Source organism: Delphinapterus leucas, chromosome 18 (assembly GCF_059928025.1).
Source record: "Delphinapterus leucas isolate spDelLeu-1000000601 "Yukka" chromosome 18, BTC_Dleu_Yukka2, whole genome shotgun sequence".
Classification (NCBI taxonomy): domain Eukaryota; kingdom Metazoa; phylum Chordata; class Mammalia; order Artiodactyla; family Monodontidae; genus Delphinapterus; species Delphinapterus leucas.
The window spans coordinates 77,876,501-77,946,727 of NC_143146.1; the positions used below are offsets into that span (position 1 = coordinate 77,876,501).

The 70,227-nt window shown below is 50.3% G+C and overlaps 1 protein-coding gene across 3 annotated transcripts; it reads left to right on the plus strand.

Annotated features, from left to right (window-relative positions):
• The first annotated feature begins 6,889 nt into the window (after positions 1–6,889).
• Positions 6,890–49,306, plus strand: LATS2 (large tumor suppressor kinase 2). 3 transcript variants are annotated; one of them, XM_022574476.3, is made up of 8 exons: positions 6,891–7,327; positions 17,131–17,680; positions 36,974–37,106; positions 38,098–39,383; positions 40,287–40,869; positions 41,994–42,176; positions 43,818–43,924; positions 47,131–49,306. In XM_022574476.3, exons 2-8 carry the CDS (start codon positions 17,339–17,341, stop codon positions 47,626–47,628), a joined length of 3,132 nt encoding a protein of 1,043 aa, XP_022430184.1. In that variant the 5' UTR covers positions 6,891–7,327; positions 17,131–17,338; the 3' UTR covers positions 47,629–49,306. The 3 variants fall into 3 exon arrangements, with proteins under 3 accessions (XP_089755887.1, XP_022430184.1, XP_089755886.1); XM_089899761.1 differs by lacking the exons at positions 43,818–43,924; positions 47,131–49,306 and adding an exon at positions 43,489–43,811 and having other exon boundaries at positions 6,890–7,327; XM_089899760.1 differs by lacking the exon at positions 6,891–7,327 and having other exon boundaries at positions 7,355–17,680.
• The last annotated feature ends 20,921 nt before the right edge of the window (positions 49,307–70,227 follow it).

Here is a 70,227-nt window from a genome sequence, read left to right on the forward strand (position 1 = left end):
TGTTTCTGAGAAGCCCTGTTTTCCTCCAGCCCCCGGCAGCTGATCTGTTTCCTGTGCGGACTCCCCCTCCGCTTCACCATGAATGTTGCGTTTCCTCAGCATCAGGGCCCCTCCCATTCCATCTACACTGTCTGTGAGGCTCTTCCTCCACACCTTATCCACGGTACCTGTAGGGCAACTCACATGTTCGCATCTCCCCTGCTACAAATCAGTTGTCCACGATGGCCTTCGTAACATCTCCATCCACTCCACAGCGGCTCAGAAGATACCTCCAAAAACAAATTTAAGGTGTCGGTCCACAGGACGGCACCAGCACCCCAGTTACATAAGTGAGAACCCAGGAGCCACGCCCTTCTCGCGTGGTCCAGACGGTCAACCCATCACTGGGGTCTCAAAGTTTGACCACTGTTATTTCTCCATTTCAGCTACTTTTTCCCTCGTCCATTGTTACCATCCTGGCTCAAGCTGCATCACCTCCCTCCGCAACTAGTAACACTCTGGCCCCCTGTCTCCACCCCCCTCCCCCACTCATTCCCACACAGCTGATCCTGTCATTCCTCTACTTGGGACCCTTTTATGACTCCCACTGTTCTGAGTATTAAGACTGAAATCCTTAAAGTGACCTTAAAGGCCCTGGGTGCCTACCTCTCCTTCCTCACCTCCAATCTCTCCCTGCATCTCTGCACTCCAATCACAAGGGTCTTTTTCAGTGTTTGAGACGCTGGGTCTTGGTTCCTTCCACCACAGGGCCTTTGCACATGCAGTGCTTCCCCCCACCCCACCCCCTCTCAGAATGCTTTCCCTGTTCGTCTTGTTAATGTCTTCTCTGATTTTGCATCTCAGCTAAAGTGCTTCCTCATTTCCTAGACCAACCAGGTCACATCCCCTTTATGATAAGAGCTCAAGGAGCTGTGTGTCTTTCCTTTACAGTATTAATCACAATCCAAAATTTCCGTGAGTTTGTGGTGTTACCTGGTGATTATTTGCCTCTCCGCTAGACTTGGAAGCTCCACGATAATGTCTGTTGTCACTGTTTTGTCCCCAGGGCCTAGCACATCTGGGTGCCCAATAATGTTGAACAAATTAGATGCTGCTGGAGAGGGGGACAAGCCTGGCATATCGTAAGTTCTCAATAAATATTTGTCCTTTTGACTTTCAAAGGTTGTCGAGACACAAACGGGAAAATGTCTAGCAAGCAGTTGGAAGTGTGAAAATGAAAACATTGGATTTTTGTGATGCAGATCATAACTTTCGTGACCCATGAACACACCAAAAATTCCCATTTATGCAAAATAACAGAGAGAAAGGGTAGGCAAACTCAAGACCTTGCTTTTCCTTGAGGTCGTCTTTCAGTGTAGACAACCCTGGGCACTGTGACGCCTTCCACCAGAGTGTAGTCCTTTCACCTCCAACCTCTACTTGAGCTCAGTTAAATTTTCTCTCACCTCCTGTGATAGCTCCCAAATATTTTTTCAGCTCCTCTTTTCCCCAGGGATTGACTCGACAGCACATGATCACGGAGCTGCCATCCACCTTCCCTCTGCTCTCTCGGAAGCCCACTCTCTGCATGTCTTAAATGCCTGCCTTCCTGTGACTTGCTTCTGCCCTGTCCCCCTTCCCAGATCTTTGCCTTGAACTCTAGTTCCTCCTCTCACCTCTGACTTTCTGAAGGGTATTAGCTCTGGGACATTTTTCGAGTTCCAACCCCCAAGCCCAGAAACTCTTCTTCTCCTGGGGTTACAAGCAACCAGATGCAATCTGCATGCCTGCTTCCCGACGTTTGTAGGTTTCCCTTTGCTCTTTCAAGTTGGGCAGCCTGTCTGTCGTGGGCCTCCTTCCACTTCTGCACATGAAATCACCTTACAATAATCTCATCATGGGTTTCACGATCAAAACCCATTTATCCAGCATCTGAAGAAAACACACTCAGTTTTTCTTTTCAGGTTTGGTTGATAAAGCAAGATACATGGTCTTAAAAGCAACTGTTCAATGACAGCCATAACGACAGTTAGCAGTTAATTATAAATTAAAAGTTAAAAATAGACCATGAAAATGTTCTTTTTACAATTACACAATTAAATATTTCCTGTCAATTTAGGTTGGCTCAGATGTTTCCCTTCGAAAATGTTAATTTTGTTATAGAGATTGATTTTGTTGAGACAAGAGTTGGGGCCTTACACTTTTTGTTCTTCCTAGAGCAAGTTTTACCAATGTTCATTGCAAAAGATTAGATTAAAAATCTGAATGGAAAGTTTTAGAACATCTAGGAGCATACAGACCTTCACAGTAGGATTTTTCTTTCAGTTACAGACACAAGAACATTCTGCTCATGTCTGCAAAGGAAGCAGAAGTTGCAGCCAACTATAAATGTAATGAGAAGTAAGTAAATAGCTGGTGTCGCTGTCACAGCTCACTCAGCATAAAAAGTAAAGTAACGGAGGATGTGGTAAGAAAAGAAAATGCGTTTTAGCAATTGTCTCTCAATAATGTAAAGTGTCAACATAAGAATTCTTTAAATGCAGAATGTGATTTTTATCTTGACAGTGTTTCTTTGAAGTCTTCTGGGAACACGTCTTAACTTATTGAGCAATTCTGACTTATGCAATCACATACTTCATTATTCATCTGAGAAGCAGAGTGGCTATTCGGAGAATGAAGCTGGGTTCTGTGTTGGAAAGGGCTGGAAAAGCAGGTCTGCAGAGACTGGCAAGGTGGCCACCCTGTAGGGCCTGCTGTGACCCTGGGCCTTTCCCTAAATATGCCCTAGAGGTTTTTACCAAATTTTCCAGGAAGCTCTGTTTTCCAAAATGGCTCAAAGCAATTAGAAATAAATTAAAGTCAGAGAAAGTTTACTCTCTCATGATTTTAAGATTGGAAAACACATGTAAGAATTGAAATTTAGGGAATTCCCTGGCAGTCAAGTGGTTAGGACTCCACAATTCCACTGCAGGGGACATGGGTTCCATCCCTGGTGGGGGAACTAAGATGTTGGAAGCCACGTGGTGTGGCCAAAAAAGAAAAAGAAAAAAAGGAAAAATGGTTAAGATGGTAAATTTTACATCAGGTATTGTTTAGCATAATTGAAAAAATAAAATAATTTTAAAAAGAAACCTAGTGGTAGAACTATTACGTAAAGGCTTTTGAAAAAAATATAAGGTATGAAATATTTCTGGTTATTCATCTACTATCTATTAATTGACTACTCTCTTAAAAACAATAATAATCCACTTTTCCATAAGTGTGACTTCCAGTAATATAAACCCTTTGGGAAATGTCCAGAAACTGAGGACAAGAGATGTTTTAATACTTGAAATAGCATCACAAGGCCCTAGCTCTCCTCTGCATAGGAAAGGCTTTTAGGAATAAGAGGTTCTGGTAGCTCTTAGTTTGCATACAGTTTTGAGAAGCGAAGTAATCTTTCATAGCCAACAGCAGACTAAAAGCAGAAAATTAGTGGGAATTCCCTGGCAGTCTAGTGGTTAGGACTCCACGCTTACACTACAGGGGGCACAGGTTCGATCCTTGGTCGAAGAACTGAGACCCCGTAAGCTGTGTGGCAGAAAATTACCTAACAGAGGAAAACAACAAAAAATCCCACAAAAGAACAAACAAGGTGGGGAGGAAAGTAGGGTGTTAAGTGTTTAGTGTGGACAGAATGTCAGTTTGGGAAGATGAAAAAGTTTTGGAGATGGATGGTGGTGATGGCTGCACACAATGTGGAAGGTACTTAATGCCCCTGAACTGTACAGTTAAAATGTGATAAAATGGTAAATTTTATATTATGTATATTTTATTACAATAAAAAGACAGTAAAAAAAAAAAGAAAAAAGAGTTCGTCATCAAAGCATATCCCCCAACTAATAAACTTGGTACTGCCAAGTCTTTCTAGAAGTTCCTACGAGTTTGCAGAACCAAAACCTCCCAAGAACAGTGTACCAGGAGATCTCCCTGGCTGACCCAGAGTGCTTGGTCCTGAGAAAAATGTGATCTTTAAAATTTTGATATTTCAGGGCTTCCCTGGTGGCGCAGTGGTTGGGAGTCCGCCTGCCGATGCAGGGGACACGGGTTCGTGCCCCGGTCCGGGAGGATCCCACATGCCGCGGAGCGGCTGGGCCCGTGAGCCATGGCCGCTGAGCCTGCGCATCCGGATCCTGTGCTCCACAACGGGAGAGGCCGCAGCAGTGAGAGGCCCGCGTACCGCATAAAACAAAAAAACAAACAAAAAAATTTTGATATTTCAGACATTAAAACAGCCTTTAAAAGTTCATTCAATACATTCAGATCAGCAGTTAAGTTCTCTATATGTAGTTTTGGGGGGAGAAAATGGTCCTTGTTCTTGAGGAATTTATAATCTAATTAAGGAGACAGACCACATGGGTATAAAAAAAATTAAATCAGTGTAGCACACCTTCTTTCTAGTTTTCCGGGCCTTTCACAATCTAACCCTACTCTACTTTTTCACTACTCCCCATAGAGAACATTCTTTATAGTTAGCAGATTTGCTGTGTGTCCTCCACGGATTATTAACAAGGAGGCCTTTTCTTTCCAAAAAGACAAAAATTGTGTCTAGAGACCAGAGCCTGCTTTCCAGGCACTAAGGTATACAGAGGCTGAGTCATAATCAGGTTTCTTGCATTCACAGGTGGGGGAGGGGTGGGGGAGGGGAAGCAGGTAGGTAGTCTCAGGGCGCATTGCACAGCAGCCTCAGGGAGAATCCTTAAAACATCCTGGCCCCGCATCTGCAGGTGAGGTGATGCTGGTTCCTGCCAGCCCTCAGCCTCTGCTCTGTCTGCTGCGGGAGGCCCTGGGCCCCCCTTCCTCACTCCACAAAGACCATTCCTCTCCCCTCAAAGTAAAAGGGAGCTGATTTGGTTTCGGTTTCCTTATTATTAAGTACATTGTGATCATGACTTTTGAGATTACCTGAAGACAGCCTTATAATTCAGTGCTTCCAAGCTCTGGCGTCAGATCTACCAAGGTTGGAATCCCAGCTCTTTGGTCTCTGGCGAGTTAGTTGGGCTCTGTGTATTTTAGGGTCTTCTTCTGTAAAATGGGGTTAATAACATGGTTGACTAGAGGATTAAATGAGATAATACACAAGTTTAGGGCAACACCTGGTATACACACGTAGTATATGTATGTTAATCAATTAATTTATACATGGAGAGGTTGCCACTGCCACAGGCTTTGTGCTCAGTGGGACTTGTGCTGTCTCTCTTTTCTCCTCTTGGCGACTGGATGCATTATGTGGATGAACTTATGTAGCTGATTATTTAAACAGTTTTTAAGTATCCTATTTAGAAGTATCAGGAATTATAAGACAGAAATCACCCAGAATCACTATATCCAGAGAATACCACTTTTAATATTTGGCTGTATACTTTATGGACATATATACATATTTTTGTTTGTTTAATATATGTTATATTTTATATAATATATATCATTTATATTTTATGTATATAGCTTAAATATAAATACATGTACTTATATTGTTTCTCCAAGTTAGATCCTGTACCCTATTTTGTCACTATATATATATATATTTTTTTTAAATTTTTATTTATTTATTTAAGTTTTGGCTGCATTGGGTCTTCGTTGCGGTGCGCGGGCTTATTGCGGTGGCTTCTCGTTGAGGAGAACGGGCTCTAGGCGCGCAGGCTTCAGTAGCTGTGGCTCGCGGGCTCAGTAGTTGTGGCTCACGGGGCTTAGTTGCTCCACAGCACGTGGGATCGTCCCGGACCAGGGCTCGAACCCATGTCCCCTGCACTGGCAGGCAGGTTCTTAACCACTGTGCCACCGGGGAAGTCCTATTGCTGTGTTTCTTGAACGCATCAACAAGAGTGTAAGCTCCACCAATGGGTAAATCGTGTAGTTTTGCTCACTGTAGTACCAATGGTGTTTGGTTTAATCCATGGTTCATGGCAGGTCCTCAAAAAAATTTAAAAAACAAAAAACCCAAAGGAATGATTGACTGCATGTCAATAAACACAATGTTCTCCTATATGGTGTATCAGTTTCCTCAAGTAAACCTCTATTTGGAAAATTACCCGTTTCCAATTTGTTTCATATATATATATATATATATGTAAAAATGTTTAAGATATTTTTTTAAAAGGCACAAAGAATAACACACTACACATTATTGAATCTAATCACTCAGAATCAACAAATTTTAAGATTTGGACAATTTGTTTAAAATAAAGAAATAAAGCACTGGAGAGAAAGTCGTTGTCCTTACTTTTCTCTCGAGTCTAATTTCTGCACTCCTTTCTACACCGGCCACAGCTGTAATGAGTCTGGTGTGTACATTTTCAGTCCGTGACTCTACTTGTATAAAGAACGTGATTAGCATAGGTTCTGTGGGATTATATTTCTCAACATGGTATCATAGTGTAAATATAATTTTGCCACTCCCTTTTCTCCACTCTACAATGATTTTTGAAGTCTATCTACATATCCTTTGAAAAGTACAGCTAGTTCATTCACTTAGCTATTTTACATATTTTATTTTCCCACAGTTCCCTACTGCTGGACTTTTAGGTTCTTCCTGATTTTTCACGATTGCAAACAATTCTATAATGGTCATTGTAATCCCAAAATTTGATTAGGTGTCTCGCACATAAATTGTAAAGTCCATTAAATTCCTTTTATTTACGATATATTTCTTTCAGTTAACTGTGTTTCTGTTGTTGAAGACATAGCAAGGGCAGGACCTTTACCTGCATACAAAGGGAGGAGGGGGCCAGCCCCGGGGTGGGGGCGGGGGGGAGGGAGGCCTGTCCGGGTGCGAGCGCCCGGGGCGCAGGTGAGGGCGGAGGCGGCGCCGCGCCGCGCGTCCAGGTGAGCCTCGCGGGGGGCGGGGCGCAGGTGAGCCGGATCCCGGCGCTCAGCGGTGGCCGGGTCATCGGCGCACGGGGACCCCGGGCTGTCCCCTGGCAGACAGTCCGGAGCCCGTCCGCGCGGGAGGACGCGGGACGGCAGCGCCGCGGTGGGGGGACGGCGGCTGAGGCCGCGGACCCCGCACGGACGGGCGGGCGGACGGACGACCTCCGGGCCCCGCGCCCCCTGGGCGGCCGGCGGGCGCGGGCGGGGGCGGCGCTGACGCGGCGGTCACGTGACGCCCCAGGAATGCCAACAATGTAGCGAATGTCCCGCTCGGGCTGCGCGCTGGGCCGCGGCGCGAGCGCCGGAAGATGGGGCCGCCCGCCCGCCCGTCCGCCCGGCGCCCCGCGTCCCCGCCCGCCGGCCGCCCCCGGGCTCGGCGTCCCCCGCGAGGCCCCGGAGCCGCGGGCCAGGCGGCCGCGGACGGCGTAGACGGCGCGAGGTGAGCGGGGCGGCGGGGTGCGGATCAGGACTCGGGACTCAGCGGCGGGCGGGGCCGCGCGCTCGGGCGGAGGGGGGTCCGCGCCGTCGAGCCACCTCGGCCCTCGGCCCCTCGCGGGCAGGTCGTCCCCGGACGGAGGCCGCGCCGCCCCTCCCCCTCGCGGGCCGCCCCTCCCCCCGGGCCGCGCCCCCGGGTCTTCCCCTCCCCCACCTTCCCCCACCCCCACCCCCACCCCGACCCCCGTCTGGAGTCCGGCCTCCCGCGGCGCCCCCCTGCGCTTGGCGCCCGCCGGGCTCCGGACGCGGGTTCCGACCCGGTTCGCGGCGCCTGGCGACCCGGCGGAGGCAGGTGGGGCCGGGGAGACACACGTGCCCCGCCCGCAGGCCTCGGTGGGACCCGGACCGTGCGCGCTGTGTGCGGGGTTCGTCGTGTGGACAGATTACACGTACGTGGGGGGCAGGGGAGGGGGTCTCCCTGGACAGGAGTCCAGACTTCAGGACTCACTAGCCCGGGACTGTGTGAGACCCAGCGCTTGGCAGGTAGAAATGCAATGGCCAAACAGCTCTCTTCCCAAAGTGTTCAGCAAATACGTGCAATTGTAGAGGAAGGTTTGCCCCCATTTTACTAAGAAACATGAATGGAAAGTCACAAAATGTGTGATGTTCGCACAGGTGTTCAGTTTGAATTTTAACCTAGGGGTTGACAGGCCTTCCCTTGGTAATGGAGAAAGTAACTCCTGGCCCATTATTAGGGAAATTGTGCTCAGGAGAGCTTGATTCATAGTTTCAACTCAAATCCCTGCTTGATGGATCACCATTTCTGAGCGCTCAATCAAGAGACTAAGCTACTTTGTATCTTTTAAAAGTTTTTTCTTTAGCAAATGTATTAATAAGAGAGTAACAGAAAAATCTTCAAAATAAGAATGCATAGACTGTTTAAGAAAGTCTGTTTTAAATTATAATTAACAAGACACTGTGTTATTCAGCCTGTCATAAAATTTGGTCTCATTATCCAGGTATACAGAGCGCTGTTTAAAGAATATGCCAGCATTCCTTTGAAATTAAAATTGCTGAACATTTAATGAATCTTAAAATGTCAAGCAATTTAAAATGATATCTGGGCAGAAGCTGTCATGAAAAATTACTAAGGTGAATTATGAGAATCCCGGAATTTTTGAACTGGAAAAGATTCTTCTAGCTTCTTCATCTAATTTGAAATCGTTTTGACTTAGGTGTAAATGGGAGCCGTACATATTTCTTTTTCTTTAGCAAATCGCAGGGTTGGGGGAGGGACTTTCCTTTGGTGGGAGGGGAATGTTTTTACAATAAGATGCCTTGTTATTTTAAATGATGTTTTGTAAGTAGCCAGCCCCGGGCTCCTAAATCCCACTGCTTGTGTGGGTTGGGCGTGAGGAGGGGTGTTGAAGCTGATAAATTCGCCGTAAACACCCAGGAAACATTTGGGGGAACTTTGTGGGGGTGTTCTGATTTGTATTGGAAAAACCAGACTAGCACAGGTTTTGAAAAGCTGCTTTTATGTTTTATTTCATGGTTATAATAATGTGGAACTTCTAAATAATGTTCCTTACTGACTTTTAAAAAATAAAAGGTTTGAAGAAATACAGAGGATAAATTCACTGCATTTACTTTGTTTTGACTGTAAATCTGCTCTAAAAAGGAGCAAAATATTCTGATCAACAGAACGAAGAGCTTGGGCTTGAACATTTCTAGAACATTTCCGACTTCCAGCATGAAAAATTCCCTGAATCTCCTTCCTTTTTAAAAAAAAGCCTATTGCTCACTAATTCCTATGGACAGAACTGGGCGTCCCGAGTCCAGGGGTCACCATCCCCATTGTGTGCTGGTGGCTGACGCTCTGTGTGGGGCGGGGAGTGGGCTTTATGACAGAGAGCACCTGTGACAGCTCCCAGAGCCTGGAGGGAGCCCTGTTTGGCCACTCAGGTCACTAAGTGTTAGTGTTAGTACTTTTGAGCCTAATGCTGTTTGATTTACAGTTTCATTTTGAAAGTATGATTAGAACAAGGTAATGCTGGAAATAAGGATAATAGTTACGGTGCTAAAATTAGGGTGGAAACTGGACGTTGTTTAATGTTTGCCGTTCACTCTACGAAAGCTTTATTTCGCTTGCCGCTCGACCGCGTCAACCTAATAGTGACAAGTGGTCGTTTAAGTTAATTAAATACTTTTTGTTCATGTGCCAGTATTTGACATTCACAGGAATTTTCTGGAGGACAAGGGAAACTCTCATATTGTGTCGCAGTGGTTTGTGTTTACCGTTAACTGTTCCGATACTGTGGCATAGAGCAGATCCTGTAGTCTCTAGATTCGTTAGCACGGTGAGAATCTTTTCGAGGATGTAAGCTGGCTTTTGAATGGAGTGGGCTTCTCTTTGGAGTACTGACCGCCCTTCTCCAGGCCGTGGTCTTCAGCAGGAGTGCTAGGGACCAGCTCGTTCCTTATGAATTAATTAACTCCATCCTGTCTCACGAGTGTCACTCCTGTGTTTTCATTAAATGTACCCAGATGCACCTGCCTCGCTCCCCGACATTGTCTGCCTGTTCATCTTTTCTATGTTTGAGCCTTTTCACAGGAAGTTCCGGACTCCAAGAATAGCTTCACACTTCCTCCATCAAATCATAGCCCTTGCGCCTTTCCAACTTTGGTGAAGTGATCCTTTCTCTGGGAGGTTTTCTCCAAATAGGCCTGTGCACTGGGATTCCTTGGATGGTCATGTATCACCTCTGTCCACAGCAGTGACTCTCCAGTGGCATGGGTGGTCCAATCCCTGGCCGCGGAGTTTCCGAAACTTGAAGGGGAGAGGGTTTCAGAGGAGGTGAGGCTTCTCAAAGAGTGGAAGCCCCTGCCAGGGTTTGGAATGGAATATAAGGAGACCCATCCTGTTGGGTTGCTTGCTGTTACGATTGCTACAGAGAACAGGTGACAGATTTATCTACAGCCTGGTCATTCCACGTGGTCATCTTGAGTACAAACTGCTATAGCTCCGGGCTTCCCTGGTGGCGCAGTGGTTGGGAGTCCGCCTGCCGACGCAGGGGACACGGATTCGTGCCCCGGTCTAGGAAGATCCCACATGCCGCGGAGCGGCGGGGCCCTTGAGCCATGGCCGCTGAGCCTGTGCGTCTGGAGCCTGTGCTCCGCAACGGGAGAGGCCACAACAGTGAGAGGCCGGCGTACCGCAAAACAAAACAAAACTTCTATGGCTCCATTTTTTAATGCTGTTATTCATAATGTGTGTCTCTAAGTGTATGTATGTGTATATCTATATACACACACATATATATCTATATATCATACAGATATCATGTACAAAGCAAACAGGGCATGTGGTAGTTTGTTTTCCCTGGATCATAAACTTATTTGGGGGTGAGGCCCAGTTCTACCTGAGTGAACCCATATAACGTCCGGTACAGCCTTTGGCCCGAGTGGGAGACCTCCGTACCCGCTGAAACCTTGTGACTGCGCTCTTGGTTGGAGAGACGTCCTCAGGGACCCTCCTGGCGCGGGGTATCCCCTGTGAGGGCTTCCTGGCTGGGGCAGCCCTGGGGAGGTCCTGCCACACGGTGGTGCACGGTTCTGACATTCGGCATCCGGCTGCAGGCCTGGCCTGGCTGCCTGGTTTATCTCAGCTTTGCCAGTTAGTTAGAGTAAGGATATGATTTAAGTAATAACTGGAATTTTAGGTCCAAGAAATACTGTTTTAAAAGTGCCAGCATGTGTCCGTAGTGCGGGCCCTGCGGTCCGTGGGTTTGGTCGGTTCCTTTGTCGGTCGGGGCTGCATGTCTGTTTGGCAGCCAGTGTGGGTTGTGAAGTACTGGGAGAAATTAGAATAAAAAGTCTTGAACATCTGATAGCATTTTCCAGGATTGGTTTAAGAACTAGAACTGGGTTTGGTAGGGCCAAATTAAGGGATGATTAAAATATTGCTCTCATATTAGGTTTTTACAGGAGCCACCTATACTAGGAATAGGATTTAGTAGTTGTCACAGCTCCAGATTTGAAAATGACTTGTTTTTGTCTTGTGACTTGTATTGCAGTTTTGTTTTTTTTTTTAAGAAGCATGAGAAAAAAAAAAGAAAAAAGAAGCATGAGAGAATAACACTTCATTGTTAGGAGATAATACAGGGGCTTTCTTTGCACATCGAGAGTATTGCAGTTTTAAAATTCCAGTGTCTTGTAGTTTCTTTTACTATTTTATTTATTTATTTATTGGCTGCGTCGGGTCTTGGTTGCTGCGCGTGGGCTTCCTCTAGTTGTGGCGAGTGGGGGCTACTCTTCGTTGCGGTGCGCGGGCTTCTCACTGCGGTGGCTTCTCTTGTTGCAGAGCACGGGCTCTAGGCGTGCAGGCTTCAGTAGTTGTGGCTCGTGGGCTCTAGAGCGCAGGCTCAGTAGTTGTGGCGCACGGGCTTAGTTGCTCCGCGGCATGTGGTATCTTCCTGGACCAGGGCTCGAACCCGTGTCCCCTGCATTGGCAGGCGGATTCTTAACCACTGCTCCACCAGGGAAGCCCTGTAGTTTCTTTTAAAGTATATTTAAATCAGTTGATGATACCTAAGAAATTTCTAAAATTAGATTACTTTGCTTGCTACCCCCGTTTGTTTGTTTTTTCTTTTTTCTTTTTGGCTGCACCGTGGCCTATGGGATCTTAGTTCCCCAACCAGGGATCGAACCCAGTCCCCAGTATTGAAAGCACAGAGTTCTAACCACTGGAGCACCAGGGAATTCCAGTACCCCGATTTTTTAAAGACCCATCCATGAGGCTTTAGGGTCGTATTTGTAAAACTCTCGATGAGAGCTTAGTAAAACGATACCGCGGTGTGTCAGAGTAGCTCGTTTCCAGCTGCAGTCTTAATTTGACAGATGAGTATTCTCGTGAAAAATGCTTTCAGAAGTTCATAATTTCACCACGAAATCAACTGCCGTCAAACTAAAGTCTAAAGTACAAGGTCTCAAGCTGAGAAAATACTTTAATTCTTTGTGTAACTAAAGGAAAGTTTCATCCTTACCAGCTTATTCAGGCAGGACCAGTTTGCCTGTAGGTGTCCTACATGCTCACCTAGGAAGCCAGGTATGCCCAGGAGACCGTGGTGGGAAGGCGGTGAGAAGGGGGGGTGGGGGTCTCCCCCCGCCCCCGCATGAAGGAGCTTTCCCAGGCGCGGCTTTAGGAGGCATCACTGAATAACTCTTCCAGCTTTCCTGTATGTTTGAAAATTTTCATAATGAAATGTTGAGGGGGAAAAAAAAGAAACCAGGACGTCTGATCCAGATTCTGTTTGGGGGCACCTCCACCTGGTATTTCTTAGCTCGGGTAGGAATACAGATGTCGACACAGAAATGTCTGGTCTCTCCCGTGCTGCTTGGCTTCATAATTGGAATGTTTGTGGGGCACACGGGCACTTAAACCCCCAGTATTTGCAGGCGCATGGCTCTGGGAAGCCCCTCCCCGTTGTGTGTTTCAGTGTCCTGGTGGAGCGCGGAGGGGCAGGAGGTTCAGACCTCCTGCGGGGAGAGTTTGTCCACTGCCAGCACCCAGTCCTGAGGTCCGGCCTTTCCTTGTGGAGCTGTGTTTAGTGAGGGAACACGATCAAACACTAGCTAGCTGGATGTGAACAGTTAGATGACTTTGCATAATGCTCGTCATTGTAACCATTCCTAAGTGTACAGTTCAGTGGCATAGAATACATGAACATTGTCACTGCAATCAGCACCACAGTCTATATTACAGACGTTTTCATCGTCCCAGACAGAAACTCTGTACCCATTAAACAATAACTCCCCCTCCCCGAGCCCCCGGTGACGCCAGTCTTCATGTCTCTCTGGATTTGCCCCATAGGAGTGGATCCCACGCTGTTCGTCCTTCGGTGTCTGGCTCATGTCACGCAGGGTAACGTCCTCAGGGCTCATCCACGTTGTAGCAGGTGGCAGAGAGCTTCGTTCCTTTTCTGGCTGAGTAACATACCGTAGTCGTGCAACTTTTTATAGGAGTTTTGTGTAAATGGCAGGAACACTGTGTCTGAAACCTCAGAGAAAGGGCACTGTGTTTTCCGAGGGCCGTCCCCGTCCACAGCCCGTGCTGCGTGTTCTCCCGAGGGCGCCGTGGGGCAGGTTTTACCCGCAGTCCAGGATCGCGGGGGACGGACTCAGACGCTTCCGGGCAGCGGGCCCCTGCCCTCGTGGCGCTTACGGTTCAGGTGGTTGAGGAGGAAAGTGGGCACACTTGACAGTGCTCTGCGGGGCTGTGGGTGGCCCGCAGGGTCTCGGGGGCTGGGTGGGCGGGAGACCCTCTGCCGTGGGTCACAGCTTTCAGTGCTTCTCCCTTTTAGAGTAACTCCCAGGGAATTTACTCAGAACCCTCCTGGCGGCCCCACACCCTTCTCTCTGCTGCTGCGGCCAGGCAGGGAGGCCAGCCCTGCGTCCTGGCTTTGACCTTCTTATAGCCCTTTTTCCTTCTCCGTGGACCATCTCCAGGGGCCGAGTGGAGAGCAGCTTTCCCTATCCTGCCTGTGTCGCCTGGCAGCGGCCTGAGGCCCATCACAGCCTGCTGCCGCTCTGAGGACCGCCGCTCACCCGCCTAACTGTCCCTGTCCCCCGGGGGTGTCGCTGCTTCTCACCTAGGCCCCTGTCGTCCACCTGGAGTGTCCCAGCTTTGTCCCTCCCAGCCCTCTGTCCAGTTGGCTTCCTGACTCAACTCTCTAAAGGGCACTTGGCTGTGCCACTTCCTGGCTCGGCCGCAGACGGTGGCTCCCCGTGGAGTCCAGACGTGGCCGTGACCTGGAAGGTCCTCCCCATCAAGCCCCTGGGCGCCTCCCAAGCATCACCCCTCCAGACTCTAGGAAAGGCCTCTCCGCGGCCCTCAAGCTGGTGGAGGAGCCTGTGGACGGCGCATTCCTCTGCTCCTTTGCATATGCTGTTCCCTGGGCTGGAATTCCAGTCTTCCCTGCACAGAGGTTTAGTTCTCTCTACTCCGGAGCTTTTTCTGACTTTCTCCTGTATTCTCCCATTTGTCAGATGATTCTTTTTCTCCTCTTGGGCATCTCTTTCTTTGGAGCAGTTTATCTGCCTCCCTCACCCTCTCCTCTCTGCAGTGTGACCGTTTGCAGGGGGGATGGGTTGGGGAGGGGTACCGGAAGGACCCTCCCTGAGTGTTGTCAGGCTCCTCCTTCACATCGGTTATTTATTGCGAGGACAGTATGATTTATGACTTCTGTATTTCCATTTTCAAAGGAAGGGAAGAGAGCTAAAGATTGGAAACAGTAGTTTGTGTGAAGGTCGTAGGGAAAGGTACAACTCCTGTCTGTTCTCAGACTCCAGACATGCTCAGCAGCTCCTTGAGAATCTGTTCGTTTTTGTTGGAATGTGAACTTGCGGTTTTAGACGGTTAGGTGTTTCAGAACAGATGCCTAGACCGCGAGGTCACTGAGAATGAGCGTGGGTGCGGTGTGCCCCATATTACACCAGCGCAGCAGGGCTCTGGGCTCGGGGCCACTGCACGGGAGCCTCAGCTGTGTCTCAGCCAGTGGGTCACTATCGCGTGCTCAAGGGCGTTTCAGCGACTTTAACGTATTAGATGTTGTGTTTAAAAATATGAATTTCAGGGCTTCCCTGGTGGCGCAGTGGTTGAGAGTCCGCCTGCTGATGCAGGGGACACGGGTTCGTGCCCCGGTCCGGGAAGATCCCACATGCCGCGGAGCGGCTGGGCCCGTGAGCCATGGCCGCTGAGCCTGCGCGTCCGGAGCCTGTGCTCCGCAACGGGAGAGGCCCGCGTACCGGAAAAAAAAAAAAAAATTGAATTTCACGTTGAAAATTTTATGTAGCCTGCTTTTCTTACTTTCTAAATAGAATCTTCTTGTAGTTACAGTGAGAAAAGGGACTGGTAAAACCTTTTGAGACCTTCCATCTTCCCATCTCTAAGAAAGGAATAGTAATTTTATGTCATTTTTTCAGGTTTACTGTTGTATATGGTAATGTAATAGATCTATGTAAGTTAATTCACATGAAATGCTTAGAACAGAGCCTGGCACTTAGTAAATACTGGATAAACATTAGCTATCTCCCCACCCCAGTGGGGGAAGAGGGGTGAAAAAGGCCGTGAAGCACGGTTCCATTTTACAGCCTCTAAGCTCCTCACTGAAGGAAGTCCAGGCCCCTGTGCCCCTCCCGTTAAAGGAGGCTCCAAGAAGGATCCGTTTTCCTTTGTTCATTAAAACTCAAAGCGATTGTACTTCACTGTCTGATCATTGGGTTCTGTGGTCACGGCCACGTGGGCTGCCTCCAGGGCAGCACAGCTCAGGACGGGAACAGCAGTGACCACGGGGCGCTGAGCCTCGCTCTGCGCTCACCCGCTGCTGCCACCTGTTGGGCGGAGGGGAGGGAGGTGACCTCACCTGTCCCCGGCTACGCAGCCCTGAGCCCCTGAGCCCCTGAGCCAGGTGCTGCCGGGCAGCTGGCAGCTAAGGGCAGCATCAGGGCTGGGCTCGCCTTCTGACTGCCGGCATGACAGCACTCAGTGCGTTAGCCGGGAGCAGGTGGAATCACCGTGGGGAAGTGCCCTTGTGACAGTGAGCTCTGTACCAGCATGACAGTGCGTTAGCCGGGAGCAGGTAGAATCATTGTGGGGAAGTGCCCTTGTGACTGCGAGCTCTGTACAGAGAGTCTGCTTCCACGCTGAGGGGTGGGTGCCGCACACAGACGGCTTGCATCTGCACAGCCCTTGTTACTGTGGTCACCGTGTGACCACCCACATGCTGTTACCAGACCCCTCCATGCAAGTGTCAGTTTCCACAAGCGAGACATTCTCATTTTATTTTTATTATTTATTGATTTATTTTTGGCTGCGTTGGGTCCTCGTTGCTGCACGCGGGCTTTCTCTAGCTGCGGCGAGCGGGGCCTGCTCTTCGTTGAGGTGCGCGGGCTTCTCATCACGGTGGCTTCTCTTGTTGCGGAGCATGGGCTCTAGGAGTGTGGGCTCAGTAGTTGTGGCTCGTGGGCTCAGTAGTTGTGGCGCACGGGCTCTAGAGTGCAGGCTCAGTAGTTGTGGCGCACGGGTTTAGTTGCTCCGGGGCATGTGGGATCTTCCCGGACCAGGGCTCAAACCCGTGTCCCCTGCATTGGCAGGTGGATTCTTAACCACTGCGCCACCAGGGAAGCCCCGAGACATTCTTATTTTAGTATTTAGGTCAAAATGCCAGTAAGAAGTTGACCACTTTATAAAAAAACCCAGAGGAGTCGTGACCCTCAAAGTCTCATAACACATTGTGTGAACCTTCAGCGTGGCAGGCTGTGGTTTCTTTCAGGAGGTTTGGGAGGGTTTTATAAGAAAGAGTTCCCAAGGTGTGGAAGGACCACCAGTTGAGGTGAGTGGAGAGGCTTGTTAGTCATGCTGTGGGGATGCAGGGCGTGGTGTGGACCAGCCGCTGAACCCTCGAGCTGTGGATTTCCAAGTGAAATCATATTATAAAGGAGAACTTTAAATGAGCTGTCGGTTGTTAATACTGTTGTTCTTGCCCCAAATTGAGTATTTATAAGAAAGTATTGGCTTCTGCAGTGGTATGTCGTTGCAGGTTACATGTTACAGGAGACCCCTGGGGTGGCCCTGCCTGTCACGTGCTCGAACCAGAGGTGAACCGTATCTTTATCTTTTCTGAGAGGTGGTGTGTTCTTTCTTTATCTTTCCAAGTGGAATATTTTCAGGATCATGGTCCATTTCTGAAAAGTGTCATTAACATTATGTGGGAACCACAAATGAACACCTCTCATTTTCCTTTTCAGGTAGAGACGGTCTTCAAAGTGAAGTCTCTGGAAAATGTTCGGTTCTCTGCAGAAACTACAGAAACGGAAGGAAAGAACATTTTCAAAACAACATTGTTGTGAAAGTGTGTTTACAACTAACTGATACTGTTGACAGTTTTGTTTTCGTTTTGACTAATAAAACACTTTAAGAAGATTGTATTTATGGTCAAAGGAAACTGGACTAACCATGCGGCCGAAGACTTTTCCCGCCACGACCTACTCTGGGAACAGCCGACAGCGGCTGCAGGAGATCCGCGAGGGGCTGAAGCAGCCGCCCAAGAACCCCGCCCCGGGGCCGCCCGCGGGGCCGGGCAGTGACGCCGCCCTGGATGCCAAGGCCCTGGGGGGCAAGGACGCGGCTAGGCAGCAGCAGCAGACGAGGACAGCCCCAAAGTTCGGGCCTTACCAGAAAGCCCTGAGAGAAATCAGATACTCCTTGCTGCCGTTTGCTAATGAATCGGGCCCTTCGGCCGCCGCAGAAGTAAACCGACAAATGCTGCAGGAATTGGTGGACGCGGGCTGTGACCAGGTGGGTGGATGCCCCCGGGAGGCTGCGCATCTGGGGTACAGAGGAGGCCAGCAGAGGTCCCTGGAGAGGGGTTTCTAGGCTACAAACCCGAGGCCCTTTCTGCGTCCCATTGCGCTGTTTTCCCCCTTCTCTCCAAAACCATCTTGCTAGCTGCTTTCCTTTTCAGGCAAGATCCGGAGATTTCTCAACTCTCCTGAAGTTGTGTCCCGTGCGCTTTCTGTCCTGTCCCTGTGAGGATGGGAAGGCTTTCCCACGTAGCCCTCTCCTTGGGGTTTATTTGGCTTATTGTGAGCTGTCGTGGGGAAGAGACTGGCTTCCTTGAACTTGTGTTTGGTTTGTGCATTTTTTAACTCAGCTAAGGGGAAGGTTGGTTAACATGAGTCGGCTCTTTGCCTCTGTTTTCTCCTGTTTTAAAAGATAGCATCTATGCTATTAGAGGAGACGTAACTATATTAAGAATGAGAAAGATAGAAGATAAAAAGCTTGAGAAATCATCAGAATGGTGGCAACACAGCCTGACTTCTCACTGCTTAAGAATAAAGGCCAGTTAATGGAGGAGACATCAATTACACAGAAACACACACGGGGGCCGTGCGTACGATCTTGTGCTCTTCACGTGGCTGAATAAAGTCCGAACCGAGGGGCAGGACCGTATAAAATGGAGCTCATGTCCAACCAGGTAAAAATGTGTCGTGACATGTAACTAGTAAAAATGCAACTGTCTTATGAAACGGCTTCTGAAAGCAAGCGCTGTATCATCACCTGTCATGTGAAAGTCAGAGCTGCATGAACGTGGAAATAGACCAGGCACGTCTGCCGCCTTGCAAACTGAGTAGGATTTCATGCGCAGAGCGCATCAGGATGGCTTGAGCACTTCTAGTTTCTTAGAAACAGCGTAACTACGTACTCCTGGCCTCACAGTCACGGGAACTGGGAGGAAAGAGAAACAACGCCCTCTTTTATTTCCAAAAGCTACCTCAGCCCTCTTATAGTTTCTTACCGGAGAACTTAGATTTCTCAGATGATCTGTTTGGGAAACTAGTGGCGCTGTTTTGTGGGGCTTCCTTGACCCTTCGGGATGTGCCGGGATTGACCTGGGTAACGAGCTGCTTTCGTGAAGCCCAGGCTGTGAATGGCGGGTGCAGAAGGTTAGCAGTGCGAGCTGGCAGCACAGCCACGGCCTTTCTCTCTGTGAAAATATGAAGCTGTCCCCTGACCAACAGAACTTGATGCTTTTGAAGATAGGATGGAGCCGTCCCGGGGAAATAGTGGGTGAGATTGCAGGTACTCAGCCCAATAACAAAGCTGAAACCTTCTTTAAATCACTTGCAAACAAAAGAGGTAATCAGAGCCGCTGTTCTTGCAGTTGTGATAAAAACAGACAAATCAGGCAAATGATCCGGAGTACAGGTGGGATCTCATTGTGGTAAAATCCATTCGTGATAACTACAGTGCAAGAAATAATGAAGCTGGCGCCGTTTATAGTAAAACACGAATATGGTAAAATTAAGGGTCGGGACACCCATAAGTTCCCATCAGCATTTAATTTATGTTCATTGCTGGTAGAAAGGACTCTTTACCCTTTTGATGCTCCTGAAATAATCCGTCAGATTGGTGCATGGTGTTACTTTGTGGCTTAAAACAACCCTGCCTTCTCTCTGACCCTCCAACTCAGACTTTTTCTGGCCTGGTTAGAGGGTACATTTGCTTTCAGAGAATTCTGGTTGGAAAGTCATTATGTGAACCCAAATAATGTGAGGAAAATCTCAGCAGTACCTCTAGAGTTGTGTGTCTTGGATAAAGCAGGTGATTAGAATTCCCGTGTAACAGGTACAGAGAATTCCTGTCGGTGCAGCTTTTCCCCTTGTCTCCTGTTGTATTGCCTTTTAATCTAGGTTCAGTTTTGTTTTCTTATATTTTGAGTTTAAATGCCATTTTAACCCTCTATTTATAAGAATGGCAGTAAACTCCCAGTTTTCCCAAGGTCTTATAGGTCCTTGTTGGTGATGACACTCTTTATATGCAGTGTTTTATCTACTGCATGTGCACACATTTTTTTCCCCATTTTATTGGGACTCTGATTCAGTTTCTGGGAAAATGTAAAAGACTGTTCACTGTGTAATGGTATAATGTATATGTCAAACGGTGTAATGTTCATAAATCTTTTGCACATAAATCATTAAAGACTTATGAAATTTTCTATAGGGCAAACAAAGAGGCCAGTAGGTTAATATTTCTTAAGGAAGGAGCTGTTCTTTAAATATAGATTTAAGGAATTGGAAAGATATGTTTTTGATTGTGAGCATCCTGTTTTGTAGTCTCTTATTAGCACAAGTGATGATTTAAATTTAGCTCTTTATCTTTCTTATAAAATTTAGTTTCACTTTTTCTTGTAATCTTTATGGTTCCAAACGACCATATTACCAGGTGTTCCCTCTTTTTCTTCCTGAGACAGTTTTAAAAACGGCTAATTCAGTGTTGCCGCGATGTTCATATGTGTGACATTGCTGCTTCTCCGAAGCACTGATTTGTATTCGCCTGCTGCATTGTGGCGGGTTAGCGCAGGTAGGGCGCCCTCGGGACAGGCCTGCAGCCCTTGGGGCCCCTCAGAGTCTGTGTTGGGGCCTTGGGAGAGCAAGGATGTCCATGGCTCCTGGGCCCTTAGAGCAGCTGAGCGTTCCATCACGGTGTGTCCCCAGAGGGGGACTTAGGTGAGGATTTTCTTTCAGACGGGAGTCCTGGGACTTGTTCGTGCTTTTTCCCAGTGGATGACCTGTGTCCTGACCCTGCCCGCCTCCCTCCTTGCTCTGCCGTGGGCGGTGCTGAGTCCAGGCGCGGCTATGTTCCCCTGGTCCCGAATTTCTCTGTTGGTATAATTTTCCTAATCCTGACTTAATCCAGTTTTCCTCACTTTATTGTATGTGTTTAAGTGAGTAAAATCTTTAACGAAATGTGGGTAGGAAGAAATGTAAACAAACAAATCGATTTCTTATGCCCAATTCGGCCTGAGGAAGAAAGCCAGTGGTCAGGGACCCGAGCACAGCACCAAGTAGACTGGGGTGATTTGGTCAGTAGGAAAACGGAGAGAATTCTTGGCATCCTCAAGCCAAAAAGTGCCGAAGAATCACGTTTCTCAGCCCACCACACAGGGTGCTCCTTGACCCAGGTCCTTTTGCTGAGGCTGCGGCGCTGGGCGTGCTGCTGTTACAGTGGAAGGACAGGCCGTGGTGGTGGCTGCGACCGTGTGACCCCGCGCTGTTCCGAGACCGCATGGCAGCGGTCAGAGAGGGCTCCAGTTGCGACCCCAGTGACTCAGGCTCCCCCCGCCCTGGCAAGCGTGGTCGCACGTGCCTGTCACACACGCTTGAGCGGAGGGAGGACAGCGGTGCCCACGGAGGGGCTTCCTCCTCAGCGACTTGGTCCCCTCCTCTCGCCCCCCTCCTCCCCCCGGCCACGCTTGCCCAGCCCCGCTTCCCCCGGACAAGCTCATGCCGGAGCTCTGTGGACATGTCACACTGTGTCAGCGGTGATGCCATCTCCCCTCATCCCCGTCTGGATCAGCTCACCTCCTGCAGGAACCCCGGTTCTTGCCTCCGGGTTTGAGCCGACCCTGGTCAGACCGCCAGGCTCCGTTGTTTCTTCTTTTTTTCTTTTTGGCTGCACTGCACGGCATGTGCGTGATCCCCTGACCGGGGATCGAACCCCTGTCCCCTGCACTGGAAGCGCACAGTCTTAACCACTGGACCTACAGGAGAGTCCCGGGGTCCGTTGTTTCTAACTCGTAGGCCCATGGTCGGCCGCCCCTCTCGGCGGTTGACCCGCGAGTGTGCCCCGCGAGTGTGCCCCGTGTGCCCTGGAGGCCCCGCGTGGCCACGGGGCTGTGCCCCTCATTCGGCAGGAGCAGTGATGGTGGGAAACGCAAGCTTTGCAGAGAGGATTCCGGGCGCTGGTCCACTAAACTGTCCCTCAAGTCTCAGGCACTAGAACAGACAGAAGCACAGCTCTGCCTCACTGGCCGTTATCAGGAAAGGGCCAGGGGGTGACCCTGAGGGGTGCTGATGCGAGGCTGCCATCCCTTCATCCTGGTGACAGGTGGCCTCGTTGGCCTCACTCCCAGGCCGGGGTTTTGCTATTGAGGGAGATGCAGGGATTCAGGTGACTCGTATGTTTCCTCCTCTTCCTCTGGAAAAGGGACTCGTGTTCAGGGTTGCCACTGCCCTGAAATATTAATAAGAGCAGGAGGAAAAAAGAAACGCTTGAGTTGAGGAATGTCAGTCCTGTAACAGGAAACTGTCTTAACAATGACTGTGGGTGTAGCAGCCTTTGCCTTTTCCCCGTCTGTTTTTTCTTTTCTTTTTTTTTGATTTTCAAATTAATTTCGGCCCTGCCAAAAGATAAACTATACCTTTCTAAATAGGATTTAGACAAGACACTAGCAAATCATACCTTTGTGTCGTACCTTCCCCCAGGCTTCCCCAGGTTATTAAAGTAGCGTGTGTTCATTGCATACTTTCGGAAAATACAGAAAAGTATAAAGGGAAAATAAAAATTGCCTGCAATTGTATCAGCCCAGATATGACCACTCTGAACATTTTGGTATAAAAGTGGCCAAATTTTTTTTCTAGTTAAAGGAAATTAAGGGAAGTTATCAAGGAGTGATGTGCCCAGGGTGGCAGGTGGAAAAATGCTGGTCACAAAACAGCACGTACAATATGATCCCAGTTCTTCTGTTGCAGAAATATATGCGTTGACTCTCTCCCTGCTCGCCTTCCCGCTCAGCTCTCCCGCCAGGCCCGGGACCGCAGGGCTCCTCTCCCCATCTGTTCCCTGCACAGAACCCTCCGAGTGGTCACTCTGGAAAGGAAGGAGCCTGTCCTTTCCCTCCGGAAACCCTCCCACTGTGCCGGGGACGAGTTCTTGGCCTCAGGTCCCGCCCTTTCCCGCGGTCGGCACCCTGGCCCTGCCGGCTGTGTGGCCTCTTCTCAGGCTTCCCAACTCCAGCCCCCCCTTGCCTGGGTGATGCCCTCTCTCTTTGGAGGCTTGTCTTAGTGTCATGGATTCAGAAAAGCCTTTTCTGATCCCCGGTCTAAATTGGAACCCCCTGTTTTCGTTCTTTCATTACAGCGGAAGTTCCCTCCATGGCGTTTATCAGAATTTGTTTCTATGTGTGTAGGTGTGTATTTCGTTCAGTAACCATCTCTCCCTTCACGTTGCAGACCCGTGAAGCGGTGGCTTTGTTCTGAGATCACCGTCCTCTAGGCCCTGAAACTGTGCAAACCCTCAGAAGTGAAGGGATAAAGATTTCATCATAAACACTTTTGTCTGTAACATCTGTGTTATATTCCATTGTTCAAACAGATGTTCTGTAATTTATTGTAAACAGCTGGTGTTAAAAGGTAAACCGAGGCATGTTAAACATTTTAAGAGTTTATTTGAGCAAAAATCTATTTGAGTTGGACAGCACCAAGTCGGAAGTGTTAGGAGCTCCAGTGACCAGGCAGGGGAGAGGGAAGCAGGAGGTACCGGTGGGCTGCAGCGAGGCCTGGCCACCGCGAGGGGCAGAGTTTCGGGCTCGTGCCCGGGCTGACGTGGCATCAAACCACGCAGGGCTCGCGGCCTCCTCGTGTGAGCAGCTCAGCGCTGGCGCTGAACAGCCTTCTGCGGGAATCATAATGGATTTCACTGATTTCCTGGGAATAAATTTTAGAAATGGAATTACTAGGACAAGTGATAAGAGCATTTTTATAGTCTTTATTTGAATCGCCACATTTCTTGACAAGTGTTTAAGTTGCACTTACGCTTTCAATCCTTCCAGCAATGAATGAGATCTGTCTTGGACTCGTCCCTGACCAGAGCCTCTCCTTCAGCCATTGTTTAATGAATACTTTCCCCGATGCCTGCAATTTTTTCCTCCTAAGTAGCTTTCACATCTCTGTCTTTTCCGTGCTAACACCCTGCCCTACCCTAGATTCTCCTGAGAAGTCCCCCGACCCGCATTCCTCCTGGTGGCCTTTTCCTGAAACGAGGCCGCAGCCACCCCCTTGGGAGCCGCTGCACTTCCTCATCCGACCCCGTCCTTTCTCTCGTTACCAGGCACACCCGCCTGCCCCGGCCGTATGCCCCTCCTTACACGCCGGCGGCCTGCCGAGTAACTGCCCCGCACGCACTGTCTGTCCTCCCGCTGGGACCTCCCTGGCAGCCCAGCTGCATCCCACCCCGCCAAGGCCCGCTTCTTCTGTGGTCCATCGTGTGGCCTCCTTGGGCAGTGGGTTCCCGCACGAGCCGCGTTCTCCCTTCCCTGAATCCCCGTTTCCATCAGGACCCCCCAGGCAACCGTGGTGGCTTACACGGGGTCTTAGGGATTTGCTGGCCCACCTGGCACGTTTCGCAGGTGAATTAGCTGAGAACCCACAACAGTAGAAGGAATCGGTGAAATTAAATATGGATCAGTGGACATCACACAAGCAAAAAACATAGAAAAGATTGAAGAGAAGTAAACAGAATCTCAGAGGCCTGTGGCACAATACCGAGGGGTCCAGGATGTGTGACGTGTGTGAACTGGAATCCCTGAAGGAGGAAGGGACAGAAAAACATCTGAAGCAGTAATGGCTGAAAACTTCCCAAATTTGGTGAAAACTTTCAGGTACAGTCAGATCTCAATAAAACGAGGCTTCGCTTTGTTGCGGCTCACGCACTGGGGGGTGGGGCTTAAGTGGAGATGCCACTGACTCTTGAACGACTTGGGTTTGAACTTCACGGGGCCACTTATCCACAGATTTTCTTCAGCAAACGTGTCCCACGCACTCTGTGGTAGGTTGAATCCACGGACGTGGAGCCACGAGTGCGGACGGCCGACTGTACAGCTGTACACGGGTTCTCAGCTGTGTGGGCAGTTGAAACCCCTAACCAACCCCCATTGCTCCGGGTCAGCTGTAGCAAGGGTCCTATATTTTTCCTGACACAATTAGAAATCAACATTTAAGTAGGTGGTGGTAAGTTAAAAATGCATGTTGCAGCCTTTAGAGCAATCGCTAAAATACAGTTGGAGGAGACAGAGCTACAGAGTCAGTGAGGAATTAAAGCGAACGGCTAAAGCAGCATTTCATTAACGTGGAAGGAGCCGGGGAGGGAGGAGTGGCGGAGTGAAAGCCAGATGCGCCAGGAGGAATGCAGACCTAAATAAAGCCGTAGCGATCATTACACTCGCTGTGTAAAGCGATTAAGCACCCCAATCAAAAGGCAGAGACTGTCACACTGAATAAAAAAGCAAGATCCACCTCTGTCCCGTCTACAAGGCACACCTGTTACAAGAACAAGGACACAAAGAGACTGAAAGCCAAAGTCTGGGGGAAATGTCTGCCCTGCAAACCGTAAACATCAAGTAGATGCGGTGGCGACGTTGAAATCAGACAGTACCCTTCAGGGTGAGTGTTACTTGAGACAGAGGGACACAATAATAAAAGGGCCAGTACGTGAGGATGATGTACCAGGGAGAGCACACCTGAAGACAAAGCTTCAGGCTCTATGGGGTGAGGGGTGCCACGCGGGAGCTAAAAGGAGCAATAGACATGTCCACGGTCGCACGTGGAGGTCTTCACCTGGCTCTCCCGTGGTCGACGGAGCGGCAGACAAGGATCGGTGGAATGCAGGACACGCAGCTCCGCGTCCCTCCAGCCTGGAGCGTCGTGCGGGGGTCCTTCCTCCGTGCTGAGGGTGGGAGGCCCCGCCCTCCATGAATCAGCCGGCCACTCACATGTAGTGATTCTAGATGCTGACGGGGACAGTCGAGGCCCGGATTGGGTAGGTCAGTAGTTTTGATCCCGAGCCAATAAAAACCAGACAGGGTTTCAGGGTGCTGTGCGTCCCGTCACGGACAGAGCTGAACACTCGAATGACCCTGCGTCTGGGGAGGTGCTGAAAGGCACTTGCTGAACAAGAAGGTGCCACCAGCTTGGGCGCCTTCCCTCTGAAGATGCCTTGCATGGTGTTCCCACAGGTGCGCCCGTGCTGGCCCCGGGACACCAACAGAAACTTCTCTGTCAGTGTACTTGAATTCTAGTTCAAGAACGGTGCAGAACTCACTGGGAGTAGTAAATAGTAGCTTAGACGTAAAGGAATACTGACGTAGTTGATAATAGCCTGTTAAATAAATAAAAATCCATGAATCAAAAAGCAAAACAGAATGAGACGGCCAGTCAGTGGGCAGCTGCAGCCTTCCGGGTTCTGCAGTGGGCGCTCGGTGGGCCCGGCGGAGGCTCCCAGGCCCTTACGGCCCGTGGGGGGCGGCTGCGCTGACCCTGGCGGCTCGTCTGAGTTGAAGTCTGCGCTGAGCCTGATACACGCCTGATTTGGAGGACTTCGTGCAAAAAAGAGAATGTAAGATATCTCTGTACCTTTAATATTGATTGCACTTGAAAGAGATATATGGGGGTAAATAACGTATTAACACTAATTCCACTTTTACCTTTTTCTTCTTAAATGTGGCTACAAGAAAATGAAAGTCCCTCTGTGGCCCGTGTTAGCTTTCTGTCGGGCAGTGGTCAGTTGTGCCAGTGAAAGCAGTCGAACCCTCGCTCACTCCCTGCCCAGACCTCGTGCACTAGAAATGTCAACCAGCTTGGAAAGGGCAACTCATAATTTCATGACTACTATAGGTGTATGGTTTTCAAAATCGTAATTTATGTTCATTATAGAACGTTCTAGACATTGTAGATGAAAATGAAAGCAGCTGAAAATCTTACCTCTGAAAGGCAGCCACTGATAAGATTACGTTTTTAACATCAATATTTTGATAGATAAGCACCTTCAGTCTTTTATGTGTGTGTGTGTGTGTGTGTGTGTGTGTGTGTTTATTTGTTTAGTCCGAGTTGGGTCTTCGTTGCTGCTCACCTGGGGGGGGGGGCTACTCTTCATTGCGATGCATGGGCTTCTCATTGCAGTGGCTTCTCTTGTTGCGGAGCACGGGCTCTAGGCGCACGGGCTTCAGTAGTTGTGGCACACATGCTCAGTAGTTGTGGCTCTCTGGCTCTAGAGCGCAGGCTCAGTAGTTGTGGCGCACGGGCTTAGTTGCTCCGCGGCATGTGGAATCTTCCCGGACCAGGGCTCGAACCCGTGTCTCCTGCATTGGCAGGCGGATTCTTAACCACTGCGCCACCAGGGAAGCCCCGCTACAAGTGCTTTGAGCGCCTCTCCTTCCTACCTGGTCCTTGCTAACACTGTGGCTTAGGGTAAGTTGCTAATCCATCTTACTCTCTCGGTTTTTGCATCTCTGACACATGGCTGGCGGCACTCATTTCTCGGGGTGATTGTGGCGGATAGGACGGGGCTTAGATGCAGGGTCCTCTGTCTACACATTCACTCCACAGGCCTTCCTCCTGCTCATGTCTTTACAAATCTGCCAACAGCCTGTACATGCGACTCTCCGAAAGGGGTGCTAATGGCATTTTCTAAGAGCATCGTTTTAAAGTGGGACCACTGCTAGGCAGAAAGTTTGGCTGGAAGATTTCCTACTGGAGCTCCGGCAGGTATTGATGAAGCTTGTCGTCTTTGGAACTCTTAAATCTGCAGCGGCCCAGATGTTTGAAATTCCTGGCCAAGGGCAGAGCCTCCCATTGTACGGACCTGTCCCAAGGTGTGTCAAAATAGCTGTTTTCTCAGAGAAAACGATCGTGCACCTCCGAGCACATGTGTGGTTATTGTCTGGTGTTTAGTCTGCTGCCTGTGGGCACGTGACCAGCTGGAGAAAACAGGCCTCCCTGTAACGAGGAGCATCCCTGCTGTGGTGTCACACGTGTCCGTGGAGGGTGGAGAGGACACGGGTTCTGACCCGCAGCCGGAGCTGACACCCACGCACGGTCTCTAGAAGCCCGTCTCGATAGAGCCGAGAGAAGGAAGCAGATGTTTTTAAACAGCAGCCAAAGAAGAGGTGAGAGGAAGTGAGGGGGGGTCGTGGGTCCCAACACCAGGGAACCTGGCGGTTACTTGGCTGCGTTTCTGGAAGATCATCAGGCCCCCATCGCTCTGAGGTGCCACCGTGAACATGTCGGTATCTGGTGTGATTTTTTTTTAATTTACAAAATGAGGTCATATCGTGTGTGCTGTTGGGTTTGTTTGCTTTGGCTTGAGTTGGAGGCTGTTCGTACCTGGGAGTGACGGCCACAGCGCTGATGGCAGGGGCTGCACTGGAGGCCGGGCTCACTGCTGCCCACGCCGGGCTTGGCTTCTCCGGGGGAGGGGAGACCCTCAGCTCTGTGAGGTGTGGCGGGGCCGAAGGGCCGTGTCCTGGCTCCCTTGACCCGCTGCCTCACTTCTGTGCTGCCAGTCTGCCCCTCGCTGGGCTGCAGTCTCTGGTCGGAGCTTCGGGTTCAGTGTCCCCAGGGGAGGGCCGGGCCGGGTGGGACCCTGGGTCCTCATCCTCTCCTGCCCGGTGGGCTCACAGCTTGCTCCTGGGCGTTTCACCCCCTCCCTCTGGCTTCTCTATTCCAAAACGTCCTGAGGTCCCTTCTGCGCTGTGACTGTCGCGTCAGAGCACGGATAGAAAATGATGAGTGATTTTGCGGCTGACGCACCAGGTATGAGCCGAAGCCCCGTGTGTGTTTTTGGGACCCACTTTTTGTGCTTGGCTTGTTTTACTTTACAGTATATTGCAAGCATTGCCCCGTGTCATTTTATTCTCCGACACACTGTCTAAAAAAACAAAGTGTCGCGTTCCAGTGAATTGATGATAGACCTCGGTCTATTCTGGGGCACCCAGGTTGTTTGAACGTTGTCACCCGTAAGCGACAGCCAGTGGGTCACTCTTTCACTGCTGGACGGGACCCGCTGGGCCACAGGAGGGGCTGTTTGAGGCAGGAGCAGGTGCGGAGGGGGGTGGGATTCAGCTCCTCTAGAGCCTCCAGGGCGGAGACCACGCAGGGACGGCGCTCTTCCCGTCCCCTGTGCGCTCACGAGATGGGGCCGCCAGGGCAGGAAGGGCTGGGCTTTTGCACGTCTGTTCCTTCGTCCGTTCATCGCTTTCCGAGCACCCAAGCAGTTCCTGTCTGCCAAGCCGTGGACACAGACGTGAGCAGGACGCAGCTTCCGGCCCCGAGAACTTCAGGATGAGCAGGCGGGATTGTGGACAAGGGGCACAGGCCGCGCGTGGGCAGGCAGCACTGGGGCTGGCCTTCCTGTCAGACATGCTTGTGATGACTGATGGTGATGTAATATTTCAAACATTTATAGAAGTAGAGAGAATGATGTAACATTTTCCCACCTTGTTCCAGAGACCTTTGGGAGAAACGCTGTGTCACATGGAGCAGCTTCTCTGCCTCCGTGCTGGGTCCCTCATTCCCATTTGTGTTTGTTCGGTGCTGTTGCTTCAGACGCGTTCTGTAACCAATCTGCGGTATTTGTTTTACAAGTTTTTTAAAACCCCTGTATAATGCGATTTTGCAGCTTCCTTTTCCCGTCTGCATCATGGTTCTGAGGTTTATCGACGTTGATGGACGAGGCTCCCGTTCATTGTAATTGCTGTCATTTCACCGCCACTTACGTCTCCGTTATCCCACTAATGGATGTTTAGGTCGTTTCCAGTTTTCCATCCTCGACAGAAGTGCAGCAGGTGCTCTCCTGTGTGTCTTCTTGTGAACACGTGGGGACTTTCTCCGGAAGTGGGGTTTGTGGGTCACAGGATGTGAGCATCCCTGACTTTACCAGATGCTGTCACAGTGTTCTGTGTGGTTTACAGGTCAGCATCTCGCCCTCAGCCTCTGCGGGGCGGTCTTCCCTGTCCTAGCCGACACTTGGTGGTGTTAGGTGTTTTAAACGCTTGTCCATCTAATGAGTGTGAGATGGTCCCTTATTTTAAAAAAATGCAGCCTTTGATTACTGGTCATGTTGGACTTGTTGTGACTATTTGGGTTTTGAGTTCTGACTTTACCACCGACTGTATGAACTTGGGAAATGATTACTCATTCTGAGCCTCAGTCTCCTGATTTTTTCAAAAATATTTTATTTATTTATTTGGCTTCGCCGGGTCTTAGTTGTGGCATGAGGGATCTTCCTTGCCACGTGTGGGATCTTTAGTTGCGGCATGCGGGATCTAGTTCCCCGACTAGCGATTGAACCCGGATCCCCTGCATTGGGAACTCGGAGTCTGGACCAGCAGCGTCCAGCCACTGGACCAGCAGGGAAGTCCCAGTCTCCTGATTTTGATAAAATACAAGCACCTACATTTTAGGGCGATTCCAAGGCTCGGAGACTCGTGCACAGCTCCCGCTCCCTCTCTGTCTCAGTCCCGAGTCCTCCCACCAACAGGGCTCACGAGGCTGCGCCTCCGTTCAAGAGACCCTCCCAAAGGCTGGTCTGCAGCACGAGAGGAGCTGAGCTCCCCGTGGGCTGCGAGGGCCCTCCCGGGAACCCAGCAGGAGTCCGTGGGGACCTGGACAGTCGGTGCGTCTGCACGGTCACGCCGGCCCCTTAACCTCCCCCATCCCCCTTAGACTGTGCTCTCCACAGCGCAGCCAGGGGACCCTTTTAAAACAGAAGTCGGATCTTGTGCTCCAAACGCTAGGTGGCTTCCTGCCTCGATCAGGGTAAAAGTCAGCGTCCTTGTCCCGGCCTACTCGATGGGCTTTCACACGGGGGTCAACATCCATTTCAACCCTGAAATCAGTTTAAAGGATTTCAAACATGTTTTTAAAGAATATTTATTTATTTATTTGGTTGCCCCGGGTCTTAGTTGCGGCACACGCCTGGGATCTAGTTCCCCGACCAGGGATCGAAGCCAGGCCCCCTGCACTGGGAGCGCGGAGTCTTACCCACTGCACCACCAGGGAAGTCCCAGTTTAAAGGGTTTCAGAACCACGGGGTGGAGTCGGCCAGAAGGGTGCCTGCATAGCAGCTATGTGCCTGTGTGCGGAGCTCCCCAATATGTGTCCATTTCAAGGTTACACTGTAACTTTTTCTTTGCTTTTTTTTTTTCTTTTTAATAGATTTTTTTTTTGTTTTGGCGTTTTTTTTGTTTGTTTGGTTTCGTTTTGGGCCGCGTGAGGCTTGCGGGATCTGAGTTCTCCAACCACGGATTGAACCCGGGCTACGACAGTGAAAGCCTGGAATCCTAACCACTAGGCCACCAGGGAACTCCCTGACTTTTTCTGAAAATTACATAAAAACTAGCTTGGAAGTTTGTCTTCAGTACCATATTTCATAATTAAACATTTTTGTAAATTTCACTGTATCTTTCAAGGGTGTAGAAGTAGCAGAAGACTGTCTTCCTTCTTAAATGAGCCCATAGCTTTCTAGATCGCCCCGTTTACTTGATAACATTTTAAAAAACAACCACAGAGAAGAGAGCTCCCTGAAATCTGCATCTAGACGTCCCTTCCCTTTGATGCCTGTGGGATGACGGTCCCCAGCAAAGTGGGACGGAGGCCGTGCAGAGGGCTACAGGACACACAGGAGAAGAGCAGCTACTCATTTAAAGCACAGAAAGGAGCTCGAAGGTCTGTGACTAAGGATGCTCGGTGGGGAGGCCCGTGTGCTGTCTGTGGGTGAGACGTCTGAATGGCAGAAGTTGGCGGTGGCTCTTGTCTGCATGGGAAGACTCTCCCCACACACTCAGGCCACTGAATTTCAGGGGCCAGGGCGGGCTTGTAGCCGATGAAGAGTCTCTTCTTCCAGAATCACGCTGAGCCGCTGGCGCCTGAGCTCTGCCGGCTGGTCCATCTCCCGGCGTCCTGACGCCCATTCGCGGCGCAGGTCTGGCCTTCGTGGCTCCGTCTTGTGTCCACAGGTACCAGGCGGTGGGCAGCCCCCGCCCCCGTCCCCTGGGCCCAGGGTCCCGCTGCTCACGCACTGGACTGCCACCTCCTGCTTCGTCATCCGGCATCGTGGGCTGAGACAGAAACCAAATCCTTTCCTTCGTGAAAACCTTGTACCTCTGACGACAGAGTTCCCAGCAAGAGTGCGAGCCACAGCTCCCCATTAAGCCCCCCCTTGATTCCCCTCCCAGCCCCGGAGGACAGTGGCCGGAGGCTCTTGGGCCTGCCCTCTCCCGGTGTCTTCTCTCTACCCTGTAGAGCCCACAGTGCGGTTCAGAACCAAGTGTGCAGAGCTTGGAGCTTGGCAAGCCCTTGCTTCTGAACCCTTGTCCCGACCTCCGATCCTGCCCTGAAAGGAGCCGGGGCCCTGCCCAGCGGGGGAGCAGGAAGGCTGGCCCTGGGCCCCGTCACACCGCGTGCCCCAGTTCAGACCATCCAGTGAGGCTGTGTTGTCCCCAGGCTTCCTCTGCCTGAGACCTTTTCTTCTGAACTCTGCCCACCCCCAGCTCCACCCTCCATCTGGCATCCTCAGCTCAGGCTTTGAACGCGCCTGTCTCTAACTCAGCGTCAGGTTCTTTATGTTGGGCCACCACGGACCTCTACCTACTCGTGTCGCCAGGCTCTCTGGCTGGTGGTGACCAGCTCCCCCCTGGAATCTGTCTTCTGAGGGGCCTGCACCGCCCACCCCTGTGCTCTCTGCCACGGGCTCCTTGGTTCCCCCAGAACTCAGAACGCCAGGGCTCGTCTGTCCCTGGCAGGGACGGTCTGGCTCCTTCCTTGTTTCCTGGGGCAGAAGAGACTGTCCTAGAGATTTTGTGGTTTTGTGTGTGTGCCTATTTATTGCGTGACTTGTGCAAGCCAGGTTTTAGAGGACCTGTCGGCCTCCCTAAAAGCAGGCATGTGCTGGTGAGGGTGCGGTCAGGGGGTTCCTGCCAGAGCACGGGGGGCAGCCATGCTGGGGAGGCCCGGCAGAGCCTGTTCCCTGAGCCCAGCGGCGGGCCCACTGTGTCCACGGGCAGGTTCATGCCGCTGACCGTCCTCAGGAGGCCCTGACCCTGGGCAGCACATGTGCTGTTAAAACTGGTTCCCTACCCTTTCCTGGAACACGGCTAAGTGTTTTTGTATGTTATATTCTCTTTCTCTATGGCTTTTCATTATTGACAAAAATGGGAGTGTTTTTTTCAAAAAGAGGTTGGACCTAAGTTATCATAATAGGCATATCCAGGAGTGTAGTGTTCCTTTAAGAACAAATCCCACGAAGATATAAGAATGGTTTTGTAGTTAAATATTAACCCAAGTAAAATACTTATTTAGGGGCCTGTGAAGTTGCAAGAGCATGTAGGAAGCAGTACTTCCTGCTGACTGTGTAGCCAAATTATGATAAATGGAAGCAAAGTAGGTCTTTGATTATTGGGCTCATAGTAGGACAACTGGAATAACCCGCTGGATAGACTGAACTAAAGACGTTATTTAGGTTCTCAGACTTCACTGATCACACCAGTAATCAATATTATGATAACGTTCTCATTTCCTGTGTGTGTGTGTGTGTGTGTGTGTGTGTAAACTCATAGGGGATTTTGGTAGTTTCCCTGGAGTGGGTCACACCTCCGCTCACCTATCTCAATAGTGCCAACAGTAAAATCCTTAATGTTTTCGCAAACATCCCTTGAAGTCGTGGAGCTTTACAGCTGAAGGGAGCTCTGGGGTGACCCTGTGAAATGTTGCCCTCTCACTGAGTCTGCTGTGATCTGGAGGACTTTTGTCATCTGCCCACAACCATGGAGCTGGATGGCACTGGCGGCTTTCTTATAACGGAACTGGACGCACGCATAAGTATTCTCACCATCATCTTACGCTCTTTAACACGAAGAAATCATCGCATTTTGCAACATAAAACCGTCAAACTTGTTTTCCTCGTGTTCTGATCAAGCCCTTGTTTGTAGACGATGCTCAGACACATTTTGCACGTCACTGTTTCTTCATGTTGTTTACGCTATTGAAAGTCGCACATTTTGTTCACTGCTGTGTACTCTGTAGAGAGGAATATTAGATGCTTAGTGCTTCTCCAGTAAGAGAATTTGGCCATAGCAAGTATTTTGGGGCTGCATTAAGTGGATCCCAGGGAATACTTTAATTATAATGAACATAATCATTCTCTCATTGGATTATTTAAGCCCTTTCTGCTCCTGCCCTACACCCTTCTGTTTGAGGGGCTGATTTATTGTATTATATCTAATTCGGACAGACATCTTTATGCAAGTTGACTTTTAAAATAGGATTCTTTTAAATTGGCCTGAGAATTTTAGGAAGTAAAATTATTAAATCAGGGCACACGTTTAATAACTTTTGGTACTTGTTAACAAATAGTCACCTCAAAGGACCAAAAACATATGACTGTGAAGAGTTTCACCAGCCATTTGCCTTTATAACTATTTTGTTTTGGTGTTAACAATTCAATATAAAACGCTATTTTATTAAAAGTGTTTCTTTGATCCTTGGTAAGGTTGAGCATTTTCCATGCTTGTTTAATTTTAGCCCAAATTTCTTCTTCATTCCCTACCTATAAGTTACTCTAAAAAACATCTTTTTCCTCGGAAGCGCTCAGTGGGCGCCCTGCCCCGCGGCCTTGCTGTAGGGCCTTGAGCCGGAGTGGTGCCTCTTCTTCTCGTCACCCACTCACAGTTCAGATTCAGAGGCCCCTTGCGGGCTTTCTTGGCTTTAGTTTTCTCTTCTCCTTCTCCGGGAACCGCGCGGGTGCCGGGTGTGTCGGACTGGCGCGGGATCCACTCGCTCCGCGGGGCCCTGCGTCTCTGGCTCCGGCCCCAGGCAGGCTGGGTCGCCCTTTCCTTCTCCTTCACAGCCAGCCACCCGCCCTTCAGGCTCTTGGAAGCGCCGGGAAACGGCCGTGAGGAGCTGCCCTGCCCCCGGGCTCTGGAGCTGCGGGACTTTCAAGCCGGGCAGCTCGGCAGGTGGCGAGGGAGGGCAGGGGGGAGGGGACGTGGGTCTAGAAGCCGAGGGGCAAGGGGGTGGCGCGGGGGCAGCCGTGCAGACCCTGGGCCCCGGCTCATCGGGCTCCCGAAGGCCCCGGGGGCAAGCGTGCCGTCCAGCTGGGGCGGAGCTCAGGGGCAGGGTGTGGGCGTCCCTGGGCACCGCTCTGCTGGCCTGACACCTGGGCGCTGGAGCCACAGAAACGGCGTCCTGCTGCCCGGGGGGTGGAGGCAAGGCAGGGTTGTGATTCCTGATGGGTTTAAAAATGATCCCGAGTTTCCTGCAGTTTGTGGGGCTTTTTAGTATTTATTTATTTACTTACTTATATTTATTTTGGCTGTGCCAGGTCTTAGTTGCGGCATGCGTGCGGGATCTAGTTCCCTGACCAGGGATCGAACCCGGGCCCCCTGCATTGGGAGTGCGGAGTCTTACCCACTGGACCACCACTTCCTGCGGTTTTTAAAGCACGCCTATACATATATGTCTAGTGGTGTCTCTGAGAGTTAATGTACGGAAACTGCACACTTGCTAAATTTGGTGGAAGGGACAGACGGCAAGGGCAAGACTGCCTGACTGGGTTGTTTAGTAAACAGGAGGGCTCATTAGCGTGGTCCGGTGTGTGACGGGCGTATGGTTAGTTGGTCGGTTGTGCGATTCGAAGCAGCCCTGTGAGCACGTCGGTACCTGTGGTTGCCTCCGGTGTTCTTGCTGGTTAAGTTCCTCGACTGGAAGCGAAGCGTTGGGAAGGTCGGAATCTTGAGGCTGAGGCCAGTGCGCAGCAGGGGGTTGAACACACACACTGTCTGACGTGGTTGGTCCTCAGAGTCGCCGCTTCCTTGACACGTAGCCGGTCTGAAGCGACGCACACGTGCGGCCAGTCACCCCAAAGCAGCCAAGGCTTCGGTCCCGTCCCAGACACAGCAGATGGGCGCTGTCCGCAGCGGGCTGGCTCTCCCCCAGCTCGTGCCCTTTCCTTCGATCCCAAGGCAGCTCTGGCCGTTGCCCAGCCTCGCGAGCCGTCCCTTCCGCTGCTTCCCCCAGAGGCCGCCTCCCCCCCAGCCCTTGGCTCACGGGCGGGGCTCTTCCTGCCTCTTCTCTCCCGAATCCCCCAGGACACAGGCACAGGTCACGGCCGCGTGCGCGCTTTGTCCAGCCACCCCGTGGGGCCCTGCCAGGATGGAGGTTAATGTTATGTACACAATCAGTGGATGTGAAGCACCGGAGTCCTTCCCGTCCCTGTGTTAGGTGGGTGGGCGCAGCCCTGAGCCACAGGAGGGTCAGGCCCCCAGGCTGTCGCAGTCCTAACAGAGGGGCAGACACACAAGCGCGGGGACAGGACCACTCTGTTAGCCTTGAAAAGCCCCTGGCCCAGCAGGCGGGGAGAGCAGCTCATCCGTCCTCAGGGTCCGGGGCATCTCCTGGGTTTCTGCCGTGGCTCTTTGCTGACCGGCCTCTGTCCCCTGGGGACCTGGGGTCCTGCTGCCTGCTCACTGCCTTCTCCTCTCCTGTCCGAGCTACAGCAGTGTCTGTCAGGGCTCTCCCACCCCTGCTGCTCTGAGACCCCTCCCCTCCGGTCACCACCCACTTCCTGCATTTGCAGTTCCCTCCTCCTTGCCCACCCACCCCTCCACCTTCAGAAGACTCCTGTCTGTCCACAGAATCCCCTCTTGCTGCCCCTCCCAGTTCCATCCTTGAAGGCTGGCTCCCCTGTCTGCCCACAGCTCTGCAGAGCCGACCCAGGGCGCCTGGGCCACAGCCCTCGCAGCCCTCCCCCTCCGGCCTGAGCACCCGACCACGGGTTCTGCAGCTCTGCCCCTGGCCCATCCTCTCACTGACCCCGACCCTGCTTGGAAAGCTCCCGCGACTGCCTTCAGGTAGGCGGCCCGGTCTGTGGTGCCTCCCCGCTGTCCTCTCCCGCCTCCCCGTTCTTCCCCCACCAGGCCCCTGCTCTGACTGTACCACCTGCTGCCAAGAATACCTTTCCTCCACTGAGCCCTCCTGCTGCCCGAATCCCGGCTGTCCTTGAAGAGCCGGCTGTGCCTCCGTCTGGCCTGTGATCAGTCCCTGGTCCCTCTCCGTCCTCCGGCCCTCTTCCCCGGTGCTCATCCCGCCAGCAGTGCTGGGCTGATGTCCTCTCTCGCCTGCCGCTGCCCGCATGGGCACGGGGCACCATAAACAGTAGATGTGCAGGTCTCCCCTCGGGGCAGGGGTCCCTCCCCCAGGAAGCCTGGGCTGGGGAAGGGCAGTTCTCTGACTTCCACAGGCTAGATGGGAATTTCAGTCCAGTCACAGAAGTTTTCTAGCAGGAGCAGGATGTACGGTCTTCCAGGCCCATCGTCGTGGTCTGGGGGTCAGTGAGGTTGTCATCGGCGCCTGAGGACACGTCCCCAGTGGTGCTGGCTTGGAGCCGGGCGCAGGGCGGGAAGGCAGTCCTGGAGGCTTCGTGTCGAGGGGACGCACACCCAGGCCCCCACTGACGTCTCTGTGTCCACCCCACCCCCAGGAGATGGCGGGCAGGGCCCTCAAGCAGACCGGCAGCCGCAGCATCGAGGCCGCCCTGGAGTTCATCAGTAAGATGGGTTACCTGGAGCCGGGCAAGGAGCAGATTGTGCGGGTCGTCAAGCAGACCTCCCCAGGTGAGCACGCTGGGGGCTGCGGGCAGGGGCCATCCTGACGGTCGCCCGAGGGCGGGGACGGCGGGTGGCAGATATGACACTGAGCTGGGTGCCTCCTACTTGCTGGGTTTGTGGACTTGTTTTGCTTATGAAAGATCGGAAAATTCACTGGATATTAAAATGAGGCAACCCCCGCAGGTTCTTTCTGCTTTCTCTTGGGCTTGTGGGGGAGGCTTATTTCATTGATTCTGAAACACACCGTTTCCCACTCTGTGGCCTCTGAGAGCAGGCTGCCCAATGGCAGGTGCCTCCAGAGCTGGACACCTTGGGCAGAGGTGTGGGAAAGCCCCCTGGTGCCCCTGGGGAGGGCCAGAGGCCCCAGCACCAGATGTCTTGCCTTGCTGCCTGTCACTGAATGTTTCTGTTTGTTGGTAGAGCAGATGGGGCCCATTTGGGGACCTGAGGTCCCTGGGTGTAGTAAGGGATTCAGGATATTGAACAGGAGTGTTCCCTGTTTTGTGGGAGACCTTGGATAAGCCCAGTTCATCTGCTGAGGGGGAAATTGCACGGGCTTTGTAGCCGTATCTTCTTTGTGAAGAGGACACAGGTTTCTGTTTTCTTCTTGACTGAGGAGCTCCCTTAAACAGTGCCTCGCTGGCCACCGCGTCCAGACTCTGAGGGCCCCGGGGTCTGTGTGGCAGCCCAGCCCCTCGGGAGGCAGCGCCCGCTCTCCGATGACCCCGCACCTGCCGTGCTCGTGGTCTTTCTGATGCATCGTCTCACCCTGAGAACACAGTGTCATTTGCCGTGGCTTCTGCTGGAAGCACAGCCGCAGACGGTCAGGGCTCGGCCAGGTGCTCCGCGGGGGCGTCCTCGGACAGGCAGGGCACGGCCTTTGGACTGGGAGCCCGGCGCCGCCCGCGCGGCCGCCACTGGCGTCAGGGGCCTTCCCAGGCCTTCGGCCGCGGAGTAGCCGTGCCGCGGCGTCAGCCTCCCGTTCCCTCCTCTGCAGGAAAAGGCCTGGCGCCAGCCTCTGTGCCGCGGAGGCCGAGCTTCGAAGGAGCAGGTGACCCTTTCCCGCCCTACGCCCAGGTGAGCGGTCCGGCCTTCGAGGGCCCCGCCGCCCTGGACGAGGCGCCCCGCCAGTACCCGGACTTCCTCTTCGCCGCCGTCGGGCCTCACTGCCGTCCGCACCCACCCAAGGGCTATGCCGCCGCCGGGGAGGCCGCCGGGATGAGCCTCCCCGGCCCCGCGGGCCCGGCGCCCCCGCTGCAGGGCCCGCACTACAGGGCCCCCCTGCTGGTGCCCGGGGAGCCCCTGGCCTACGGCGTCCAGCGCAGCCCCTCCTTCCAGAGCAAGACTCCGCCGGAGGTCGGTGGGTACGCGGGCCTGGCCGCCAAGGGCCCGGCCGTGCAGGTGCAGGTGCAGGTGCAGCCCGGCCTCGCGTTCCCGCCCCCGGGCGGCGCCGCTGCGTACGCGCCCCACCCGCACCCCAAGCAGCCCCACCCGGTGCACGGGGGGGGCCCCCGGGGCGCCGTGTTCGCTGGCGACAGCCCCCCGCCGGGCCTGGCCACCCCCTCCCGGACCGGCCTCGGCGCCGAGCGGTTCGAGCCGAGCGCGCCCCCCGCGCCGCAGTGGCCGAGCGCCGGCCTGGCCCGGCGGGACTCGCTGCAGAAGCCGGGCCCCAGCAGGACCGGTTCCTTCAACGGCCACCAGGCGGCGGCCGCGCCCTCCCCCAACGCCATCACGGCCGTGACGGCCGCGCACATCCTGCACGCGGTGAAGAGCGTGCGGGTGATGAGGCCCGAGCCCCAGACGGCCGTGGGGCCTTCGCACCCCGCCTGGGTGCCGCCGCCGGGCCCCGCGCTCGAGGGCCTGGAGCCCCAGGACGAGCATCCCCCCGCCCCGGGGGGCGCCGAGGCGCGGGGCCGGCCCCCGCCCTACCCCCGGCACCTGCTGCGGCCGCAGGGCCGCGCCGAGCAGTACGACGTGGACGGCCTGTGCGCGGGGCTGCAGCAGGGCCTCCGGGGCAGCCGGGCCGCCGAGCCCCCCGACGGGAGCCCCAGGAGCCCCAGGAGCGCCAAAGGGGAGAAGGCGGGCAAGGACCGCAAGCAGATCCAGACGTCCCCGGTGCCCGTGCGCAGGGGCTGCCGCGACGAGGAGAAGCGGGAGTCGCGCATCAAGAGCTACTCGCCCTCCGCCTTCAAGTTCTTTATGGAGCAGCATGTGGAGAACGTGCTGAAGACCTACCAGCAGAAGGTGGCTCGCAGGCTGCAGCTGGAGCAGGAGATGGCCAAGGTGGGTCGTGGGGTCGCCGCGGGTCCCTTCTTGCTTCTGCTTCACGCACCTCCCCTCCAGGCCGGTGGTCTCCTGGGGAGGGGGGCTGGTATCGGGGGTCCCACCTGGAGAAGTCCTGCACGTTGCGTTCCCCTTCCCCCTCGCTCTCGGGAGGGGATGGGCTCTGCCTGATGTGCCGGCGCGTAAATGAACACATTGGCTTTTATGGTGTGTCCTTACTAGTGCACAAATCCACCAAGTTTTTCTAACTGCTAAGGAAACATTCTGAAAGAGTAGAAAGAAGGTTTGAGGTTTTATACATTGAAATTGTGGGATTTATAAAGACAAATATATCTAGTAGTGATTCATCTATTTCTTAAGTCTATAGTTAGAAAATAAGGTTTGAAATATACCCTAGTTGGCACTAAACTGTTAGAAAAGGTAATTATTAATGAAATTATTTAGATTAAAATGCTATGGTCAGTTTAAATCACACAGAGCCGGTAACTGCAAATTCTAAAAATAAGATTTGTGCCCTTCCCGCTGTCCCATTTTCGTTGACTTTGTTTTCCCATTTTCCCCTGAACTATTATTAAATTATTACATTGCTCTTAGAGCTCCAGGAATTTTGTGGTCCCTTTTCCCCCAGATTTTTATTCATATAAGTTTCCTGTAGTTTTTAGAGCCTAAGGTCACCTGGAGAAAAAAGTCCCTGTTATTATGTCTTCCCTTTCGATTCCAGATCTGCGACTCTGTGTGGATGTAAAGAACAAAGGGTTATTTTCTCGCTTGTAGTGTCTGGCCCCATTCTTCTGCACCCTGGTCTCCGCGGATCGGTTGGGGTCCCCTGCGTTCTGGGGCCTCTTCCCCACCCCCTCCCCCGGGCTGCCCCAGGGTGACCCTCCCCTGTTTCCTCCTGCACAGGCCGGGCTCTGTGAAGCTGAACAGGAGCAGATGAGAAAGATCCTCTACCAGAAGGAGTCCAATTACAACAGGCTCAAGAGGGCCAAGATGGACAAGTCCATGTTCGTGAAGGTGAAGACCCTGGGCGTCGGCGCCTTCGGGGAAGTGTGCCTGGCCTGCAAGGTGGACACGCACGCCCTGTACGCCATGAAGACGCTGAGGAAGAAGGACGTCCTGAATCGCAACCAGGTGGCCCACGTGAAGGCCGAGAGGGACATCCTGGCGGAAGCAGACAACGAGTGGGTGGTCAAGCTCTACTACTCCTTCCAGGACAAGGACAGCCTGTACTTCGTCATGGACTACATCCCGGGCGGCGACATGATGAGCCTGCTCATCCGCATGGAGGTGTTCCCCGAGCACCTGGCCCGCTTCTACATCGCGGAGCTGACACTGGCCATCGAGAGCGTCCACAAGATGGGCTTCATCCACCGCGACATCAAGCCGGACAACATTCTTATAGATCTCGACGGCCATATCAAGCTGACAGACTTTGGCCTCTGCACTGGGTTCAGGTGGACGCACAACTCCAGATACTACCAGAAAGGTACCGCCTCAGGCCTTTCCTTCCCCCCCTGGGCCGCAGCTGTCACCGGGTGATTTTATAATTTGGCGTGACATCCTTTTCTCCCTGAAGAAGTCGTATGACGTGTGAGGTGGCTTTTCTTTGTAAGTTAGTGGCTTCAAATTTTACTAATACGTTTTTAGGACAGTAGGCCATAGCGTCTCATGGGGCCTTGCTGAGGAGCCATCACTCTGCCCTATTAAAACAAGCCTTAAAACACAAGCCTCCCAGCCTGCCAAGGAGCCCTCTCTCACAGCCACCCTGAGTCTACCTGCAGGCACAGACCTGGCTGTGGCTCCAGCTTAACTCCACCTCCTGTGGTCCTGCTACCTGGAAAAGTCAGAAACAGCTGGTCATTATCCTATCTATGGCTTGAATTTTTATAACAGTGATTTTAATACTCTATAGCTCAGGCTTCTTTTTTTTTTGCGGTACGCGGGCCTCTCACTGCTGTGGCCTCTCCCGCTGCGGAGCACAGGCTCCGGACGCGCAGGCTCAGCGGCCATGGCTCACGGGCCCAGCCGCTCTGCGGCATGTGGGATCTTCCCGGACCGGGGCACGAACCCGCGTCCCCTGCATCGGCAGGCGGACTCTCAACCACTGCGCCACCAGGGAAGCCCTCAGGCTTCTATTTTTTAACTCAAAACTAATCCTAAATCATTTTGTTCATTCCCATTTTTTGGCACTGAAGTCATTTGTGTTCATATTTTCTAAATCCTCTCACTCTTTTCCATGCCCGTCTTAAAACATGTCTATCAAACAGGTGGTGTTAGCCTTTGAGACGGGCCTGAGGGGCTCTGGGGCCACCATCCTACAGTCCCTGAGCCTTTCTCACTGGCCCTGCACTGTCACCCAGCACAGGGCACAGCCCCTGCGGCCGCCTCCTCCATGCTTCCCGTGTTGGCACAGGAGTGCATCTCACAGCTTGGGTGTGAGACCCAGGACCTCAGCCACCTGCGAGATGGCGGGAGGAATCTTTCTCTCACTGTGTCAGGAGCTGGGTTGGATTACTTTTCCTTTTGAAGCTATGGATTTGTTGCATTGTTGAAGAGTGAAAATTAACTTTTTCATTTTCTTCTCTCCTCGGCTCGCTTCCTGGGTGAAAGGGAGTCACACCAGGCAGGACAGCATGGAGCCCAGCGACCTCTGGGACGACGTGTCTAATTGCCGCTGTGGAGACCGGCTCAAGACCCTGGAGCAGAGGGCGCGGAGGCAGCATCAGCGGTGTCTGGCTCATTCCCTGGTTGGGACCCCAAATTACATCGCCCCAGAAGTGCTCCTCCGAAAAGGTGCGTGCTTCCGCCCTGCACCCAAGCCAGGTGACCTCTGAGGGTCCCGAGCCCCAGCTTTCAGAGACTCGAAGTGTCCCCACTGTGTCTGTGCTCACGGGAGCCCGAGAGCTGGATTCTTCCCTTAGCAAACACAGCCTCCAGTGTGTGTCCCTCTGTTTGGGAGCTGCCTTTGCTTCTGGCCCGTCTCCACTTGCCCCTCTTTAGGCTGGAAGTGACAGGCCGGGTGCGAGGTTGGCTTGCTCCCTGGAGCCCAGAGGAGTCGCTCCAGAACTGGTTTTGACAGAGTCCTGTGATAGACAGGACTGGGGGGGAGGGATGCGGGGGGGCGTCCTACCAGGGTCAACCACCTTCACTGGTCAACGGGTGTGAGGATACAAACACTGTGTCCTCCAGTTCTCCGCCGCAGGTCCAGAAGCACCTTCAAGGTAAGATTTGGGGACAGCAGTGCTCCGTCCCATCCAGTGGGCGCCTGGCCGAGCACGAGAGGCATCTCTGACAGTCAGCTGCAGGGCCCGCAGCGCCTGCGTTTGTTCATCTGATTCCGTTTGATGAACCCAGAGAGCAGTGGCCTGTCTGTTCTCACGTGTTGTTTCCAGTCATTGGAGCCAGGACCCTCTGTCCTCACCCGTGTTCTCTGTGAGCTGTGTGACCCAGCGCGGGTTACTAGCCTCTCACCGCCTCACGTGTAACAGCAGTGCCTCGAGAGGTTAGAGTATCAACCTCCCTGCCCAGTAAAGCTCTCCCCCTCCCCCTCCTTTCAAAGAGGAAGGGGTGGGTGCTGGCTGCGGGGGAGGACACCCGTCTCCCCCAACCCCCCGTTCGCAGCAGCCCAGCGGAGCCTCCGGGGCCAGACGGGCAGGGGCTGCAGGTCACACTTAGCAAGAATTCGGTGACAGCAGGACCGGAGCGGGCCTCGGACTGGGATGTGGGACAAAATCAAAGATCAGCCTGCTCCGCAGCCTCCACAAGGCCGCCCTGCCCGAGCACCGGGCCGCCGGAGCCCTGCAGGGGGGCCTGGCTCCCTCGGTGCCCCCAAGGGGCGCGACAGGTGGCAGCCGTTCCCTTTGCCAGTTTCCTCCCCCCGGTTCTCCCAAAACCTCCCCAGGAAGCCTCCCCGGGAAGCCTCATCACTGGTCTCAGCTGACCTCAGGTCACAGAATTTCTGCTTTTTAGTTTGTATGATTTTAACTTGCGTCTGTTCGTGTTCTTTAAGAACCTAAAATTCTGGTTAGTATTGTTACTAACAATAACAGTAATCTTTTAAAATTAAAAAGCCTTTTATTACAAGAGCATCCTGTGTTTATCACAGACTAATGGTGGAAAATAAGAAAATGCTCGTGACCACGCCCCTCCCACGTGGAGACCGTGGACGCCCCGGCAGCGTTTTTCTCGCAGACTGTTCTGAGCCCCGCATGCCGGAGGCGGTGACGTCACGCGTGCGCCGCCGGGTGCGGAGACGGTGGCATCACGTGTGCGCCGACACGTGCGGGAGGCCGTGACATCACACGCGCGCCGTCAGGTGGGGCGGTGACGTCACCTGTGCGCCGCCTGGAGCTTCCCCGCCGACGTGAGCCGATTCTCTCGGGGTGTGTGAGGAGGGTGTGTGCGGGGTGGGAGCTGAGTGACGCTGTCTTTCAGGATACACCCAGCTCTGCGACTGGTGGAGTGTTGGCGTGATTCTCTTCGAGATGCTGGTGGGGCAGCCGCCCTTCCTGGCGCCGACTCCCACGGAGACCCAGCTGAAGGTAATGGGGCACGTGGTTTTCTGATGAACCCAGGAGACTTAGGCCAACATTTGACCTTTTATTCTGAATAGGGGTATGTCATGGGATGTTTTCAAGTATTCTTGTTATTACCTATTAATTTTTTATCTGGGTAAGTAGAGGCACAGGGTCAGAGCTGAGCTGTGATGTGCGCGTGAACCTGAACCATGGTCGCCTGCCGATGTGGTGCTTGCAGGTGAGAACTAGGGGTGGGCGGAGCACCGAGGCCGCAGGTCTGGGCCCGGCGGCAGGTGCGCGGTGCAGCAACCAACACGGCTTTGAGACTGTGCCCGAGGAAATCGGATGTTCTGTCGTTACCGTTGGCCGGTTATAAGCTATGTGTCAGGCTAGTTGTGCACAATTCTGATATTCATTTCAAGTAATTAAAAAATTACTCCGTCAAGTAATAACTCAGTACTGAAGAATTAGTTTTAGAATGGTAGCCATTTACTGTCTGAAATGAATGATTTGATTACTTAAAGACTGAATAGAGAACCTGATGAAACCTTTGGAACTTCTCAGAACAGTGCCCTTACACATGTTCACTGACAGGTCTAGGATGTAGTCACATACCCCGGAGTCCACAGGAGACCCGAAATTAATAACCTCTTAATTAGAAAAACTCTAAATGAAGGCTTGGTTTCTTTACAGTAACAGTGAAATTGGAATTTGGCATTATCTATATCCTAATTGAATTGCTGAATTAGTTACCAATTTGTCTGCATGATAATAACCCAGTTTTTAAAATTGTGGTGAAGTTTACCATGTTAACTACTTTTAATTGTACAATTCAGTGGCGTTAAGTACATTTACAGTGTTATGCAACAGTCACGGCTGTTTCGAGACATTTTCACCATCCCAAGCAGGAGCTTAACCACTAAAGGATAACGCCATTCCTCCCTCCCCTCTGTCCCTGTAACAGCTCTTGTATCAATACTTTCTGTCTCTATGAAGTTAACTATTCTAGGGACCTCATATAAGTGGAATCATACAGTATTTATCCTTCTGTGTCTGGCTTATTTCATTCAGCATAATGTCTTCAAGGTTCATCCATGTTGGAGCCTGTGTCAGAATTTCCTTCCTTTTTAAGGCTGAATGATATTACATTGTATGTAATATTGAGTAATACTCCATTGTGTGTAAATAACATTCCATTTTTTTAAGCCATCATCTGGCAGTGGACGTTTGGGTTGTTTCCACCTTTCGGCTCTTGTGAGTAGTGCTGCTGTGAACATAAGTATGTGTACAAGTATCTGTTTGGTCCCTGCTTTCAGTTCCTTTGGGGACATACCCAGGAGTGGAATTGCTGGGTCCTACGGTCATTCTATGTTGAAACTTGCTGAGGAACCTCCATACTGTTTCCATAGTGGCGGCACCATTTTACATTCCCACCAACAGTGCCCAAAGGCTCCTGTTTCTCTACATCCTTGCCAACACTTAATTTCCTTTTGTTTTTAAAAAAATAGTAGTTATTCTAGGGGGTGTGAGGTGGTATCTCATTGTGATTTTGATTTGCATTTCCCTAAGGTTCAGTGATGTTGAGCCTCTTTTCATATGTTTCGTGGTCGTTTGTAGATCTTCTTTGGAGAAACGTCTGTTCAAGTCCTTTGCCCTTTTTTAATTCGGTTCTTTGGGTTTTTGTTGTTGAGTTGTAGTTCTTTATATAGTCTGGATATTAATTCCTTGTCAGCTATATGCTTTACAAATACATTCTCCCATTCCATGGTTTGTCTTTTCACTCTGTCAGTAGTGTCCTTTGATGCACAAAAGTTTTAAATTTTGATTAAGTCTGTTTTATATATTTTTTTTGTTTTATTGCCCATGCTTTTGGTATCATATCCAAGAAATCATTGCCAAATCCAACGTCATGAACGTTTTCCTTTATGTTTTCTTCTATGAGTCGTATAACTTTGGCTCTACTAAAACAACAGCTCAGTTTCAAACCAGCCCTCGCACCGCCTGCCCCATGCCACTCCTGGTTATATTGGCCTTGCTTTATCCTGACTCCAGGTGTAAACAAGAAGTCCCTTAGGGTTCCTCCTCACAGCAGACAGGTCTCTGTGAGCGTCCTGATGGCTGATGTGTGTGGTTGAGCACCACCAGCTGGGGGTGGCTTCCTCGCCCTGTGCCTCAGGCTGTGGGCTCCTCCTGAAACCACACCGACCGTTTCTAGCTGCTCAGAGCCTCCTATGTCTGTTCTGTTCTCCCATCGTGAAATTATCAAGATCTTTTTAAATTAAAAAAAGTTATTTTTATTGAATATAGTTGATTTACAATATTGTGTTAGTTTCAGGTATAGCAGCAAAGTGATTCAGGTATATATTATTTTCAGATTCTTTTCCATTATAGGTTCTTACCAGATATTGAATATAATTCCCGGTGCTATCCAGTCGGTCCTTGTTATCTATTTTATATATATTGAATAGTAGTGTGTATCTGTTAATCCCAAACTCCTAATTTGTCCGCTCCTTCCCTCCCTCTCCCCTTTGGTAACCATAACTTTGTTTTCTATGTGTGTGAGTCTGTTTCTGTTTTGTAAATAAGTTCATTTGTATCATATTTTAGATTCCACACATAAGCGATATCATGTGGTATTTGTCTTTCTCTGTCTGACTTCACTTGGTGTGATAATCTCTAGGTTCATCTGTGTTGCTGCAAATGACGTTATTTCATTCTTTTTTCATGGCTGAGTAGGATTCCATTGTATATTTGTAACACATCTTTATCTATTCATCTGTTGATGGACATGTAGGTTGCGTCCATGTCTTGGCTGTTGTGAATAGTGCTGCTATGAGCATAGGGGTGCATGTATCTTTTTGAATTATAGTTTTGTCTGGATATATGCCCAAGAGTGGGATTGCTGGATCATATAGTAGCTCTATTTTTAGTTTTTTGAGGAACCTCCATACTGTTCTCCATAGTGGCTGCACCAGTTCACATTCCCACCAGCAGCGCAGGAGGGTTCCCTTTTCTCCACAGCCTCTGCAGCATTTCTCGTTTGTAGGCTGATGCCGGCCATTCTGACCGTTGTGAGGTGGTGTACTGCATTGTGGTTTTGATTTGCATTTCCCTGATGATTAGCAATGTTAGGAAATGATCGCGTTCTTTAACACCCTGTCCCGCCCGGCTCGGCCCTCGTCGGCCTCGAGGTTGAGGAGGAAGGAACACCGGGTGTATTGTCCCCGCAGGTGATTAACTGGGAGAGCACGCTGCACATCCCCGCGCAGGTGGAGCTGAGCCCCGAGGCCCGGGACCTCATCGCCAAGCTCTGCTGCTCGGCTGAGCACCGGCTGGGCCGCAACGGGGCCGACGACCTGAAGGCCCACCCGTTCCTGGGTGCCATCGACTTCTCCAGTGACATCCGGAGGCAGCCTGCCCCCTACGTGCCCACGATCAGCCACCCCATGGACACGTCCAACTTCGACCCAGTGGACGAGGAGGGCCCCTGGCAGGACGGCAGCGAGGACAGCTCCAAGGCCTGGGATGCGCTGGGCCCCCCGGGCAGCCGGCACCCCGAGCACGCCTTCTATGAGTTCACCTTCCGGAGGTTCTTCGACGACAACGGCTACCCGTTCCGGTGCCCCAAGCCTGCGGTGGCCGAGACCGGGACTGAGGCCGAGCAGCCAGCTGCGGGGGGCCCGGCCCCGGGGGCACAGGCTGGGAGCTGCCAGCCCGTGTACGTGTAGACCCTGGGGGACCGGGAGGTCAGCCCCTCAGGTCAGTCGGCCGATTGCCCCTCGAATGTCTGGTCTGCACCCAAAACCAAAGCAGAAAAGCTTCTGAAAGAGGACTCGCCTCTGACGTCTCCTCCACATTCTGGTTGATGGCGGGGCAGGTGTCAGCATGGCCTGGAATTGGCTTTTGAGGACCTTCACTGCATTAAAACAATATTTTTAAAAATTAGTACAGTTTAGAAAGAGCACTTATTTTGTTTATAGCCATTTTTCTTACTAAATTATAGGGATTAATTTTGACAAATCATGCTGCTGTTATTTTCTACGTTTGTATTTTATCCACAGCACTTATTCACATTTAGGGAAAGACGTAAAGATTGAAGAACATGTGATAAGAAATCTCTGTGCAATAATGTAAAAAAAAAAAAAAAAAGATAACACTGTTCTGATGTTACTGATACCATTTTATTCACACAGTGGTTTTTGTTTTATATTTTTCCCACATTTCAAAATTGTGATATATGTTAAAAGCTGCTTTTGTTTTGTTCTGTTTGCTTTTTGCATATTATAGTATAATAGGAAGTGTGAGCAGGTGATCACGCGGGTGTGACTTCAGATGCCAAGTGTGGAGAGATCGCTGCATGAACAGGGTTTTTCTATTAAAGCGTGACCGTGTCTTGCCATTCACAGCGGGTTCTGTGAATACGTTTTGAGTGAGTAATTCTGGACAGTGTGCTGATGCCGTGTCGTCCTGTGGTGACTTCCTCGCTGTGACTGCACCCCTCCTCTCTCGTTGAGGAAATGCACGTGTGCCTGAGAGCTGATGTGACTGTATGTGTCGTGGGTGTGATTGGATTCTTTGGGGGGCAAAGACGTTTGTCCTACACAACACTTGTATACATCAAAAGGGATTCTCTTAGCTCTGCCAAAAAAATGTAAGTTAGTCGTGGACCTCTGTCTGCTTCGCGAGTCAGGATGCTGTCCTGGTGGTACGGCCGCCACGGGTAGCCGGAGCCCCACCCGGCAGATGCCCCGTGGAAGGGCAGTGATCTTGGGGTTCTCTCACCGTGTTTCTAGTGTGCTTTGAAGGATCCATCTTAACTTGGTTTTAGAAGCACATTTTTCTAATCTTTGTGAAACAGCAAAGTGATGTTGAAAAAGAAAAGATATTTAAGCCATACATATTTTCTTAGGAGTGTAAATGTATATATAACTACATAGATAAACACAAAATATTCCTATTTCAAATTAGTATGATTCCTATTTAAAGTGATTTATATTTGAATAAAAAGTTAAATTCTTTTTTTGCTTTTTAAAAACCTGATGCATCGTATTTTTCATTATATTATTCCACGTATTTTTCCTTGAGGTTTTTAGCATAATGTATCCATTGGTTAGTGTACCTCTAGGCAGCACACTTACGCGTCTATCGATGGCTAAACTGAAGAAGACAATTCCTGTGTACTGGTTTACATGTGTGTGAGTGGCAGGTTCTGGGTCTGCTGTGCTGTGTCCTGACTGTCAGTGTTTCTCTAGTTTTGCAGTAACGCCGTGTTGTTATTTACGCTCTGACAGACGTCATGTGGTAGGTTCTTTCTCAGGAACTCAATTTAACTATTATTTATTGATATATCATTGCCTTTGAAAAGCTTCTACTGGCACAATTTATTATTAAAGTTTTGAATCCAAATCCACTGGTGTCAAGCTTCATTGGAATTTGTAAGTTCCTGCTTATATCATGTGTTGCCACTCCCCCAGGCTTTCCTGTGATTCACGCGCAGCCAGGGCTGCCATCGGGAGGGGGAGGGGGAGGGGGAGGGTGGAGGAGACCCCCCCCCCCCCGAGGAGATCGGGTTTCAGGTAAGCACACGGTCCAAGCAGGGGTGCGGTTGTGTGACCAGCTTCTCTTCGCGAAGGTGGTGACAAGTTTATGGCATTAGATTGTCGAGCGGGTTAAGTGGGGTGTCAGGTAAATCGTGAGTGGGAGCTGATTCCCCTGCTCGGGACAGTTACACTGACAGGACAACGCTAACGCCTCACCTTTGCTTTAAGATGGCTGATGGCATTAAGAAATACAGAAAATATCGTTTGTTTTACTCTGAGTTGGTCTTTTGAAAGGTGCAGTCACGTGGTCCCCACCGGGCAGTCGCGACGCCAGCAGGCCGCCTCCGACCCTGTCCCAGCGGGGAGGGGCCCCCCTTACTGCCGGCCCCCGCTTTCCTCTTAGGCTGCCACGTTGGGGAGGCATCGTCAGCCGACGGCGTGGAGGTCCCAGCGTCCTGCCCTAGCAGGAGTCCCGGCACGTCACCCCAGCAGGACGCTGGGGGCTCTGCTGGCAAGGCTGGGGGCAGGGATTCCTGGTCTGACTGGCTGTACTGGAGCAGTTACTGCCCGTCTGTCTGCCCGTCTCCTCTGGCTCGCGGGTCGGGCTGTCGCTGGGACCCGGCTTGCTGGCACTTGCAGGTTGCTGGGCTCAGCTCCAAGCCTGGAACCGGAAAGAAACCCCGGAGCGCGTAGCGCTGCGTCGTTCCTCAGGCCCCGAGGCCCAGCTCCTCTGCCGCCGCCTCCCCACCTCTCAGGGTCTTCCGTTCTGCCTGCCGTGTCCAGGAGTTTTAGTTGTACTTTGGTGGGAGGCGTAGGAAAAATCTGCTCCATCTTCCTGGAGGTGGAAGTGGGTTTCGGTTTCAATTTCAGTTTTGAGTAATGAAGGCTCACAACCCACCTCCTCAGTCACGCCAGCCACGTTTCGCAAGCTTGTCGCCGTGCGTGCTCAGCGGCCCACGCTGGACAGCACGGGTCTGCGCAGAGTCCTCTGGCTGTGCGTTAGCCCTTGCGCTGACACCTGGCAGAATCTGGGCACTAGCGGAGCAGTTGGCCTTCATCTCTTTCTCGTGTGTCATTCCCTCTTGGGTAGTGGAGAGACCACCCTTCCTCGCAGCGGGTCAGCTGACCTGACCACCCACAGTGTCCAGCCTTCAGCTCTGCAGCATCGCGCCCTCTTCCTTTCCTGCTTGCCCACCGCTCTGAATGCGCGGACCCTCCTAAAATCACCAGCTTCCTGCCTTTGCTAAGCCGGTGACTGGTGTCTCCAAAAGGATCAGAGTAGCTTATGGATCCAGGACCCGGGTACAGACGTGGAGCCCGCCTCCCTGCCCCTGCAGTGGGAGCTCGGAGTCTTAACCACTGGACTGCCTGGGAAGTCCCAAAATTATATTATTTTTAGAAAAAGAGTCTCTGTCCATATCTTGCCTTTTCCTGCTTCCCAAACACAGCCTCTCCCATGTCTTCTATGTCATTTTTCTGGCGTTTTCACTGATAGGCTCTTAATGATCTTTCTTGATTTACTTATTTTAAATATTTTCTATCAATGACATATATGGTAATTCTCTTATAGGCCTTCCTCAACCTCTGTTTCCTAGTGTAAGTTCTCTCACAACTTTTAGTTAAATCAGTTATCAACGTAAATATTATGAAGACTATGCTGGGGAATTCCCTGGCAGTCCAGTGGTTAGGACTTTCACTGCCGTGGCCCCGGGTTCAATCCCTCGTTGGGAAACTAAGATCCCATAAGCCTCGAAGTGTGGCCAAAAACAAAAACCAAAAAACAAAAGACTGCTAGGTTGTCTTTGAGCCAAATAGTGTATTCTGATTGTGTTTCCTTCTCATACAAAAAAAATTTCCTCTTGGACTTAGTAATTACCTTGTTTTTTCATTTACTTTGTTTTCTTTGAAAGTACAGGTGTTTTGTCCATCCTTCCTTCCTTCCCTCCTTCCTCCCCTCCCTCTCTCCCTCCCTCCCCAGTTGCTGTGATGGATCTGTCAAATCCTAGACTGTTTTCCAGGAGCACGAGTGCTTTGTCTACCTCATCCTGCAGTCTGGACCAGCTGCCCTTCAAGCCTGACAAACAGCTGTCATCTTGGGAATTCTCTTTGTCACTTTCCTGTGTTGGATCCCATTTTGCCAAATGCTGTATCTTCCTTTTCCTCAGTTAACACCTGGAAAAAAGTTGGGGTTCTTGCTTGTCCAAAAATGTCCCTTTTCTACTTTATTGAAAATATAGATAAATCTAAGATGCTAGGATGAAATTCACGCAGCATTTTGGAGGCATTAGTCCTCTGTTTCCCAGGTTCACAGTCTTGTTGAATACCCTTTCTCTCTAGAAGCTTCTAGAATCATCTCTATCTACCCTGTGGTCTACACTTTATGGCGATGTTCCTCCATTGGTTTCGTTTATTGTCCTGAACACTGAGGCTTCAACCTAGAGATGTGTGCCGTTTGGCTCTGGAGAATTTTCTTGCATTATTTTTAAAAAATATTTATTTATTTATTTATTTTGGCTACGCTGGGTCTTAGTTGCGGCATGCAGGCATCTTAGTTGCCGCATGCATGGAGGATCTAGTTCCCTGACCAGGGATTGAACCTGGGCCCCCTGTATTGGGAGTGCCGAGTCTTACCCACTGGACCACCAGGGAAGTCCCTTCTGGCATTATTTTGAACTTTATTCCCTCCAAAGATTCTCCAACTCCTCAGCCGATTCTCTGATTTCTTATATTTATTTCCTGTCATCCATGTTTTTTTTATTCCACTTTCTGGAAGGTTTCATTGACTTCATCTTACAGATTTCATATTAAATTTTTGGGGCGAAGGTATTATCTTTTTAATTCCCAAGAGCTCATTCTTGTTCTCCAATCAGTCTGTCCATCCCTGTTTTATGTCTTCAGTATTTGTGTTTGTTACCCCTCTGATCATTTCAAGGGTTTTTAAATTCTGCTTCCAAATTGTCTGTATTTCCTCCGGGCTCCTTTGTATTATGTTTTTGCTGCTTGTTCTTTGTTTTACTCTTTCTCCAAATTCATGTTGGAGGCTTTCCTTAAATGACTCTGACCATCTTTTTTTTTTAAATAACTTTAATGAGATATAATTCACATAAGTACAAAAAATTCACCCAATTAAGGTATATCATTCAGCAGTTTTTAGTATATTCACAGACTTGCAGAAACATCACCACAATCAACTTGAGAACATTATTATCACTCAAGAGAGGCCGGGTTCCCTTCGGCCGTAACTTCCATTGTTCGCGGCCATGACAAGTGCACTCCTTAGACAACCACTGATCTCCCCCCGTCTCTACGGATTTGCCCCTTTTGGACATTTCACATAGATGCAATCATACAGTAAGTGGCCTTTGGTGACTGGCTTCTTTCACTTAGCATCATACTTTAAAGTTTCACCCATGTGGTAGCACTGTCCGTATGTCATTCCTTTTTATTGTCAAGTAGTATTGCATTGTGTAGATTTATCCCATTTTATTTCTCCTATTTATCCAACAGTTAGTGAACATTAGAGTTATTTCTGCCTTTCAGCTATTGTGCATAGTACTGCTCTGAGCATTCATATGCAAGTGTTTGTGTGGACATACTTTATTTCTCTTGGGTGTCAGCCCAGTAGTGGCTTTACTGGGTCAAATGGCAACACTATGAACCTTCTGAGGTGGTGCCAGACTGTTTCCAGAACAAGTGCACCATCTTACATTCTCTCCAGCAACGTATGATGGCTCTAATTTTTCCACATCCTCACCAATTTCATTTTTTCTTTTTGGTGTTCTTTGATGCCCCCCCATTTTTTTATTTTGCTGAAGTCCAATTTATCTATTTTTTTTTCTCCCGTTGTTTTTGCTTTGGGGGTCCTATCAGAGAAGACTGCCCAACCCAAGGCCATGAAAACTTACTCCTGTATTTTCTCCCAAGACTTTTATAGTTTAACCCTTCATTTAGGTTGGTGATCCATTTTTAGTTTATTTCTGTGCAGTGAGATGAGGGGTGTGATTTCACTAGTGTGCGCGTGAGTAGCAGGGAGTCCCAGAACCATTTGTTGAAAAGACTAACATTCTTTCCCCGTTGCATTGACTTGGCACTCTTGCCAAAAATCAACTGACCCTAAAGTTTTAAAGGTCTGTCTCTGGACTGCCCATTATGTGTACTTGACCTAGCATCAGTCCTTACTGTCCATTCTCGTGTAAAAGCTCAGCACTGACCACTGACTGGAAGCCCCCCAGGGGTCAGGGAGTGTGCTTTGGTGGCTGTGAGCCTGAGGTCTTTTTGTGTTTGCAGGGAGGGCGTGCCTGCTGGTGCCTGCTGGTGGTCACACACCCAGGTACGGGCCTTCCCTGTGCACCCCTCCCCCTCCCTCGAGAGCCCTGCCCCGCTGCTTCCACTTGGCCGTGCGCTCCGTCTCCGGGAAGGATCTTCCATGGTGTGGAAAGAAGCCTCCTTGCAGCGTGACGGCTACCTGAAAATGGTCCCCGGTTACTCGGCATCTGGCCCTGCCGGCGTGTTTGTGATTCTTAGATGGACCACTGCGGGCCCTCTTCACTCAGTGCCTTGTTCCTGCGCTTTCTGTTTGCACTGAGAGCTCTGCCTGTCTCCCCGGGACCACAGGGGACCGGCTCCTCCTGTCTCAGTGTGTTGTACGGGCCCAGCTGGCTACGGATCAGGCCTCTGGAGGTATCTGCATCCTCCCACTTCCCTGACACCATTAACATGACAGGAGAGAGGTTTTGTAAATTAACAAAACTTATTTTTCAGAGCAAAATGGAGCGGAAGTACAGAGAGTTCCTGTCCACCCCGTCCCCAGACACACAGCTTCCCCCCACTGTCAGCATCCCCCCCCAAGGTGGTACCTTTGTTACAGTCGGAGAACCCACACTGACACGCCGTCATCTCCCAGAGTCCACAGTGTGCATTAGGGGGTCACTCTTGGTGTCGTACTTGCTATGGTTTGGACAGATGTATAATGACGTGTATAATGACCGTATAGTCTCTCATGGAGTGGGCTGCCCTAAGAGCCCTCTGTGCTCCACCTATTCATCCCTCCCTCCCTGTAACTCCTGGAAACCACTGAGGTCTTTTTACTGTCTCCATAGTTTCGGCTTTTCCACAACTATGGAATCACACAGTCTGTAGCCTTCTCAAATTGGCTTCTTTCACTTAGTCATATGCACTTAAGGTTCCTCCAGGTCTTTTCATGGCTGACAGCTCATTCCTTTTTAGCACTGAATTATATTCCATTTTCTGGATGGACCACAATTCATTCATTCACCCACTGAAGGACATGTTATTTGCTACCCAGTTTTGGCAATTATGACTAAAACTTTTATAAACGTCCAGGTGCAGATTTTTGTGTGGACATACTTTTTGACCCACTGGGGTAAGTACTAAGCAGTGCAGTTGCTAGATTGTATGGTGGGAGTGTGTTTAGTTTTGTAAGAAACCGCCAAGCTATCTTCCACAGTGGCTGTTCCATTGTGCGTTCCCACCAGCAGTGATGAGGGTTCCTGTTGCTCCACATCCTTGCCAGCTTTTGGTGTTGTCAGGGTTTGGGATTTTGGCCATTCTAATAGGCGTGTAGTGTGGGTCGTTTTAATTTGCTTGCATTCCCCTGATGATACGTGATGCGGAATGTGTTTCTGTGTGCTTTCTTGCTATCTGTACCCCTTCTTTGGTGAGGTTTCTGTTGAGATCTTTCGCCTATTTTTTGACCAGGTTGTTTGTTTTCTTACTGCTGAATTTTAAGAGTTCTTTGTATATTCTGAATAACAGTACTTTATCAGATGTGTCTTTTGCAAGTATTTTCTCCCAGTTTGTGGTTCATCATCTCATTCTCTTGACAGCGTCTTTCACAGAGAAGTTTTTAATTTTAATGAAGCTCAGATAATCAATTCTTCCTTTCACGGATTGTGCCTTTGGTATTGTATCTAAAATGTCATCGTTGGTACTTCCCTGTCGGTCCACAGGTTAAGGCTGTGCTTCCAATGCAGGGGGGCGCGGGTTTGATCCCTTGTCGGGGAACTAAGATCCCACGTGCCGTGCAACTCAGCCAAAAAAAAAAGTCACTGTCATACTCAAGATCATCTAGGTTTTCTCCTATGTTATACTCCAGGAGCTTTATAGTTTTCTGTTTTACATTGAGGACCATGATTTTTGGTGAAAATAATTTTTGTGAAGGGTGTAAGGTATGTGTGTCTAGATTCACTTTTTTGCATGAGAATGTCCAAGTGTTCAGGGACCATTTGTTGAAAAGACAATCTTTGCCTTTTCTCCTTTGTCAAAGATCAGTTGACTATATTTATGTTTATTTGAATGTTGATCCAGCCTTTCTTACCTGGGACAAATCACACTTGGTTGTGGTGTATAATTCTTTTTATACATTATTGGATTTGATTTGCTAATACTTATTGAAGATCTTGCATCTATGTTCATGAGCGATATTGGTCTGTACTTTTCTTGTAACGTCTTTGTCTGGTTTGGGTATTAGGGTAATGCTGGCCTCACAGAATAAGTTATGTTCCCTTGGCTTCTATCTTCTGGAAGAGATTATAGAGAATTGGTATGATTTCTTCTTTAGTTTTTGGTAGAATTCACCAGTGAACCCATGTGGGCCTGGTGCTTTCTGTTTTGGAAGGTTATTCATTATTGATTTAATTTCCTTAGTAGATACAGGCCTATTCAGATGATCTGTTTCTTCTTTTTCTCCTTCTTGTTTGTTTGTTTTTTTAAATCTGTTTCTTCTTGTGTGAGTTTTGGCAGCTATTGTGTTTCAAAGAACTGGTCCATTTTTTCTAGGTTGTCAGATTTACCCTTTTAATGCTCATGTGCTGGTGATAATCCCCTCCTGCATTTCTGATATTAGCAATTTGTGTTTTCTCTCTTTTTTTGTTAATAAGTCTGGCTAGAAGCTTATTGATTTTATTGATCTTTTCAGTGAACTGGCTTTTGGTTTTATTAATTTTTCTCTTCTGATTTCCTATTTTCAATTTCAGTGGTTTCTGCTCTCTTAAGTCTTTATCATTTATTTTCTTCTGCTTACTTTGTATTTAATTGCTCTTTTTCTAGTTTCCTAAGGTGAAAGTTTAGTTTATTGATTTTATATTCTTCTTCTTTTCTAATATATGCATTCAATACTATAAATTTCCCTCTTGTCTCTGCTTCTGCCACATTCCACAAATTTTGATAAGCTGTATTTTCATTTTCTTTTAGTTTAAAATATTTTAAAATTTTCTTGAGATTTCTTCTTTGACCCATGTATTATTTAGAAGCGTGCTGCTCAATCTCCCAGTATTCTGGCATTTTCCAGACATCTTTCTGTTATTGATTTCTGGTTTAATTCCACTGAGGTCTGAGAGCTATGATTTCGGTTTTTTGAAAGTATAAAAGTGTGTTTTGTGGCTCAGAATTCAGTCTATCTTGAATGTTCTTACTAAAATAAAGAGGATTGGTTGAAAATCTGTTTTAGAAGTTACCCAGATCATCTCCACAACTCTAGCCGGACAAGTGGCTGCCTTTCCCCCAACTGGAAAAAGACGGGAGAGTTTTCTCTAAGGATGGTAAGCTGGAGGGTTGCTATGGTTACAAGGCACGGTTTGGGACAGAGCTATGAAGTGAATATGTGCGTACTGACTCCTTCAGCCCTCTTCTCCCACTCAGCTCTCGGAATACCGGCAACAAGATTGTCATCCTCTGGGCAGGAGACTGGTGGTCTCCTCTGGGGCCTCTGAACAGCCCAGGAGGAAAAGACTGGAAGATACTGATATCAAGGTTCTCCAAGTAGAGGGCCCGGCCAGATTACCTCGCATGGCAGCTTCACGTGCACACGCAGAGCTTCCCATCAGCATTTCCACGGCCAGCCCTCGGATAGGAACCTCTGAAGAGTAATGTGAGGCTGACGTGGACGCCGCAGACGAGAATGAGCCCGAATGAGGCTGTAGAAGAAGAGCTTCAACAAACTGTCACTGATGTTCTCAAGATAGGAGAAGATGTTGCAGCCTTGAAACAAGAAGCGAATATATTTAAAAGGAACATTCAGAGGACAAGAGGGAGGTCTTTGGAAAATTAACAATGATAGCAAAAATTAAAGTCCGTGGAAAGTTTGGACAGTAAAGTCAAGGAACTCTCCCAGAAAAAAAGAGCCAAAAAACGAAGAAATGGAAAATAAAAGGGAAATGTAAGGAACGTAGAAGATATGTCCATGTCTATATCTGAACTGTGGCAGTTTCAGAAAAAGAAAAATATGTTAATGGAGTTGAGGAAATCTTCAATTCAGTAATTCAGGAAAATGACCTAGAGCTGAAGGATATGTTTTTAGATTGAAAGGAGCTGAAATGCCCAGAACAGTGGGTAAAAATAGACCCATACAAATGTGCATCATAAGGTATTCCGGAACGTCTGGAACAGAGAGAGAATGCTACAAGCTTCGGAGAGATACAACAGTCCATATACAAAGGATCAAGAATCAGAAGGGCTTTGAAGGTAACACCAGCTCTAGATGTTAGAGGGTAATGGAACAAGGCCTTCACATTTTGTGAAAATAATTGTTTTCAACCTTAAACTCTATCCGCAGACAAGCTATTAATCAAGTGTGAGGGTAGAATAAAGACATTTCAGACATTCAAGAATTCAGAATGTTTTCCTCCCATGTCCTCTGTTTTAGGAAGCTGGAAGCAGACATGGGGTCCAAGAAACGGGTCTGACAAAGGGGAGGAAGAAGGGGCTCAGTGGGAGCTGCTGAAGGGGTCCCAAGTGACAGCTGTGCCCCACGTGCGGGGGGCAGGCTGCTCGCTCGGGACCAGCGGAGGGTCTAGGGTGGCCTTCGCTGGGAAGAGGTCCTTTGCCTGCCTTAGAGGAGATTCGGTACTTGGAGAACAGTTTGGGATTGGGTTTGGGTTGAGGATATAAAAAACTAAGCAAATGGAAAACACGAGCCAATTATTAATTCTAGGGAAAACTAAAGGTTGTATGGAAAAGTGAAAGTGATTATAGGAATAGTGTGGTTCGTTTGGGTATAGCGTTTACATAGTAGTAATATGTTAATTATTGACTTAACCAAACGTCCAAAAGTCTGACAACGTGTATTAGGAAGACAAGGGAGTGGGAAGGGCATGCCTGGGTATCAGGGGAAGAGGGTTTAAAAGGAGCTAAATTCTCATCTTCCATAACGGGAAGTAATTACATCATGCCGAGACGAAAACTCAAGACACTGCTTTACAAGGATGCAATCTGGATACAAGTCCTTTGTCAGATATACGTATTGAGAATATTTTATCCCATTTCCTTAATGGTGTCTTTTAAAGAGCAGGTTTTAATTCTGATGAAGCCAAATGTATTATTTTTCTCTTATTGTTAGTGCTTTTGCTATTCTATTTAAGAAATCGTTTCCTTCCTCAAGGTCGTGAAGAAATTCCCCTGTGTTTTCTTCTAGAAGCTTTTTAGCTTTAGCGTTTATATTTGATCTGTGATCCATGTCAAAGTATTTTTGTGTTTAGTGATTTTTGCTAAAGTGAACATGTCTTACTCTTCCATTGACTTCCTGTGCCTTTTTGCACATAGCAGGCACTCGTATTTTTGTTGTATTTTATCTATATGTTTACCTATATGTTCCTTCTGAGCAGGACCTATGAGACAGTCATTTGTGTTCGCCCTGACCCGTCCCCATCACACACTGCTCCACACGGTAACAACCCTCCGAAAAAGGAGCCCAGAGGAGTGAGGGCACCAGCCACGGCTGTTTGTCCCTGTGCCGCGGAGCCAGGCAATGCTGTGTTCCTCAGATCCAGAAGGTGCATCTCGCAGGCACAGGTAGAGCCCTCCTGGGAAGGCCGCACACGCTGGGCACTGGGCCTGGGCAGTGACTGGCCCTGGGGTCCGTCTTCTGGCCTTTTCTTCCTGGGATTTCACGTGCCCAGATGCTGGCGTTCAGTTTCCGCGCTCTGAATTCTAAGCCAGCCTGTGAGCCACGGCCACTTCTTTTCTCCCTGGGAACTCTTTGATCTTAAGCTTTATCTCCCAGTAGCATGGAGTCTCGTTTCAAAATAAACCCCACCTGGGAGTGCACACAAAGTCAATATTAGTAAATCGTTAGTGCTTAGACACAAACATGTTTTTACTTTCATCTACCCAAATACAAAGTGAAAAATCAACCACAATCATGGAATGCAGCCACCAGCTTCCTGCTGAGAAAACCCAAATCTGCAGGGACTTCCCTGGTGGCGCAGTGGTTAAGAATCCGCCTGCCAATGCAGGGGCCATGGGTTCGAGCCCTGGTCCAGGAAGATCCCACATGCCCCAGAGCAACTAAGCCCGTGCACCACAACTACTGAGCCTGCGCTCTAGAGCCTGCGAGCCACAACTACTGAGCCTACGTGCTACAACTACTGAAGCCCGTGCGCCTAGAGCCCGTGCTCTGCAACAAGAGAAGCCACCGCGATGAGAAGCCCGCGCACTACAACAGAGAGTAGCCCCCGCTCGCTGCAGCTAGAGAAAGTCCCCACGCAGGAATGAAGACCCAAGGCAGCCAAAAATAAATTTAAAACCCCCAAAAAACAACCAAATCTGCACTGGTTCCGTCACCATCGAACAAAAGGACAGGAGCAGGGGGGACACTGAGGGCAGAGCTGGGCCGAGGTCCTGCCGCACTCCCAGGACACTCGCCAGCTCTGGACTCGGCCACGGCTTCCAGCCCAGAGCATGTCCTTGTCCTCATTTCTCTGCGCGAAGGAATGACGTGAGGGGCTCTGGAGGACCAGCCCTCCCCCACCCCCTTGGGGCCCTCAAGACCACTGCCCGGACGTGAGCTGCTGGTGCCCGCGTCCCGGAAACAGCCCCAGCCTGAGTGAATCATCTCCCTGATGAAGCACCTTCCATGATTTCCGCTGCCCCAAGACAAGGTGGTGCAGTGCTGGAGAACCTGGCCAGCCCAGCCCAGGCCCCTTGCCTGCGGGGGATGGAATCGTGGGAAGCTTCGGCTTCGGATGGACTTGACTTTCAGTTCCTGATGGGTCTGAAGCTGTGTGACCTTGGGTACTTTTCCTAACCTGGAAGAGTTGCTAAACACCTCAGAGGCTCAGGGCCCTGAATTCCTGAACACAAAACGATAACGGTGCCAGTGGGAGAATTAAATGAAAAGCATCTGCAAAGTGATGCAGATACTCTAGATGCCCCTGCCCGGCCGGTTCCCCTCTCACCTCCCGCCTGGCAGCCACCCAAAGCCACTCCCGCATGAGTCCCTGTGCACTCGGCCCTCCTTTGCCTCTTTCCTTTACCTGAAATGTGCTTGCCTTCAGGCCTTCACCCGAAATCTACCACGTGCCCTGAACACCAGGTCACCTGCCGGCATCACCGCGAGGGCACGCCCGCCTAAGGCACCCGTGGTCTAGCCCAGCCAGGGAGCGGGCCTCTGGCCCGGGAGCCACACCTGTGTTGTCAGGGCTAAGGCTCCTCCGAGGCTCCCTGGAGGCATCGCTAGGACCCAGTACCGCTGGGCACAGAAGGAAGCACTTGAAGTGTCTGCTGAGTAAATGAGTGAAAATTAGTACCTGTTGATCCCCTCCCACCCTGGCGTCTGAGGGAGGGCTGCCGCCCTTGTTAAATATGACCGTAATCTCTCTGAGCCTCAGTCTTGTTGTCTGTAAAATGGAGCTAATACTAGTGTCTATTTCAGAGATTTTACTGGTAAAGATGAAGGGATACACTGCAGGTAAGGGATGCACTGCTGATCTTTTAAAGCATTAGATCGCTGTCATCAAACCGTGCTGCCCTGGGTAAGCCACACCACTGTTCCTTCTCAGCCTGTGCATCTGTGAGAGGACAGCGCAGAGCCAAGTCATTTCTAAAGCTATTCAAGCCTTCAAGGATTTCTGTAAAGTCAGTGTTGAACAAGCTCATATGATTCTGAAAGGGCGTTTATAGAATAAGCTCTCTTTTGTAGTAAGAAATTTGCAATTCAGGGGCGTGGGAGCATGGGACGGAGTCTAAAGCAGCTTTAGTAAATGAGTACAGCTGAGAAGTGATTCACTGAGAAGTGATTTTTATGGAATATTTTTTTTAAGTTTCTTAAATATCTACACAAAATAGAAAAACTAGTTTTCAGCTATTAACCTAACTGCTGATCCCTTTTTGTGTCAGGAAGCCTCTCCAAATCTGCCTTCCCAGTGTCCATCACAAGAGCGTACTTTCTGTTGGTCCCTCAGAGAACTAACAGTTTACACTGGACGGTGTTTTTCAGCTTATTTTCATGCCTGTGATCTCATTTAAAATTTGTCACGGGGAGGGACTTCCCTGGTGGCCCAGTGGTTAAGACTTTGCCTTCCAATGCACGGGGTGTGGGTTTGATCCCCGGTTGGGGAACTAAGATCCCGCAGGCCGCAGCCAAAAAGTAAAGAAAAAATAGTTAAATAAAGAGAAGACAATTTAATAAATAAATAAACAAAGAGATAAAATTTGTCACAAACCTGAAAGATGGCAAATACTGGCAATTCACCGTTCAGCTGAGGAAACCAAGGACAGGGAGACCTGCCTGGGAGAGCGAACGCATGTCACCTCTGTGCTCCCAGCCAAGGCTCCAGACTGCGTGTCCTTCTCAAAGACTCTGTTCAAAGGAGACATGCGTTCTTCAAAATAAACAGCCCCGTGGTGGTTAGTTTTATGTGTCAGCTCGACCAGCCATGGCCTGCGCAGATGAAACATTATCTGGGTGTGTGCGTGTGAGGGTGTTTCTGGATGAGACGAGCATTGAATCGATGGACTCATATTTTCTGTATATTTCTAAGTTTCCTACAATGAAAACATGATCCTTTACATCCTAATTGTGAGAAGGTAGAAATGGGGGCTGGGCTCTAGGGTCTAAGTGCACTTTTCGCTCTAAAATTCCATACGGTTCACAGTTCACAGCGCACGAGGGATTTTCCCTCCACTGGTATAGCAGGATGTAGTACAGGTTTCCTAATAGCAGTGCTGTCTGGCATTTCGCTTCTAAATCTCGGGAAGACTGCATTGTTATCTGTAGAACTTAAGTGCTGGATCGTGTTCGTCTGCGAAGTTTGTCCACGCTGCCTGAGGACCAGACTGAGCTAGGACAGTAACGCGTGGAGAAGATAATAACGTTTTACTTGTAAAGGTGACGTCACAGTGGCTGGGCAGCTGGTGCAGCACTTACTCATCCCAGGGGCGTGTTCCTTCCTCCAAGATGTGGTAACGCTTCTGACAGTTTCTTCGAGGCAAGGCGATGAGCCCAGCCTGCTCAGAAAGACAGACCCAGGGGTGAACCCGGCGTCTGCGCGTGCGGCCATGTGCCGTCAGTCCCGATTTCCCGTCTTTGTTCCCACCTGGGGGGGTGGTGTGCAGAGGGAGAGGCGGGCGGTCTTAACAGCCTGCCCCGGGGCGGGGGTAGGAGGCCCCTGGCTGGCCAGGCCTGTCTTTGGGGCAGTCCGTTGCAAGGGAGGGCACTGCCTGCCTCGGGTCGCTGTGGGGGGCTGGCTGAGGCCCCGGCAGTCTCCTCTGGTGGCTCATGCGAGGTCAAGGCGGGCCCTCCAGCCCGGATGGGTCCCAGCCTGAAGCCCCTCAGCTTCTTGACTCTGCCCTCACGGTCAAGGCGGTGGTGCCCCTTTTGGACAAGTATCCTGGACCAGGTCCCAGGCCTTGGGTGATGACACACGGATTCCCGTTGGTCCCTCCCCTCCCCCGTCTGTCCCACGTTGAGTCCCCTCCCTGCAAAAGCCCGTTTCTCTACTTTCACAGCCGACCTTTACACGCCCCCTTAAGGCCAGAACCCACATCTTCAGCACTCCCCCCTCCCCAGGTGTGTTCCTGTCTCCTTCTGAGCCAGGGTGGCTCCGTGTGGTGGGTGCACCTCTTCCACCAGCTCCCGGGTGGGTGCTTTGTGCTAGTCGCCCGAAGCCACGTCTGGTCCGGAGGGGCAGGTGCTTTGCGTACCTCCCCACGGCGCCCCGCTGGGGACGGCGCGCTGCTTCCCCTGGTCAGGCCGCCCCGCGGGAGGAGCGACCACCCGGCGGTCTCACGCTGTTCTTCCACAGGAAACAGAAATACGCTTGAGAGAAAAGAAACAGTTTCTTTTTAACAAATGCATGTCTTTGTACACAAGTCTTTTTTGTATCTCTCATTATACCCTTTAGACATTTCCGAGTGGATTTTCTGGAAGGGGTGCTAACGCGCCCGTGGGAGCGTTAGCTCTTAATACCGTTTGTGAAGATTCTCTTAGTCTTTAAGTTAAAAACATTTATTTATGTTATTTATTTGGCTGTTCCGGGTCTTAGTTGCGGCATGCATTATCTTTAGTTGCGATGTGCGGGATCTAGTTCCCTGACCAGGGATCAAACCCAGGCCCCCTGCATTGGGAGCGCGGAGTCTTACCCACTGGACCGCCAGGGAAGTCCCTCATTTCTGTATTTTGAATAAATGTAAGACGTGGTGTTTCCTGTGGGCTTTTCCTTCATTCCAGGCTCAAAGGCTTGGCCGGAGGTTGGTAAGATCTACACGTTCCATTCAGGGAGCCTGGGGACACCCGGGTTTCCTGAGGCGTGCAGGGCGGCAGCCCAGTTGCCACCAGTCAGCCCTCCAGACCCTCTCACTCCTGGCATCGGAGACCTCTTCACGGGACGGGCGTCGGCTCAGCCAGAGCTGTTGCCCGTCGGGAACCCTGTGTCACCCCAGTGGGAGAAGGAAAGCTGGGGAGAGGTGAAGGTTCAGGGCGGGAAGGGGAGCAGCTCCCAGCTGGCCTTGGGGCCAACCCCTCCCTTGGGTGGAGTCGAGGCTGTGGGTGACAAGCGGACCCCAGGCAGCCAGCTTGAGAAGGTACGTGGGAGATCGGGTCCCAGGGCAAGCAGCAGCCTGGCCCCGGGCCTCACTCCTCCGGCCCCTCCAGCGGCCGGCCTGGGACCCGTGCAGCCCCTGCGCGGGGAGGGCCACCCACAGGGCTCGGGTCCCTCAGCGTCAGCCCGAGGGCAGGGGGTTACCGGCGGGAGTGGGGGACTTACCATGAGGAGTCAGGTTCCAGCTCCAGGCCCCTCACCTGTGTGAGCCGTTTCTGTGTTACTACCTGAGGGTCCCCAACCTTTTATACAGTTTTATGAGCTTCATATCTCGATCTGCACCTGACGGGGGTCACAGAAGGAACCCTCGGTCTCCCACACACTTCTTTCTTCCTCCATCAGAGATGCCAGGAAGGAGGAAAAAGGGGGCTGATGCACACCTCCTCGACTCCCACTTCAGGCACCAAAGCACGTATGCAGAATGCATCAAAAGTCAAGGCATCTGCCCAGAATGTCTCTAAGGGACTGGCTACCCAGTGGGAAGCGGTAGTTTGATTTTGGACAAAGTTCTCGGAGGTGAGGGTGGAGATAAATATGTGCTGTTCCAAAGGATTGAGTCACCCAGGTTGGAAAGTCATAAAAGGATGTGTCGCTGTGGTTCTCAAACTGTGTGCCGAGGTGCCCACGTGCCGCCCACCCACAGGGGCAACGAGGGGGGTTTCAGATTCTCAGGGAGACAGTGATGTTGGTTGGATAGACTCTACCTACAAGCCAAGGTGGCTCACAGTTTCCACAGCACCTACACTACATTCCTCGCAATGACATACATCTTTGCAAAGCTGGGGTTTTACGGGTGCCTTGATAAAAAGCAAGCTCCTGGTGAAAGTCACTGTGGAATGGGAAACAAAGGTGGCGGCAGCGTCGGGTCTTGTGCCAGGATTTGAGGAGCTGTGCAGTGCCCGACAGGCACACACATCCCACTCGCAGTGGTGGTTACTTAAGAATGAAATTAAAATAGCATTTTTCTTTCAGTTTACTGTATTTTTTTCCCAGATGGCTACTAGGTTTTTAGGACACAGACACTTCTTAAACTGTTTGGAACGAACTACCTAATAAACGAACTGCTAGGCAGTCCTTTTGTCATAGAAGCCCTGAGAGAGATGCTAAGAACCCGTGAAGTGAGAAAGTTTGGGAACCTGCCGTGGGCATCCCACCCACCCACGGAGGCAACCGCAGGTGCTGGGTTTTGGTCCGTCCTAGAGATGTTTAATGCACGTGATAGCAGCTCACATTTATTTAACTTTTACTTTGTGTCAAGCGCTGTTCTAAGCTTTGTGTTTCTTAACGAACTTAATCCTAGAGATGAGGCCACAAAAGCGCCCGAATCCACATCCCCCCACCCCACCCCCAGTAAGGGCTTCAGGGGCTGAGCTGACACAGACCTTCTCTGCCTTACCTCTGTGCAAAGTCGGGGCATTAGCTTTAAATACGTGTCAATTTGATAGGAAAAAATAGCAGTTGTTAGAATATTAGTTTCTTTAAACGCTTTTTTGTATCTTTTTTGGTCATTTATATTTAGTCTTTCCATGACTGTCCTTTGTGAACATCTTTAAGCTTTTGAAATGTCACCGCTTTCTAGGTGTCTCTACAACATTAATGTGTTAATTATTTTGAAACACCCAATCAGGGGAAAGGTTGTCGTGCTAACTGGAACCTTCTCCTCCTCTAAACTTCAGTAGGTCAGATCCATTTTTTAAAATTAGATGTTTACCTGCTAGACTCAGAAAACTAACCCTGAGCTTTTCCCTCATAGCTTCTAGGTTAAAGTGGTTATTTGAGAAAAAATAAAAAGAGAAGACTCTCCCTACCTCATAAAAGAAACCTTAAAACGTTTGTCTCTGACAATCCGTGACTGTGGGCGCTGCAGAAGTCACTTCTGCTGATTGATTTTCTCGTAACAGGGGATTGTTTTTTTCCAAGTCTGAGGAAGAAATCGATGCTGTGTGACATTTTCTTATCCAGGTTTTCTGACGTTCACGATTGACCTTTGCTGACTGTCCTTCACTTCTCCACGTGAGACCTTGTTCCGCATCCTGGTTGGTCTGGAAGGGCTTTGGTGTCGCACTGCTGAGGCCTCCATTTACTGGCTGGCAGCCCCCTGAGTTCACGTGAGGAGTGGAGTTCTGAAGAGTCATGTAGGTTTCCTTTTATTATATGACTAGCTAGTCCAGACAGCTAACCTGCAGCACAGGTGTTACAAAAACAAACTTGGGTGTGCTTGCCCCAGCGCGATAAAGCCAATCCACTGCCCCCAGGTTGTGGTGAGGAAAGGGCAGTGTTTATTGTGTTTAATTGCAGGCACCAAGCAAGGAGAACAGGCAGCTCAACGCTCAAAAGACCCAAACTCCCCGATGGCTTTCAGGGAAGGCTTTTTAAAGACAGGGGGAGGGAGGGGGCTTGTGGAGAGCGTGATCAGCTCGTGGACGTTCTTCTCATTGGTTGGTGGTGAGGTAATTGGGAGTCAACATCATCAACCTTCTGGTTCCAATTGGTCTGGGGTCTCCGTGCTTGTGGGCAGCATGCAGTTAACTTCTCCCACCCGGAGGGGGTTTTAGTATCTGCAAAAGAGCTCAAAGAACATGGCTCAGAATATGATCTACAGCCCTGGAGGAGGAACTAAAGGTCCTTGACTTTGTTTAATGGCTAAACTATTATCGTTTTGTCTTGCTTGACTGTTTTCCTTTCTTTCTGCATTTTCTCGCTTCTCTGATTAATTTACTCTTTGGAACTCGGGGAAGACCTATGAGGCAAAGGTTTCTCTACAGACAAGAGGCAGGTGGAGGGCATAGCGGGGATGGGGGAGTGTGTGTGTGTGTGTGGTGTGTGGTGTGTGGTGTGTGTGTGTGTGTCTGTCTGTCTGTCTGTCTGTCCTGGGAAGGCCCCACAGGGTCCCAAACAGTCACACATCAGCTATGATCTGGACTTCAAGAAAAGGTTGTTCCCATAGAGTTGCTTTTTCTTGGATCACTTCACTTTTTTTACCCAAAGAGTGATTGTTGTATAAAAATATAAAGGATTACTTTTTCCAAATAAACCTGTCTTTTCCAATTAATCTGGGGTCCTTAGGAACTAGTAAAATAATGTAGGTGAAATACACCAGGTATATAGGTATTAACAGAGGAACAATATAGAAACTAAGATAATGCACTTTATAAGTGGATCTATGAGTATTTTTTAAATTATTATTTACTTTAATTAAGGAGAAATAACTAGAATCCACCTTGACGATTTCAAGAAGGCTTTAGTACTTGGGATGAAAAATAGTTTAAAGCTAGGGAAAGAAAATAAAATTGTTGCCCTAAATACAGCTGCAGGTTTTCTTCGTAATTAAATTAGTTGTGTTTCCCCCAGAATTGTGACCTTAAAGAGCTAATGAACTGAAGATGAAGGCTTCAGTTCAAGGCAGAGGTGGCCCCAGGGCATCATCTCGGCAGCTTGGGGATTTTCTATTGAAGTGGCTAGTTGTTTGGATAAGTGGGGATTCACACCTAGAGGCTTTAGAACTCCATAGGTGGGTTTGGCTACTCTGCTCTGATCTTCCACAAATAACTTCCAGAGATCATCTGAATTTTGTTGAGCAGATTTTTTTTTTCATGTTTCTCTTCTGGCCCATGTAATTTGTACTAAATAGATATAAATAAATGTTGCAAGTCATTTCTTCGCAATAAGAGGTTATATGATCACAGCTGAAACAAAAACAGAGATACTATTGAATATAATAGTAAGAATATATATAGAAATGCTCTTGTGCAAATGTGTTCGGTGGTTTGATTTCCTTTACTCTGGAATATACATACAGAATAGACTCGCCTGTGCCTACTCCAGTAATAATTTATCCTGAATTCTATACAGAGTTTTAGTCCAAAAGGTACCATAGATTCTCTGAGTTCCAAGTCCAACCAACAGACAGCAGAGGGAGCTGGACGCTTTTGCAACTGAGATTTGTGCTCACTTTGAGGGCTCACAAAATGTCTCGGCGCGCCCTTTCCATGGAGAGGAAAGTAGGATTATTAAACCAACTGCAAATTGCAGTGTTTTCTTTCACATTTTTAAAAAACTGAAGTATGGTGGATTACAGTGTTGTGCTAATTTCTGCTGTGCAACAAAGTGACTCAGTTATACATATATGTACATTTTAAAAATATTCTTTTCCGTTATGGTGCATCTCAGGAGATTGGATATAGTTCCCTGTGCTATATAGTAGGGCCTTGTTGTTTATCCATGCAATGTTTTCTTTATTGCTTTTTATACCTATATATGCTAGGAAGGTGCTGTTGAACCTACACAGTCACTTAGAAGTGATAAATACTGTGCAGATTTCTATGTTAAGGCAAATCTGCATTATGTGTCCTTTCCCTTCCCTCCTCCCCACAATTCAAAAACTGGACAATTGTCAAGGGACCCTGGAATGGCATGGCTTACTCTGTTCTTGAACCACTGTGGGCACCTACTATTTGTTCATCACACATTGAGTCAACAGAAATATATCAGACAGCACTGTGTTCAGTGTGTATATTGAGCGCCACCTGGCACATGCTGAACCCTTCAAATGGAAGCTTGAATGTTTTAAAAGCCATGGGAGTCTCTACATAAATTTGTCACAAGTTTTTTGCAGGACGAACAGTATGAAGCAGATGGGATTAGCTGATTCAATGAATAAGTTCTCTAGTCATTACTTTCCTCAGACTCGGAGAGAAGATTATTTTAAGGCTACGGAAAGAACAGAGTTTCACCTGAAACGTGACTTTTCCTTTTACGTAAACAGTGCGGGGACACAGTCGGGCGAGCCGGCGGGGGCCGTCTTTGAGAAGGGGTGGGCTTGCGCTTTGTTGGAGGGTACACAGGACTGCAGTCATCACAGGAGGCAGGGATGCGGCTCCAGCTGAGGGTGGCAGTCGTGGGGACCGTGGGACCAGACTGGCCAAGGTTGTTAGAAAAGCAAGCAAGCAGCACTTGCCAAATGCTGTGTTCCTTCCTACCAGACAAATCGGAGGACGCGCTTCCAGATGGCTGCATTCACCAGTGCAGCGGTTCTCAAAGTTTCGTTTTGGATCCTTCACGGTCTTTTTTTTTAATATAAATTTATTTATTTTATTTATTTATTTTTGGCTGTGTTGGGTCTTCATTGCTGTGCGCGGGCTTTCTCTGGTTGCGGTGAGCGGGGGCTACTCTTGGTTGCGGTGCGCGGGCTTCTCATTGCGGTGGCTCCTCTTGTTGTGGAGCACGGGCTCTAGGCGCGTGGGCTTCAGTAGTTGTGGCACACGGGCTCAGTATTTGTGGCTCGCGGGCTCTAGAGCGCAGGCTCAGTAGTTGTGGCTCACGGGCTTAGTTGCTCCGCGGCATGTGGGATCTTCCCGGACCAGGGCTCGAACCCGTGTCCCCTGCATTGGCAGGCAGATTCTCAACCACTGCGTCACCAGGGAAGCCCTCCTTCACACTTCTAACAAGTACTGACGGCCCCACTGAGCAGGCTGCTGGCTGAGCTGTCAGGTCGGGAGAGGAGTTAACAGCGCTTCTTCTCGGCCTCTGTGAGGCAGGCCCCTCGCCCCCCGTGGATGCCGGGTTTACCTGTTTTGCTGGCATCAGGTCCACGCTGATGACACAGGGCTTTGTCCAGCAGGTAGAGGGATGGATCCAGAAGACCCTGCAGGGAGAGCCCATCCTCCCAGGAAGAACTGAGGAGGATAAAAATGAGACCAGAGGCTTTAAAAAGACCAGAACATTTTGGAATGTTTGGCAAAATATTGAAAGTTGCCATCAATAATGACACATAATACTCAAGTCAGGGCTTCCCTGGTGGTGCAGTGGTTGAGAATCTGCCTGCCAAGGAAGAGGACACGGGTTCGAGCCCTGGTCTGGGAAGATCCTACATGCCGCGGAGCAACTAGGCCCGTGAGCCACAACTACTGAGCCTGCGCGTCTGGAGCGTGTGCTCCGCAACAAGAGAGGCCGC

What these genes read in the sequence shown, in the direction of transcription:
- LATS2 (XM_022574476.3), top strand. Translation starts at nt 17,339, where the DNA reads ATGCGGCCGAAGACTTTTCCCGCCACGACCTACTCTGGGAACAGCCGA. An exon ending in TGGAGCAGGAGATGGCCAAG is followed by an intron (nt 39,384 to 40,286) that starts GTGGGTCGTGGG and finishes CCTCCTGCACAG; the next exon opens with GCCGGGCTCTGTGAAGCTGA. An exon ending in AGAAGTGCTCCTCCGAAAAG is followed by an intron (nt 42,177 to 43,817) that starts GTGCGTGCTTCC and finishes GCTGTCTTTCAG; the next exon opens with GATACACCCAGCTCTGCGAC.